General features: G+C 37.8%; 4 protein-coding genes and 3 pseudogenes across 4 annotated transcripts; 4 read left to right on the top strand and 3 right to left on the bottom strand.

The window, feature by feature from the left end:
- LOC122484257 overlaps positions 1-5,575 on the top strand; it is a 13,294-nt pseudogene extending 7,719 nt beyond the window's left edge.
- A 20,827-nt stretch (positions 5,576-26,402) lies between these two features.
- Positions 26,403-30,954, top strand: LOC122484256 (olfactory receptor 52Z1-like). Its single transcript, XM_043582246.1, has 2 exons — positions 26,403-26,407; positions 29,566-30,954. The coding sequence occupies exons 1-2, from the start codon at positions 26,403-26,405 to the stop codon at positions 30,581-30,583; spliced, it is 1,023 nt and encodes a 340-aa protein (XP_043438181.1). The 3' UTR covers positions 30,584-30,954.
- Positions 30,955-35,309: 4,355 nt separating this feature from the next.
- Positions 35,310-36,269, bottom strand: LOC122484255 (olfactory receptor 51L1-like). The gene has a single exon (XM_043582245.1). It carries the CDS (start codon positions 36,267-36,269, stop codon positions 35,310-35,312), a length of 960 nt encoding a protein of 319 aa, XP_043438180.1.
- Positions 36,270-44,026: 7,757 nt separating this feature from the next.
- Positions 44,027-44,997, bottom strand: LOC122484254 (annotated as a pseudogene).
- Positions 44,998-57,961: 12,964 nt separating this feature from the next.
- Positions 57,962-61,874, top strand: LOC122483462 (olfactory receptor 51L1-like). Its single transcript, XM_043580466.1, has 2 exons — positions 57,962-57,972; positions 60,911-61,874. The coding sequence occupies exons 1-2, from the start codon at positions 57,962-57,964 to the stop codon at positions 61,872-61,874; spliced, it is 975 nt and encodes a 324-aa protein (XP_043436401.1).
- Positions 61,875-66,020: 4,146 nt separating this feature from the next.
- Positions 66,021-66,953, bottom strand: LOC122483461 (olfactory receptor 51G2-like). The gene has a single exon (XM_043580465.1). The coding sequence runs from the start codon at positions 66,951-66,953 to the stop codon at positions 66,021-66,023; it is 933 nt and encodes a 310-aa protein (XP_043436400.1).
- A 2,686-nt stretch (positions 66,954-69,639) lies between these two features.
- On the top strand, positions 69,640-70,566 carry LOC122484253 (annotated as a pseudogene).
- Positions 70,567-72,089: the final 1,523 nt, after the last annotated feature.

Raw genomic sequence — 72,089 nt, 5'->3', positions numbered from 1 at the left:
GAGAGGAATAACTTATTGCTAACAATAACCTATAAAACTTTTCATCTTGGGGTTTTACTGTGACACAGTAAAAATGGTGTCATTGAAGTTAGTGCCCACTCTTTTCAGAAGAGAAGAGAAGAGAAGAGAAGAGAAGAGAAGAGAAGAGAAGAGAATAATGATTCATTAAATATCTTAATGACTAGGGAAAGCTTGGAGAATGTTTTCCTTGAAAACCAAAATACTTAAAGTCCACTTGAAAATTACTATGAAATACAAGGCAACAAGAGTAACATTCTCTGTAGGAGGATCAGCAGGAAGAGGAGGAGGTGAAGAAGAAATAGGAGTAACAGGATAGCAGTAGAATCACAGTAGCACATAAAGGAGAAGCAGGTGGAGCAAGATTACTATAATATTTATCAGCACAAGAGTATCTACCATGCTACTTCATCTACATGCCCTGCCAGATTAGAGGATAGAAAACATAGTTATGCTTTGTTGCTACATCTAATCTCTATTTCTCACATTCTAGTGACCTAACTCCTCGCGAGCTTATGCTCAACTTTCTCTGAACTTAATTCAAGATCAGAGAGCCCCCAATTCTTACTCCAGGCTGACTTCTTCCTTTTAGAAGTCAGAGAAATCTCTGACCATATGTTGTGGAGCCAGATCAACTCACTCCTGTGAAGGAAGAGTGGGAAGAAGGATAATGACACTCTAGGGGAATCAGAAAGGTAATGATGCTCTGGGATCAGCTCAGGCACTCAGGAAGGCCTAGCATCCTTTCCTTTAATATCTACCTCTGCTGGAAAGTTTGCTGGAAACAAAGATGCAGCTAGCCGATGCACAACACAGATCATCCTCAGCTCTATCCAGGTAAGGTTCTGCCCCTACAGTTTGGGAACTGGGAGTGAACAAGGGGCTTGTACTGGGTGTCTATTGTAGGAGAGAACAGATAAGACTAACATTTTAAAATCCTGCTTTAGTCATTCATTTTTCTGTCCGTTGCCATGTTATTTCCATTCTCTGTGTTTAGAATTTTTCATCACTAAAAGGATTGGGAGTGAGGAAGATTGATGTATATCTAATATAATTTAGATTTGAAATAATTTTGCAGATAGTTTCATCCCATATTCTTATACATGTGGCCTTTGAATAATTTATGATACATGCAAAGTATTTTTCATGATTCTGGATTCTCGTCACCTGGATGCCTTCTAACTCTAAGGTTCTCAAGTTTACTAAAAATATAAAAGGATGAGTCGACCAACCACCTATGTCAATGGAGATGTGAGTGTTTGAATGATATAGAAGGAAAGAGAAATATAGGAAAATTTTAAGCCACAAAAAGCTTCAGTATCTCTGATCCATTTACACAGCATCTTAGTCCTTTCTGTGATGGGGCAAAGGATACCGTGACCTCCTTTCTGACCTCTTGCCTTTGTTGGAGATGATCTATTAAAAACCTTTTCTTTCTCTTCTATTCAGTAACTAAGAATGAGCCAATCCCTTTTATGATAGCATTTAGGTTATTTTGAGAACTAAGAGTCATCAAATTCATGTCCTTGTTGTTTCTCATAAGAATTGTATTTAATTTAATTCAGGTGCACTGGGCTTGCTTCATTTATCCATATTAAAACAAATTCTATAAATAATAATTGCTACAAGATTTTTTCAAAATCATGTGAAATTTTTTAACTGTCGCAAATCCATAAACTGGTTAGGACATCACCTTCTTAGGTTGATACTAAGGGTTCTGTACTTAATGTACAGATGGGTAAACTGTGGGTGGTATGTAAAGTACTTTGGCAAGATTCTATAAAAGGTAAATGTGTGTGTGTGTGTGTGTGTGTGTGTGTGTGTGTGGCGCGGGGGGCGGGGGCGGGCAGGGGGAGCTCATGATCATCTCTCAGAATTTGAAACCCTTGATTTTAACTGCTTGCTGATTACCAGATAAATAATCTGATAAAGACATTATCATCAAATGGGTGCAGCTAAGTATATTTATTTTTGCCTTTACAATATCAGCCTGTTATTGAATGATTATTTACGACCTACTAATTTATTAAGATTTTGAGATTTTTCTCTTAGCATCTCTCATTTCTTACAACTCACATTCATAACTATTAGCAACATCCTCCACACATTCCATCATCTCTCCCACCACATACAGATACAGACATCAAAGGAATTTTTTTCATAATATTTATTGCCTTAATCCATATCTTGTGTCTATTTTGACTAAATTCTTTTTTTTTTTTAATTTTTTTTTCAACGTTTATTTATTTTTGGGACAGAGAGAGACAGAGCATGAACGGGGGAGGGGCAGAGAGAGAGGGAGACACAGAATTGGAAGCAGGCTCCAGGCTCTGAGCCATCAGCCCAGAGCCTGACGCGGGGCTCGAACTCACGGACCGCGAGATCGTGACCTGGCTGAAGTCGGACGCTTAACCGACTGCGCCACCCAGGCGCCCCTATTTTGACTAAATTCTGCTCATTACTATTGTGGCAGGATCACAAGCAAAGAGATCTTCGTGTCCCCCTATCGATTATTTTTCATTAATGTAAGAATTGCTGCACTAAAAGTTCCTACGATACCTCCACACATGTGCTTTAGGTGACCATGAAACAGCTATCGTATTGCTGCAAGTGTAGATTCCCTTTGGGCATCTTGTGGACCTGGAAGAACCCCATTTCTGTTGCTCCATGTGGGTGAGTACATAGCTTACGAGAGCCCTTCACCCTCAACCAATACTACTCCTGGTCCCAGGAAGCAAGTTATATACCCCTGAGTCTGCAGCATTGGGTCTCCAATGGGGATTTGTAGGAGAGCATAAAGCTGTCTTACATTCACTCAGTGTTCATATAAAAATATTGAATAAATCATTGTTTGCCAGGAGGTCACGTGTGGCCCTTAGAGGAAATTTGAAGAAGGTGGTCTGTTTTCAAAGGCAGCCAAGGATGGTTCATTCTCTGAATGGGTTAAGTTCACTTAGGTGTAAAGGAGATTTGCTGAGTGGAGAAGGAAGGGTAGAATATGGAGGATGTGTTTTACAGAAGGGCTTAGGAAATCAGAAGAAGAATGCAGAGAAATGTTTTAAAAACAGTAACAACTCAAAATAAGATAGTATGTAGTCAAAAGCAGAGCCTATCCAGTTTAGAGATACCACACTGCTGGATGAGCATGTTTTCATCCCACAAGTTACATGTCGGTAGAGCACTTGGTAAAGTTGCACCTCCTTCTGGTTTCCACAATGGGGATACTACTTTCTTCTTAATAACTTTACAATATACTGTGACTCTGTATTAAGATTCTTTGGGGTGCCTGGGTGGCGCAGTCGGTTAAGCGTCCGACTTCAGCCAGGTCACGATCTCGCAGTCCGTGAGTTCGAGCCCCGCGTCAGGCTCTGGGCTGATGGCTCAGAGCCTGGAGCCTGTTTCCGATTCTGGGTCTCCCTCTCTCTCTGCCCCTCCCCCGTTCATGCTCTGTCTCTCTCTGTCCCAAAAATAAATAAACGTTGAAAAAAAAAAAGATTCTATACACCATACTATGATAATTAACTGTTATTTGAATCCTGAAGCACCTTTGAATATAATGAGCTAATCTTACATCTCCCTGGTTTTATACTTTTTACAGCATTGATCTGAGCTCTCTTCAATAGGAACCAGATTTCACATTTAAGAAATTCATTTTTATTTCCTAATAGGGTGTGTTGCATTAATCATTCTCTTATTTTTAAACTAGGTCACATTTTAGTCCAGTCTTTCCATGTCAAAACACTGATTGAAATCAGTCCTGCAAAGAGATTTCCTTTGAACTGGTCACATCCATACACCCTGGAAAATAGAGCCTTTTACATATAGCAGGGGAAGTCTCTCTTTCTCTCTGAGGGAGTCTCTTGAAAACAGTCATACAAAGAGCTGTTTCATGGTCACTTAAAGCACATGTGTGGAGGTATCGAAGGAACTTTTAGTGCAGTAATTCTTACATTAATGAAAAATAATTAATAGGGGGCACTAAGCTCTCTTTGCTTGTGATCCTGCTACAATATTAATGAGAATAATGTAGTCAAAATAGACACAAGATATGGATTAAGGCAATAAATATTATGAAAAAAATGCCTTTGATGTCTGTATGTGGTGAGAGAGATGATGGAATGTGTGGAGGATATTGCTAATAGTTATGAATGTGAGTTGTAAGAAATGACAGAAGCTAAGAGAGAAAAATCTCAGGCATCTAAAAGCCTACTAATGGTGTTTCAAACAGCCCAGCCTAGAGATCATGGGAAATGCAAATATCAGTGTTCTCAAACTCATGGTTTCTATTTCCACAAAGAATACATCAGAAATCCTGATACTTTCTGCTGTTCACATGTGACTCTAACAGAAGTTCTGTAGGACTGTTTGCTTCTTCTGTCTTGCCATATAGCATAAAACCTCTAAATAATCTGGCCAAACTGTCATCCAAAGCACTGAACTTATTTCTTCAATGCTCGATGTCTCTGAATGATAGGTCTGTGTCCTTTCCCATCCCCATTCCCATTCTCTTTCTCTAGGTATGAGAATTACTGGTGAAGAGAAAGATCACAACTTCCATGGCATCTGCCATATCTGGAACCCACAATACTGATGCTGATTGGTATCATTGGACTACAGTATGTGCAATTTCGGGTTGGGGTTTCCTTCTTTGCATTCTGCCTGGTGACTTTTCTGAAAAACATCATTTTACTGATCATCATCCTGGAAAAACACAGCCTGTGTCAGCCCATGGACATTTTCTTGGCAGGCCTGGGAAACCACAGATGTAGGGCTCTGTGTAACCATTGCTCCCGAGATGGTGTCCATCTTCTAGTTTGGCTAGTGCTCCAAGGCTTTTGACACTTGCTTAGCCCAGGTGTGTGTGCGCGTGTGCGCGCGCGCGCGCGTGTGTGTGTGTGTGTGTGTGTGTGTGTGTGTTTTCCCATCCATGCCTAGCAGGGCATGAGATCTGGCATCCTGTTGGCCATAGCCTTTGACAGCTATGTTGCCATCTGTGATCTGCTAAGGCACACATCCATCCTCACACCTATCGTCCTGGTCACTATGTTGCTGGCTGTGGCAATTCGGGAAATAGTGCTCATTGGCATGTTACCAATTTTAATCAAAAGACTACGTATTTTCCTTCCCACTGTAACTGCCCACTCTTACTGTGAGAACATAGTCATGGTCAAGATAGCTGCAGAGGACATCTGAGTCAATAAAACATGTGGTCTCTTTCTGGTTTTACAATTCTGGGATTTTACATGATTTTTCCCTCAATTCCCATACCCTTATTTTCCAAGCCATTTTTCATCTGCATCAATAGAAGGCATGGCTCAAAGTATTTAATACACGTAAAACTCATATTTTTATTTTCCTTGAGTTTTATATTCTTGCCTCCTTCTTCTTCTTTAGCCACCATTTTGGACATGTAGCTCCCCCTACCCACATTCTCCTGTCTACCATGTACCTCCTTGTACCACCTACACTCAACCCTATTGTCTATGGTATAAAAAATAAGGTGATTCGTAAATGTGTGGCAGAGATTTTTTTTCTGAATCATCAATCCCAGCAATAAACTATTAAATGGTTAACAGTGGAGAAATAGTTAATGGAGAAAATGCTTCTGCCTCATAAACATGGAGACAGGTTGAACTCTGTGGTCATTGTTGGGAGCTTCACTTCAATACGTGCACACTTAAAGACATTTAATTTCGTAAACCGTAGCTAGAATGAAATAAAATATCTTTAGGTTAAGACTGATATTAGCTCTATTCATTCATTTTAACTCTAGTTTTAACTTTATCACATCCTTCCTTTTATTTACTTAACTTGCCATTCTTTCACTTCTTGATATGAAAGCTTACTGATTTTTGAACTTACATCTTTTGGGATATTTGCATTTTAAGCTTGAGGTTTCTCTTCAACTCCTGCTTTCTCTGCATGTCACAGTTACTGACATTTTTCCCTAAAGCTCAGTCATCTTCCAGTAACAAAGTAAGAAACCGTCATTCATAACTTCCCAGCTTTAACTTTAAACATGCCAAGTCAGTGTCTCTCATTTTGGGGAGCTTTGTAGGCCGCCATTTCCAATATCCCTTACCAGATAAAAGCAGAGAATGCTGGTTAGGCTCTAGGATAGATATCCTGGTGTAACAGTCACCGCTATAAAAGCTGCTATCCAACTGCACAGTGATGACTCTGGCATTACCCTTGTTGCCTCTAGAACACCACCCAGGTCAAAATGGCACCATCATTGTTGCATCTGGCCAAGGAGTCTGGCTGTTCTACCAAAACTGCAGCCCTCAGACAGATATACAGAAGTTCCTAGGTGATTCTCTGTGAGCTGGAGCTCTAGTGGAGTGAGAGACAACCCACAGCTCTGCCGTTGAGCTGTTTCTAAGTCACTGCAGCACTAAGTGCTCAGTTTCGTTTCCTACATCCCTGACTAGCATTGTGATCTGACATTTAGCTTTAATATTTGTCCCATCTCCTTGCAGGGAACCTCACACTAATCTAGTATTAATAAATCCAAAACCTGTTGGCCTTTTGGTATATGGACTCGCAGGTACATCTTCCCAATGTTAGCCAGGTGACGTGGCTTGGTTTAGCCAGTAATCATCATTCACCCCAATGGCATTATCACCCACATTATCTCAGATATGTCCAGTAACATTAAATTTTTTTTTACATTTATTTATTTTTGAGAGACAGAGAGAGACAGAGCACAAGTGGGAGAGGGGCAGAGAGAGAAGGAGACACAGAATCTGAAGCAGGTTCCAGGCTCTGAGTTGTCAGCACAGAGCCCGAAGCGGGGCTCAAACTCACAAATCGTGAGATCACGATTTGAGCTGAAGTCGGAAGCTTAACCGACTGAGCCACCCAGGCGACCCGTGCCTAGTACCTTTTTATGGTCCATAAGTAGAGAGGGTAAGTCTCAGTTCAAATTTACTTTCATTCTACCTGTCATAATCCATTCTTTGAATTTGGGTCCTTAGATGTGAGTAGTAACAGGTGAGGGAAACTGTGCCCAAGCCATCTTTCCCAATTAAACAGCGGAGTCAGCTGTCCAACTGCAGATCTACATACCATGGTGCACAGTACTGCTCAGTACTGACTCGTGAACAATAAAGCTGTCATTACTGCTGCAACCAGATAATCACTTGCTTTAACTGCCTAATCAAGTTATCTCTTTTCCTAGTACTCTCACAGTAGGAACCTGAACATGAGATGGATGCTTTAACCCTCTAGAACTGGAATGTTCTTGCCCTAAATTTATTCATCTGATTTCTTCCTCTAAGCCAGCCACTTTGCCAGGTCAATCTATAACTCTGGTCAGTGTTCAAAGGGTTGTAGAACATTATCATATCTCCAAAAATCCCTTTGAAATGCAATTAACTTTACAACAGTAATATATGCAAATTGAAGACAATCATGTTAGCCAGAATGTTCCATGACTCCCCATAAAGAAACACTTAGTCCTAGGTGTAAATTCTATCTTCTCTGAACTTCTCAAACAGAGGTTGCACAGAGGATGCCAATAAAGACCCCTGATGAGTTGTAGCAACTAAGAAGAACAGACACACTAATATAAATTATGTCATGTCCTTAGGAGATTTTTAACTGAAGCAAGTGTTCTGTGTTTTCAGTATGAGGACATTTGTTTTGTACATAGTTATTCCCTTACTCTGTAATATACCTCCAGGTCCTCAAATGACTAAAGCCAACCTCTGTACTCCTACTAGGCTTCACTGTGCTTCACGCAAAAGTCTGTATCCATTTTGTCAAAGTGGTATTGATGCAAAGATTCTGAAAACGGCCAATGTGATAAACACAAAATCTAGAATGGACAACTGTCTAGATATGTCAAAGTGCCACACAGTGCAATAGAGAATAATGTTCTCTATTTTTAACATATGTTGTTGAGTAAACTGGATATTTGTATGGAGAAAAAATACTCCTAAGTGTATCTTAATGCCAACATCACACCATATACAAAAATTAGACTGCAGATTTATTTTCAATTTTAATCCAAAAGGCCAAACAATAAAGTATAAGAAGAAAATCTGGAAGAGAAAGTATGTCTATATATACTGTGCTATAGAATCAATAATTCAAAAGCCAATGTCCTAAAAGATTAACAATCTGATTGTAAATAAAGATACCTACCACTGAACAAATTCTATTAATTCTCCGTTAGCAATGGTAAGAACTCATCCTGAATTTCATTAAAATTGAACTTGTGCTATGTCTTTCTTCAGATGTAAAACTGTTCTACATGACCTTTACTGCAAGATCTCCAAAGAAAGGAGAAACTAATTCATTTTATATTATGCAAATTAATAACTCTCATTCAATATTTATTCACTTCTTACTACCAGACACAGTAAAAACACTGGGATAGAGCAATGTGAATAAAATGGGCAAAATCAGGGGCGCCTGGGTGTCTCAGTAGGTTAAGCATCAGACTCCTGATTTTGGCTCAGGTCATGCTCTCACAGTTGTGGGTTTGAGCCCTGCATCAGGTTGCACACTGACAGTGCAGGACCGGCTTGGAATTCTCTCTCTCTCTCTCTCTGCCCCTCCCCCACCTGCACTATCTCCCTCAACAATAAATAAATAAACTTAAACAATATTTTTAAAAAATGGGCAAAATCACTACATTATTAATGTTACATTAAATTGAATTTGGAGGGGCGCCTGGGTGGCGCAGTCGGTTAAGCGGCCGACTTCAGCCAGGTCACGATCTCGCGGTCCGTGAGTTCGAGCCCCGCGTCGGGCTCTGGGCTGTTGGCTCGGAGCCTGGAGCCTGTTTCCGATTCTGTGTCTCCCTCTCTCTCTGCCCCTCCCCTGTTCATGCTCTGTCTCTCTCTGTCCCCAAAATAAATAAACGTTGAAAAAAAAAAATTTAAAAAAAAAATAAAAAAAAAATTGAATTTGGAAAATACCTTGGAATTAAGTGTCAAAAGCAAAGGAACCTTTTCCTTTTGCTGTGCTCTGAATGAACACAGTAACTGGGATCATCACCTCAACCAACAAATAAAAGCCTCTGAGATGGTTTGTGGTCAAGGCCAAATTGTGCATAGTTCGCAAAGGCAAGCTTCTATCTGAGGTTCTTCCAAATACCCTGGCAAAGATCTATTTCCATAGTAGGGTCATCATTTGCCCTTTTACAAAGTCCACTACTGCCCTGCCTTCTTTTTTTTTTATGTTTATTTATTTTTTACAGAGAGAGAAAGAAAGAGAGAGAGAGAGACAAAGTGTGAGCAGAAGAGGGCCAGAGAGAGACACACACACAGAATCCGAGGCAGGCTCTAGGCCCTGAGCTGTCAGCACAGACCCGATGCAGGACTTGAACAAACCAACTGCAAGATCATGACCTGAACCAAAGTCTGATGCTTGGCCTACAGGCCACCCAGGCACCCCTTTTTTTCTGAAATTTTTAAGTTTTTATTTATTTTTTTGAAAGAGAGAGACAGAGTGCAAGCAATAGAAGAACAGAGAGTGGGGGAGACACAGAATTTGAACCACATGCCTTGACTTAACTGCCTGCTATGAGGTTACCAAGCCCCAAGGACAAAGAAACACAGCTTGCTAGAATATAGGGGAGGGTTAGAAAAAACAAAGTTGCATTGTGCTAAGTGCCTAAGAGCAGTAGCTCACTTTGCTAAGTGTTTTAGATTCATTATCTTGCTTAAATATGGCCCCAAATAGATATGGTTTATCATTCCCAATTTAGATAAGAGGAAATTAAGTCTCAAAGGACTATTAGTTCTTAAGCAAAGAGTTATGAATATCACACCTGTTTCTCCATTATAGAGTTCATTATTTTTACACAGAAACATGCTGAAACTAATGAGTAAATTTTTCTTAGATTAGTGCCCAAACCAGGTATGTTTTCTTTTTTCTACATATCTATTAAAAAATAAAATTCCCGGGGTGCCTGGGTGGCTCAGTCCGTTAAGCATCTCCTTTGGCTCAGGTCATGATCTCCCAGTTCACGGGCTGAGCTCTGAATCGGGCTCTGTGTTGACAGGTCAGAGCTTGGAGTCTGCTTCCTCATATATTTGGAAAAGCAAAGATCAATTAATGTGTTTCATGAAACTGAAATTTACATATGAATATATATGGCTTTCAATTAGATATATTTTTCCCTGTCAGAATTATGGTCTTAAGTACCTAAACTTTTTTTAAAAGAAGAAATAAAAATACAATACCAGATTTCAAGACGTTAAAAGCTAGAGAAGGAACAAATGCTGATCAAAATAGATGAAACGAAAACAATAAAATAACTTTAGAAATAGTTATTTAGAAGTTTTACAAGGTAGATTTAATAATTAAACCGAAAAGTATGACTTTTGAGATCATTAGTATATTTAGCATATCAAGATATGGCTAAGAATGAAACCATTTTTGAAATTAATAAAATGTAACTTCACAAGTGCCTGATTCTGCCTCTTATGTGACCGCATATTTGGAGCAAAGAAAAGGATATTTTAGGCAAGAAAAGAACGTTTCGTTCAAAGCAAAAAAAAAAAAAAAAAAAAGTCCTACCTGATCTAGGGGCACTATAGACCTCCATCTGCTGATTTAGGGCATTTGCCGTCTCCTGGAGGAAGCCATCCAATCTCCGCTGGTATCACCTCCTAACTAGCAATTCAGCAGCACCTTCCAAAGCTGTTCCATCGCTTGTAGGCCTACAGCTTCTGGGTCATGTGATATGTAAGAAGACTAACAGGTGCCATGACCACTAGCCCAGAGCTGCACCTCCACGTGACAAAGTTGGATGAGATCCTATCTGGGAGGATCAATTGCTTTGTAAACCTTCAGTTACTTTTGTTTGCTGAGGTCCTAAAAACAGAGAAGGCAATTCCATAAAGTAACTGACTGAATACAATCAACTCCAATCATGATGAATTGCTGACTCTTTCAGGGCAAAAGAGGTCCATTGTAATTAACCTGACACTAAGTGGCTGGTTGGTGTCCACATCAGCTCTGTTTCTGGAAGGCTGCACATTCAGCAGCAACAATGAGTACAGTAGCCCTGGTGTGTGGGGACCCACACAGTTGGATTCATGCACAACTTCCATCTCTACCCTCATGTCTACTGCATACGTTTCACACTTGTTCCAACACTGAGGGTGACCGATGGCAGAGGATGACTTCTGGCCACACCATTCTGCCTAACTGGTTGTTTCAAGCTCCTTCCATGCTTGAAGCTCTCTGGTGGATATTAACTGTAAACACAAACACCTTTACGAGGGTGTCCTCTGCTTTGGGTCAGCTGTATGTCTCTTCTACAGAATGCTTTTGTCCAGTGTTTCATTACTTCTCTGTCCAACCTCCTGACCAATTAGTCTTTCACACATTTCTGGGAGTCTACATATATTCTTACCGCAGGTCACTTCTTTTTAAACACCAAACGATGATCGGGTACACCTCCTGAAGCTGTCACTATTGGGCACATTTGCCTTTGCTGGAAGCTCCAAATCTCAGGTGCGTTTCCCTTCACTTTTAACTGCCAAGGACACTCCTGAGTGGTACTGTAGTGTAGAGGCAGTCTGTTTTACTCAATCAGTCTAGACTTATTTCTTTCTCCTTTAGCTGGTCATAAGTAACTATTATCGGACAACAGATGTGACTTGAGGGAGAAGTGGAGGTATTAGGACTGATAGTCGATGTGGCGACCTGGAACACTGGCTTGTGCTTGTGTCTTCTGGCCCCACTTGTCCCTGACCCAAGGTAAATGATTCCTATCTTATAATGAACTGGGATGGACCACATAATTTTCTTGATCTCACAGAATTTGGGGAATCATAGGTAGTCTGGCCAAATAGTCACATTTTGTTCCATGGGCTGGTGTTCTGTATCTCCGTACCTACCAGGGTCAAGTAAAATAACAACCAAAAAATTGTTAATTTTTTGTTTGTTTTTATTTGCCTAAGAATTACTATTTATATTCATTTCCAGATCAGCTCAGAAGTTTCTTTAGATGAATAAGAAAATAGTGTCTGTTTCCAAAATAAAGTACATGGGAAGAGAGAATTTCCTCCTTGATATTACGGGCAAAATACCTTCTAAGGCTCTCAGTGACTTATTGTGGAGGGAAGACAAAGGAACATATTTAATATGTTATTTCATTAATGGGTGCCTGGGTGACTCGATTGGTTGAATATTGAAACCTTGACATTATCTCATGGTTCATGTCAAGCCATGCTGAATGTTGAAATCTTGGTCATGATCTCATGGTTCATGGATTCCAGCCCTGCACTGGGCTTTGCACTGACAGTACAGAACCTGTTTGAGATTCCCTCTCTCTTCTTCTCTCTCTGGCTCTCCCTCACTCATGTGAGTTCTCTCTCCTCTCTCCAAGGAGATAAACATAAAAAATACATATTTCAATAAGTGGGTAAGGGAAAACATAAGCTAGAAACCTTGTTTCTCTACTAATAAAAAAAAAAAAACATGAAAAAGTGAACAAGGATCCCAGCAACCCAGACCATCTGACAAACCCTTCTAACCCATTCTCCACACCGTCCAGTAATTAACATATTTAAACATGAACCTTTGCCAACTCATCTAAGATTCCTAAAAATGCATCAGCCTCTGTAGTAGAACTCACTGAAACCTGATAAATCCTAATGGTATCTAAAGTACAGCAAGCTAGAGGAAGAAGATCCCAGTTGGATGGGATGAGTAGGAAGGGCAGGTGGTCTCTTGCAGGTTGGAGGATGTTGCCTGCAGTAAATGCTGCTGCATATGCTAGGTCCTTGCTAGACTGTGAACCACAGGGAAAGACCACGAACAGAGTTGGAGCTCACAGGCCTCAGGCATGTAGCTCCCAAAGCTCAACCACTTCTCCTCAGGCTGGCTTCACGGAGCAGATCCCCACCATGCCCAGGACTGAGGGTTTGCTGGCACACTAACACCTCATTTGGGGGCAGGAACATGCAACTCATACTGCTTATCCTCCATGACTCCCATTTTCTATCACCTGTTTTAGGGATGTTCAATGCCTTGCATGAACACAGCATAGTAAGTTTCCTTATTGACCCTCAACATAAATACTGTAACATTGTATCTTTGCTGAGAGAGTGTAAGGAAAGTCTTGGAAAGCAAGCTGATAGCCCAAGGCCTGTGGAAATAAAAGGGGCCAAAGCTGGGGGGATAGCTCATCAAAGGACTGCTTTGGGGGAAATCCTTTCATACACTACTAAAAGGAGAGTCCAAACACCGTCAACTCTCCCGGGACTCCTCCTCCCTTTACTGGGGATTATAGACAATGAAGTAGGGTCGGGAAAGGGAACAACAGGAGGCTCCTGGCAGGAGAAACAGCTCTAAGAATGGTGGCCAGAAAGAGTTTCTGGAGAGACAGGAGGCTGGCACAGACGTGAAAGGAAACGGTGGGGGTGAGTGCAACAGGTAAGGACAGAGAGTGACAAGGCAGACAAGGCCAGAGCCAGAAAAGGAGTGGCTCAAGAATAAAAGGAACTATTTTCCCCCTAAACATGAGTGTTTCTTGCACTAGGACAACTTGGACTTCACCAATGCCTAGCTTCACGGGGCCTACAGTTTGACTCATGGCACAAAACAATTGTGAACCTGTGCTATAGCCCCGGGCTACTTTCCAAGACAGCTACAGGAAACCTGCCTTGCTATAAAACCGAGTCCCATTTCTTTTTCGTCCCTCTCTGCCTTACTTCCTTCCAACTTCCTGCTTTCCTGGGCTTCTCACCGGGTCAGACGCTGAGGGCCAGGGATGAGGACCCAGGGCTACATCCAACAGCGGCCCACACAGGGAGACAGGGCCACGCGGTCAGCCGGGGATAGCAGGGTTGGCCAAGAAGGGCTTGCCTCAGAGTGGACACAGAGGACCCAATTCTTGGCTTCGAGATCCCTCAAGCCACCCTCACTTGCCTGCAGGATCCGGGGCTGCACCGCCACGGCTGTCTCTCCACTGTTTGCAGGCGCCCCTTCCCTGCCTCTGGAATCTTTCCAGCCAGAGACTTCCAGGAAGCGCTAAGGCAGCCAGGCCTCGCCCCTCCTTCTGCCGCCCCTCCCATTGGTGGAGAGGACCATTTCCCAGCCAATCATTCGCCCGAACACCTGACTCCACCCCTCAATCCCAGGCTGGGGATAAGTGATTGACCAGACAGGAAGCGCTCTCGCCCCTCCCACCTCGGTAAATTCTGTTGGCCTAGGGCGGGAAGAAGCACCTGAGTCGTGTGCTCTATTCTTCTCAGGGGAGGATAACTTCCCCCTGGAAACTCAGGTTGGCTTCAGAAACTGCCGCTGCTACTGGTTTTTGTTAGTTTTAACGATGTATATTTTTTTCTGCACATGACATGGCTTTTCTCAATATTACAGAGATCTGCAATGTGATTCTTTTCTTTTCTCTTTTTTTCTTTTTTTGGAATTAACCATAATTTACACCTGGTATCTTTCCACCGCTCATATTCTAATAGCATAGAGACTTATAGGCCCATGGCCAAAACCGTTGGGCTGCGTACACTGCGGCCAAGATCTGCTTCCTAACTCTTTCTTGCGTTGAACCTAACTGAAGGTTAAAGTGTTTTGTGTGACTTATAGATGGTTTTGCAGATGTCATTCCACGTGTGAAATATGTTGTCTCTAGTACATGAGAAAGTACACCATGAATTGTGCTTCATTTTTGTGGTGAAAGGTGTAAGATGCAAACATTCATTCTTCATTTTGGAACATGTCTGAGACAGCCTCTAAAAAAAAACAAAACAAAACAAAACAAAAAACCTTGCTATTGGGATAGGCCACTTAATATTCAGAAGGTTTATTTCCCACTCTTGGAACACCTGTCTTATTAAGACCTCCGACAAACTCTTCACTTATGGCTCAACTAATCTTATTAAAATGAACCAAGAGGACATTCTCCAGAATGTATGGATTATTGAACTATATCAGGGCATTAGGAGAATTGAAAATCCTGGCATGATTGTATTTATATGATATTATTTTCCATGTGAGTGTGATCTCTTAATGAATTTTCTTCCTGATAGAACTGAAAAATAATACATCTGTGATATCAATATCTACATATCATGTACCTGAGAAATCCAACAAAAGCCAACTTCTGGCACAACAGTTGCAATTGGTGCCATTAATTGCTTGTGTTTTCAATAGTCCACTAACCCATTGTCCCACTTTTATGTTTGCTTAAACGGGGACAATACTTATAGCTATGTTATACTTGTGTAGGAGCCAGATTGGTGAATTAAATGAGGATATGAAAGGGGTAAATAGCTCTGCAACCTTTAATTTTTTTTTTTTTAAGGAGGCTCCACACCTAGCATGGAGCCCAACATAGGGCTTGAACTTCCAACCTTGAGATCAAGACCTGAGCTGAAATCTAGAGTAAGAGGCTTAACCAAATGAGCCACCCAGGCACCCCTGTAATGCTCAGATTTTTTAATGGTTGTATTAATCTCTGCCATTCCCCAAAAGAAGAAATATTGTTTTATTTACTATCTGGGGGGGGGGAGGTAAAGGCAGTTGCAAAGTCTCCTCCTTAACTTTCTCTTCTATAATAACTCTTATACTTTGGCTAAGAATGAATGGGAGTTTCTGTTAAGGGTTATGTATGTCCTTTACAATTACACTTTTGGGAAGCATGCAAATAATGATTCAATTTTGCTAATCTGTTGTGAGTCAAAGTTGCAACAGGCTTCTATTTTAAACTTTCCTCCATTTGCTCTCATTATAAGAGTTTATCATGATGCTTTGAATTTCTGAGATTATGTCAATTCAGAACACAAGTCTTTGTGATATCTTTGCATCTTTGTAGAAAACTGGGACATGTATTTCCAAATGTACTTGCGACACTATTGCAATATTCTTCCTCTTGGTTAGTGCATATCATTTAGTCAGTGGATTCTGGATCTGGAAACTGCCTCATGTTAGAAACTGAGCAAATTATTGTGACATTTATCTTGAAGTAGCTGCCCTCAGTCTCCTGATGACTTGTCTTTGGTTTCTTTTGGTTGTATAGTTTGAGAAATACATATATCAGCCTAAATATGTCATACTGTATTAAGCATCTCCATGTCTCTTTCTGCATCAGGCTCCTTGGCTGTTACACTGGTCTTGACATTCATTACAAAAAAAAAAAAAAATCCCACACCTTGTTTCAAATGATTAAGTACTGCCACTGCTCATTTTTATTTTTGTATCTTCTACTTCCCAATTCTATAACAGAACCTGCTACCTTTCATCTAGTGTATGGAGGCCAGTCATCATTGGACTTCTCAGTGAAGCTGGCACCTCTCTTCTGAATGCATTCTGGCTTCACTTAATAAAACTTTCTCTAGTATCTTCCATGGAACATAATTGGTTAGTGGTTTATTGGCATTTTAGAATCTGCTTATTCTAACATGCCCATCTCTCTGAGCATTTTCATACATTTATGTATCATGTAAGATGGCTTTCTAACATTTTTATTTCTTTCAGTGTGGGACATCATTATTCGAAGCTTCCAATGGCCAAAATAGCCAATATTAGCACCATTTCCCAGGTTTTTGTGAAGAAGTTAAATCTTCTGTAATAGGGGATTGCTTCATTATCCATAAGCTTTTTCCAAACTGACTTTTTTTTTTAAAAAAATTTTTTTTCAACGTTTATTTATTTTTTGGACAGAGAGAGACAGAGCATGAACAGGGAGGGGCAGAGAGAGAGAGGGAGACACAGAATCGGAAACAGGCTCCAGGTTCTGAGCCATCAGCCCAGAGCCTGACGCGGGGCTCGAACTCACGGACCGCGAGATCGTGACCTGGCTGAAGTCGGACGCTTAACCGACTGCGCCACCCAGGCGCCCCAAACTGACTTTTTAAAAATAATGTTTATTTATTTATTTTGAGAGAGATTGAGAGAGTGGGGAAGGGGCAGAGAGGGGAGAGAGAGAATCCCAAGTACTGACAGTGCAGAGCCCAATGCGGAGTTCAGTCTCAGGAACCATGAGATCATGACCTGAGCCAAAATCAAGAGTTGGACACTTAACTTACTGAGCCACACAGACACCCCCTAAACTGACTTTTAATTCATTCTTCCAATTGTTGTCATTGTCATTTTGTTTTCTTTTGTTTTTTAAGTTGAGTTATCAAAAGTTTCAGGTATGCCTCCTCAAATATCTCCATTCTGTATTTCAGTGTTCCCCTCTTTCCCAAATATGACCCTGAACTTGACATAGAAGGCTTATGAGTTTTAAGAATTGTACCTTCCCTGGAGCTTCTCTACTCTTAAATGTTCTCTTCTCTCTCTCGTGTGGTAAATGAGGGTCAATTGCATTCTTCTAAGGAGGTCCTCCAACTTTCCAGGTTTACCATAAACTAGTACTTAGTAATGGTCACTTTGCTGTCTCATTTCACTGTCTTTTTCCATTATATCAGTGGCCCCCAGCATGGACATACAATTCTGTGTTCCTAAGGATTATGATCAGTGTATTTGGTTTGTGGAGCCTTCTCCAAATGCATTGTTAAGATTCTCTCCTTTGTCTATGTTGTTCCTAAGACTGTTTTTCTAATTGTCCTTAAACAACTTGAGCTTTTCTCTGCCTCCAGGATTTTTTACTTACTCTTTCCTTTGCGTGAAATTTTCCTTCCCCACCTTTTCAAAACTGTTGCCATTATATTTCAGATCTCTGCTTATAGATAATCTGATCACACTATCTAAAGTAGTCCTCATTCTGTGTTCTCTCAGAGCACTGCATCCATTTTTTATCGCATTTTCAGAATGTGAAATTCTTTGCTCAACTTACATGTTAAATAATTTTATGCAATTTCCCAAATGCCCCCTCCCCATCAGAAACACATTATATGAAGCAATTATATCTGCTTCATATCAGCCTTGTTTATTACTGCATCCTCAGCACTTACCATTGTGCCTGCAGCAGAATGGAATTCTGGTGTGCATTCTTTGAATGTATCTTTAATTGAGAAACTGGTTGACCTATTGTGTGATGGGTAACCTAGGCTCCTGACTACTGCAGAATAAGTGTTGCTATTGATCTAGAAGTAATTGAAGCTGCTTCTTAAATATTACCAAAATTCACACTCAAAAAAGAAAAAAAACACACAACTTTACCAGGGAGGGTGGGACCATGAACCAAAGGCATGACTTGCATCTGAAGTAGGCCTGTGTATACTCAGTGAAAACATGATGAGGAAGATGATTCTGAGAATATCAGTCCGGCTTTTCTAAGTGCTCTTTTCCTATTTCTTGAAGCCTTTTCTTTTCTATGCTCACTCAAATTTTTAGCATTTTTCATCAAAATGAATAAAAACAGACACCAAAATGGTCAAATTATCTTAAGTTTACTGTTCTGGATTCCAATTTAAACACTGCTGCTGGATAATTGTTTTTAATTCTATGCTTTAACTTTTCAAGCTCCTCATAAGTTAACACCAGGGGAACCTAATCGCGTGCAGGGAATTTTTTTTTAAATGTCAGAATTATTTTCTGAAATTGCTACAGTCAATATCTCCATTTTGCCACTAAGGAAACTGAGGCAGAGAAGCGCCATAACCTGAGGGGCAACACAGATTGTAAGTGGCTGTTTTAGGATTCAAAACTGAGCAGTATGACTTGAGAGTAGTTGTCTTAAACAGTACCATTTATTGCCTGTCTTAGAATTTTCCATATGCAAGGATATTCCATCTGCACCAAGACAGTGTGACGTATAGGACAATAAAATACATTTAGACAATCAGAAATATGAGCAAACAGTTAACATGGTACTTTCAAAGGAGAAGGTACAAAATCACATGTCAGCCAACAAAAAGTGGTCATGTAGTTCCCGACACCTGACAACCCACTTGTTTGGAAAAAAGAAATAAAACCACCAAGGGAAAAACTCTCATGATCCTGAATAACTTCACATTGAGAGAGGTACTCTAGCTGCAGAAGAACTTGATACAATATGCTACTAGGGTCTAATGACAAAACTATTTTGGACATTATTAGGAATAATATAGATCTTAGAGAAACCATAATATTTATAATATATACCCACAGTGACTTATCCTACCTGATATTCCATACAAATGTGAATCATTGAACTTCCAAAAAGGAAAATGAAGGGGAAATATTGCAATCAAGAGTAACTAGAAAGATGAATTATAAGGAAATGCCAGAAAAGAGTATTTATCTATTTTATAATATAGATTGGGAGTATATAGGATTAGAATATGCAAGGTCATCAAAGAATGGGAGAGGGAGCTATAAATACCTTTTTTTAAATCTTTTTTTAAACGTTTATTAATTACTGTGAGACAGAGAGAGACATAGCATGAGCATGGGAGGGGCAGAGAGAGGGGCAGACACAGAATCTGAAGCAAGCTCCAGGCTCTGAGCTGTCAGCACAGAGCCCGACATGGGGCTTGAACTTACAAATTGCGAGATCATGACCTGAGCTGAAGTTGGACGCTTAACCAACTGAGCCACCCAGGCACCCCTATAGATATATTCAAAGTATCAACCAAGTCAACTTGAACCACACTGAGGGAAGAGAAAAAGAAAAAATGGTAGGACAATTCTGCATACCATTAAGATTTTTGGAGGAGTGTATGTGGGAAGAAATGTTATTTAGAAATTTTAGAAAGATTTTAGCTAGAGTAAAGTATGTCTCAAAAAGATTTCAGGAAGGCCTCTGGAAAGAATATCGTGACAGTTTCCTCATTTACGTGTTGAAAAAATATTTTGCTAGAACCATCCCAACTTCCAAGATTACATATTTAAAATGCTTTCAGACTTACAGTTCAGGAGATACAAACAATCCCATTAACTCATATATACAAATTTACAGCTTCTTACTGAAAGTAAGAAATAATGAGTCAATAAAAAAACACCTCTGACAAAGGCAATAAGACTGAACGACTGGATAGTCTCCTGGGAGCAAACATAGCATATAGGAACAAATAATAGTGGAGATACTGCACTGTCATGCAAATATATTAAGAATAAGTAATCTAAGTCAACCATCTCCTTGGCAAATTATCTGAGGAAAACAAAATCTAGTCAATTTAAACTAATACTTTGAATATTAAAAATGGAAGATGTAGGAATTCAGAATTCTAGAAAGAAGTTCATTCTTTTTCTTTTTCTTTTTCTTTTTTTTTTTCCATAAGCCAAAGAAACTTCTTAAGGGAAGAGTTGGGAGTTGCTTGCTTCAGAATTTGTGAGAAGCAAAAGCCTGGAGGAATCGATCTCTGAGCCTCTTGGTTCTTACACCATAGAGATCATTGGGTTCACCATGGGTGGAACAAGAAGGTAGATGTTAGCCACAAAGATGTGAATATGAGGAGCCATAGGGTGACCAAATCTGTGAGTGAGGAAGGAGAAAAAGGCTAGAGCATAGGCCACTAAGATCACACACACATGGGATCCACAAGTGCTCAAGGTCTTGAGCCGAGCAGCCTTGGATGGAAGACCAAAGACAGTGTAAAGGATGATAACATAGGAACATAGGATTAATATGAAATCTAAACCTCCTGTGAGGAAGGCAGCAGTCAGGTTGTAGATTCTGCACATCCTTGTCTCCGCACAAGCTAGCTAATTCAGAGCCATAAATTCACAGTAAGTGTGAGGGATGATAGTAGTTCTGCAGTAAGAAAGACAGTGAAGCATGAAGGGTTGAGGACTGAAGAGCAATCTTGGTTCTGAAGCATATTGGACCTTTAAAATTAAGAGAAAATTATAACCACAATGAAGTTCACAATCAGAAACATCAGTGCTTCCACTGAGAATATTAAGGAATCTTCTTTTGTTTGTACGTAGGTGAAGCTGGAGTAGTTGTTTGAGACCTAAGCTTTTTTCTACGACTGTCTCCTTGTTTTATCAAACACAAGGATGCAGTCATCATGGTACACTGTTAATTGATAAAAGAAATGTTCTATGTATTCTGCATAATGTGGTTGCCTAAAACATATCCTTTGTATACCATCTCCACATAGTGAAAAGTCTGAAACATTACAAACCAATCTGTTATCAGAAATTGGGAGTTATACATCCAGGAAGATACAAACAAAATATCACTTCTTTAGAACAACCCTTGTTTTGAAAGAAGTTGTATAACAAACAAGATTATTTTCCTTTTTGAAAAAAAAAAATGTAATGCATCAGTGGTTTCTCACTAATTCTAAGATGTTTTATTTTCATTTTATTTCACTTCAAACTACTTCCTAAGTTTTTTTTTAATTCCTTGAGTCACAGGGTACTTAGAAGTATATTATTATTTTTCAAATATGGGAAGGTGGCTTCAAAGGTAATTACTATTACTTTGGAATTATCACTGCAGAACACTAATTTTAATAGTTTCATCCCAATGTGGCATTCACTTGTCCAGAAATGTTTCTAAAATTTATTTAAATGGCAATTAAACTGTAGAATAAAAAGGACATGAGATTGTTTCTTAACTTTCACTTGATTGTCCACTATGCTACATATAATTAGCATATATTAATAAATAATATTAATTTTATGTATTCTAGATTCCTTTTTCAAGGAATGAGAGCTAGAAGAGTGGCATTAAAACTTTCTATGCCAGGTCTAATATGACCAAAAGGGTGATCAAGCAAAAAAGTCCATCTTTGATAAGAAATACATAGAAATTTCATGGCTTCTCAGAGCTCTGTTCCTCAACACTTGCTTTGAGTGTAGCTCAGAGAATTAATAGAATTAATACTCCTGAAGCCTGGAGGATGGCAGAGAGAGAGGGGTGGGGAGACAATAAATATATCACTCAATTTTGGAGTTAGCAACTACTGAGAATAGGCTGATCTTTCTGACAATGAATAAGACAACAGACAAAAAAGGAAATCTCAAATTACTTGGTAATGAAATTGGAAATTGGCTGAATATATACAGTTCAATATGTATTTTGAATATTAGTTTTACTTCAGCAAATACAATAGTTTAGAAAGGAGACAGAAGTATGTAAAGGGTAAGTAAAGCACCCCCATCATTGTGCAATTAAATTTGCTTTTCAGAGCGGCTCTTCAATGAAAGAGTAAATCAAGTTCAAAATACAGTCCTATGAAATTGTAAAATATGAGAACATTGTCATCTGGATGGCCAATTCCGATTTTTAGTTTGTAGTAAAATCATAGACTTCTTTAGTTTTATTATATAAATGATAAAAAAGAGAAATAAATAAAGAAGTATTAAATTGTGAATTTCAAAATAACACCAAAAATAATCTCTAGAAAAATAGGAATAAGAAAATAATGAAAGTTTTTAAAAAGTGGAATCTGGCAGGACAGTTAAAAAAAATAAGAGCATACTATTTTAAACAGGGCAAAATCTGATAAGATTCTATCAAAGTTAAGAAAAACTAAATGGATAATTAAGCAAATTTACAAATGCAAAGTAGCAATTAAAATATTTACCATGAAATTACACATAACATTTCACGTTAGAGAATTACTTGGCCCATTAGCTCTGCTGCCAAGAGGTTATTCTTTTGTGTAGATTATCTTTCCATACTCATCAACCCTTGGTCTCACCATTCTTTGGTGTTCTTTTGCTTCTGGAGACTTAGTGATGAGGGTCTGAATGAGCAATTCAGATGCCCTTGGAGTTTTTTGTAGTAAGGTGTAAGAACATGAAGGAGGCAGGCAGCCTGGATTCTATTTGGGACATTGTCATCTAGTCCATTTCCCCAGAAGCCACATGGTACAATACTTGCTTGGAATGTGGTTTTCTCTGTGTCACTGTGGCACTATAGGAACTGACTTTTTTTCAATAGATCACAAACTCCTGCTTCTCACTTCAACAATAATTATGTACTGCAGATATGACATATGCAGGTAGCCTTCCTGAGGATACATAATTGGATAAAGAGAGTAAACTGATACAACCCCTCTCTTTCCAGGTGTTTCTGTATCACAGCCTAGAATTCTTCACTATCAGATCTTTGATTAAAAAAAATTTTAAATAACTTGGGTTATCCTTGATTCTGTTGTACATAACAATGTTGACGTCTATGCTTTGCCCTAGGATTTGACTAAATAGGAGGTCAAGGGGCTGCTACTTTTATGTCTTTTGTTTTCACTGCCATTATTTATCCTCAGAAAACCTCAGCTGGGTTGCCTGCCTTTCCTAGAGACAAGATCAGATGGGAATAGTGTAAAGCTGCTGGAGAAAAGGAGAATTCTAAAGAGAGGTAAGGTGTTGTGGCACTCGGGACCTGCATTGATAGAATTGAGAAAGATACAAAACAAACAAACAAACAAAACAAACAAAACAAAAAACCCCACAATTTTATGGCATCTTGTCAATTTTATGAGGAATTTCCTTCATAGAAGATACTAATCAGCATCCCATTATTTCCTCCCTCCTATTGCCTTAGAGAACATTTGAATCTTCAATGCTATTTTGTTCTCTGACCCTGCTGACATTGATGAAGTGTTCGGTGTCTCATGTTCCATACTTTTAGTGATGAAGTGAGACACTGAAGTGGTTGTGTTATCCTTGATCTTACTTGTCCTGTATCATCAGAAGCTGCTGACCTGACTTTATTATAATCTACCGTCTTTTCAGCTAACCACAACTATATTAATAGTTCTGGAACTGCCTCAGGGAAGCCAAGAAAGTGGCCCAGCTGTGCATGCATTCCCTGTGGAACCCAACTATGCTGGAGCAGAGACTCTTGAACAGAATATAGCACCAAATCCTTACAGTTATTCTCCCACTATTTTTATTAATGGCCCATGAAAAGGGAAAGAAAACAGATGATTTCTTTAGTAGAATTTGTCTCACGATAAAACTATTTTCAGTGGGGGTGTATTTGTTGGTCAAAAATACTTTACAGATCCTTTTCTCACACTAAATTCTTTCAAATTTGTAATCACATTGGCTTTACATAATAATTTTTTACATGGTTGCACATACATAATTCCTGATTTCCAATGAGAAAATATTATGCAGTAAAGACTGCTTTTAATGCTACAGTTTTTGGAATTACAATATTAAGGGTCGCAAAACAGTTCATTAATTTCATGTTTTGTACTTCATTTAGCCATTTTCCAGTTCTTAGATATATGTCTTATTTTTATTGTTATACTGATTAGGAAAAGATATGAAGAAGATCAATTCTTTATGAAAATATGATAGGAATATATCAGAAATATAGAAAAAAGAAAGACAAAACTACACATCTATTGCTCTGAACACTACCCTGCAAAGAAGTTTTAAGATCTCTTATTCCACCACCATGCACATGGAATTTTTTCACATTCCTGCATTTACTCATTAAATCAGCTCTTTCATTCATTAAATCAACTATTTTTTAGCACTAGGTAATAGGGGAATATTCTAACAAACGGCAGTGTAATAAACAAAGCAGACAAAGCCCTTGATGTGAGAAACATCTGTTGAAGGAGAAGAAATCAACAATAAAAAAATTCAAAATAATATTTCAGGGGGTGCCTGTGTGGCTTAATCACTTATCTGCCAACTCTGGATTTCAACTCAGGTCATGATCTTACAGTTGTGAGATCCAGCCCTGCATCCAGCTCTGCACTGACAGGGGGGGTAGTCTGCTTGGCATTTTCTCTCTCCCTTTCTCTCTGCCCCTCCCCAGCTTATGTATACACACACACACACACACACAAACACACACACACACACACACACACACACACACACATATGCACACTCTTTCACTCTCTCTCAAAATAAACTTAAAAATGAAATTTGAGATCAGTTAAAGGTAGAATCAATAAAGCTGTCTGTTGAAATGAATGTAGAAGGTAGGAAAAAGGGAATCAGTGGAGATACTTCATATTATCTACCTCCTTACATATCTTCCCATTTTCTCCTGATCTGTAAGGCCCCTATTTCTTGTTCTGCCTTTACCTTCGACATATTTATAGTCTTTCCTTCTATGACCACATTTATTCCTATGACCACAAATAATATGTGCTGATAATTTCCAAGTGCATATCACCATCCCTGCCCTATATTTCCTTACTCATACAACTTGACATCTCCATATAGTATATAATATGAATTTCAACTTAATACTTCTAAATCAGAATTCTTGAACTCCAATCTCCACAATCTTGTTCTTCCTCTAGTCTTCCCTTTCTCAGGAAGCTGCATAAAAATATGCCTAAATGCACAAGACAAGAATGTAGGATTCAGGCATGTTTGTAAATAATCTAGGGGAGGTTTTTTTTGATAGATAAACCACACATAATATTTATTGAAACATAATGAAATGATATAGAAAAATTCTGGAAGATGTAGTTCAAAGAAGATGAAACACATAGTTGTTTTATTATCAATGTTGTGTTCATATTTTTGAAGGAGGTCATCAAGAGAACTTGAGGGCTGGTTAACCCACAAGCTAGACCCAGGCAATTGCTGGCTTCTCACCCACTCCACTGTCTTTGGAATATACATTCTGCCCACCATTTCTGCCTAGGACCTGTTCCAAGGACACAGCCTTGAGAGAGTAATGTTGCTGAGACCGCCTGGAGGCTATACATGACCAAATTCCATGAGGGCCTCTATATGAACTTTTAAGATTCTGGTGGACTGGTGTAGGGAGTTACTCATCTTGTGGCCACCCAAGATAAGCCTCATAAGCAAGTTCCCTTGCTTATTAAACCTGCCACTTATCTGTCTAGAGTGGTCTGCCTCTTTCTTTTTTTCCTGCCCTCAATGTATGGGGCCAGTTTGTGACACACAAGTTGATGGCCAGCCAGAAGATGGAGAAAATGGGTCCCAGATCATGTATCCTTGGGAACAAATAAACTATGGTAATATTGATCCCAAAAGCCTCTTATTTCTGATATATTGTGGATTTCACTTGAGTATTTTCCTGTCAGACTGCCCTCCATCCTTTAAAATGCAGGTGGAGGAATATCTGTTTTGACAGTTACTATATCACTAAAATCGCTTTGGAAGGCAATTTGGCTGCTCTTACAAAAGTAAATATAATCTTACCATACGCGCCAGTGATGACACTCCTTTGTATTGGCCTAGATGAGGTGAAAACTTATTTTACACACAAAAACTGGTACCAACATATTTATAGAAGCTTTACTTATAATGATCAAAACTTGAAGGCAACCAAGATGTCCTTCAATAGGTTAATGCATTAACCGTAGCACTTCCATACAATGGAATATTATTCACCAGTAAAAATAAATGAGTTATTAAGCCACGAAAAGGCACAGAGGAAATTAAATGCTTTATTGCTAAGGGAAAGAACCCAATCTGAAAGGGCACCAATACTGCATGTTTCCAACTATATGACAGTGTGAAAAAAATAAAACTATAGAGACCGATCAGTGGTTGTCAAAGGGCTTGGAAGGAAGGATGGGTAAACATGTAGAATACAAGGGATTTGTAGAGCAGTGAAACTGTGGTGTACGATGCCGTAACAGGGGATACATGTGATCATTTGACAAATGGTCAAAACCATAAAATGTACACCTTAAGGAGTGAGGTCTCATGTAACTATTGTTTTTAACTAACAAAAATGTGGCAATATTGGCTTATAAGTTTTAACTGTTGGATCACACCTATGTGATGTGTTAATAGCAGGAGAAACCGGGTGGGTTGTAGTGAAAGGATTATGTGTGGACTCTGTACTTTCTGATTAATTTTTCTATAAACTTAAAACTGCTTTATAAGTAATATATATATATATATATATGTAATTGTATATATTTAAATCTTCAATGTTTAAAATATTTCAATTATTTTGAATATTTCAAAACTTCAAATATTCTGCCGTGCTTTTCCTTTGGAATAACCTCAAAATATGTCACTAAAGGAGACCGGGCCATGTAGGGACATGTATTAAAATAGCCTCAATAGTTGGTCTTTATCATAAAAGATATCCTTGTTCCAGAACAGTCAGGCAATAGTATCCCTCAAGGACTGCATACTGAACTAGCAAAGAAGTGCAGAGATGTTGCTCAGGTACTTGGTTTGAGATGGAAAATTACACAATGCATTTCAAAATTGGGAAATATAACTTCACAAGTGTGAAAGGATGGTTTAATCAGCTAATCCATATACAAACTATGGGTCTCAGGTGCAAAAACAATCACGCATCAGGTAAAATACCCAAAAGACTTCTTGGCCCCGAGGTGATTTCAATTGTTGTTATAGATATCTATGTAAAATGCAGGTGGTATATATATGTATACACATGTTCTCTGAATCTCTATAAGCTAGACATGACGTTTTTACTTAAGACCTAAGAATACCACTGTGGACAGTGCTAAGAGGAAATTCAAGATCTCCATTTTTATGTTCCCAATGATTTAGAAAACTCATGCATCTAAAAGGTAAGTTAGCATAGTTTAGTGGTTAATACTGTGGGTGCTGCAATTAGATCCCTGATTTTGAAACAGGATTTACATACTCTTTAGTGATGTGACCTTGGGAAAGTCCTTGAGTACCTGAGTTCCCTTCTGTGTAAAATTAGGTACTAACAATAGTTATTCATATAGTAGTTGTTACCATTAAAATGGATAATCTATGTAAAGTGATTAGAATGAGTTTTAAGAAAATGCTTAGCACATGGTAAGCATTAATACATCTATATAATTATTATTTTTACCATTACTGCCATATTGCCCATCCCTGTGCTGAAATGTGATATGTCTTCTATTTAAATATGCTGACATTTTCTGTGTGACTGCTACATGGCAAAGCCAGGCACTGCTGGGAAACAACCAGATAAAAGAAGCAAAGCCTCAATCTTACCAGGCTAATTAAAGTTGTGTTTATACCTCCAAAACAACCATTCAAAAATTCTCTCCTGGACTTGCATTAAAAACCATTTCATCTCTTCTATGTGTTTGCCTTTTGATGAAAAATTTTGTCTTTTCTTCATCATCTCAATAGAGAAAGAGAGAGAGAGGAAGAGAGAGAGAGAGAGAGTGAAGACAGTGTGAAGGACGATAGAATAAATATGTATTAATTCATGTGATAATGTGTCCTACTTCTTTGTTAAGGGTTGGGATAATCTGAAAAGGGTTTCAATTAACAAAGGGATGACAGACATCTTGCACTACAGTGTAGTTTTCCATTCTCGTGGCGGTGTAACATGAAAAGTGGATCCTTTGCAGATTCTAGATTTTGGTGGTTCTTTTTAGTGAAAACAGCATTTATTATCCATCTTTTTGAAACCTCTTATGATTTGCAGTCAAAAAGTGTTTATAAACATACTTGGTGCCTTTACCAAAAGTATTGCATTTGATTACAAACTTGACTAATTGAATTTGTGTTTTATAAGCCCTGGGAAAAGATATTTGAGGTGTTTTTTTTTTTTTTTTACAAAAGCTATTTTTATTCAAAATTTTTTGATATGTGAAAAGTAAGAACTGCTGCTACTTTAAAAAGTTGCTAAAATGTGGGGGCGCCTGAGTGGCTCAGGTCATGATCTCCTGGTTTGTGGATTCAACCCCTGCGTCAGGCTCTCTGCTGACAGCTCAGAGCCTGGAGCTTGCCTCGGATTCTGTGTTTCCCTCTCTCTCTCTCTGCCCCTCCCCCATTCTCGCTTGCTCTCTCTCTCTCTCTCAAAAACAAGTAAACATTAAATTTTTTTTAAAGTTGCTAAAATGTGATCTTATTCTTTTGTTTGTGAATGTGAACATTTTAGTCACTCTACTCTGCGGTTGGGTCTTTCAATAATAGGAATTGAATAATCATGGGCCTTGACATCTTCAGTGACTGTCTTGTTCTGAATGAGAACATTCTGTACTCTGGAGTTTCATTTGTCTTCGTCTTCCTTGACTCCATTTCATGATCCTTGAATGTGCTTGTTAGGGTCTGAATAACACTACAACTTTAGCAAAGCAGTTTAAATTTCATGGTAATTAAACTATTGTCTTCAAGAGTTGAAATGAGAGGCAGAATAAAACATTTTCTTTATTGTAGAAAAAGTAAGCCAAGGAAAATCACTCACACCATCTGGATGGAAAATAAGAATTGGAATCTTCATGCTGACTCATTATGTATTAGTTGACCATCCAACCCACGTCCTCCCGTTAACTTTGTCAAACAATGGAATATTAACTCTCTCCAGTCTTCTATTCAGTGTTACATAGAAAAAATAAATACAAATTACTTTTTTGTATTTAATAAATTATTATCAAGTTAGAAAGGCAAAAACTATATACACGGCACAGTTGAAAGTTCAAAAGACATATACCTAAATCATGTGTTTGTAACAATTAAGTTTACAAAAATAAAGGTTTACCACTTATTGTTCTGATTCATATTTTTTTTTCAGAGAGAACAAGATGCCCCATAAAAGGGAAGTGATTTGCCCGTAATCATTCAGGTTTGGGGGGGGGGTGTTTTTTTTGTTTGTTGTGTTTGTGTGTGTTTAGTAAGATGTAAGCCCAAAGTGGGACTTGAAACTCAGGCTCAAGACCTCAAGATCAAAAGTCACATGCTCTATTGCCTGAGCCAGCCAGGCACCCTCATTCAGATTTTTAATAATTTTTTTCAGATGATTTTATTCTGTTTCTACTTCCTTATCCCAGAATTAATGGTTAGATCTTAACTAGGATGAAGGAATGTGTTTTCTATTAATATTTACTGCAGCTATTTTCTCTCTAATTTTCATGAAACAGACTTGGGCCACCTGTCTACAAGAATATCCAATTCTACATCCACTCACCTCACTGCCTTTCTGCTGACTGGAGTCCCAGGATTAGAAGACTTCCAAATCTGGATCTCCATCCCCTTCAGCTTCATGTACCTTTTGGCTGTGATAGGCAATGGCCTGGTTATGGCAGTGGTGGTTGGGGACAGGAACCTCCATGAACCCATGTATCTCTTCCTGGCCATGCTGGCACTCAATGATGTTCTCCTTTGTACTGTGACAGTGCCCCAAATGCTTCTTATCTTCTGGCAGGGTCCTTCCCCATTAACATTCCCTGCATGTCTCACACAGATGTTTTTTGTTCATGCTCTGTTCCTCTCTGAATCTGCTGTTCTCTTGGCCATGGCTTTTGATCGTTACGTGGCTATCTGTACACCACTCCATTATGCAACCTTTCTTACAGGTTCTCTCATTAGCAAGGTGGGTCTGGCTCTGGTGACTCGGAGTGTGGCTGTGGTCACTCCTGGTGTCCTCCTCATTCTCCGGCTACGCTTTTGCCGGGAAAACATCATCCACCATACCTACTGTGAGAACATGGGCATTGCCAAGTTGGCCTGTAATAGCATTGCCCTCAATAGCATTTATGGGCTCACTGCTGCTCTCCTCACCACAGGGCTAGACTTTGTCCTCATCTCCCTGTCCTACTGGCTAATCCTGAGAACAGTCTTCCAACTACCTTCTAGGGAAGCCCGGACAAAAGCCTTTGCAACATGTGGAGCTCATATATGTGTCATCTTGATATTTTATACTCTGGCCTTCTTTTCCTTCTTTACCCATCGCTTTGGAGATCATGTACCCAAGCATGTCCTTATCCTCCTGGCAAACCTCTACTTACTGGTGCCACCCACTATGAACCCCATTGTTTATGGAGTAAAGACAAAGGAGATAAGGATGCATGTACTAGGGCTCTGTAACAAACCAAAATGACTCAAAGGTTATGAAGCAACAAGGAACAGGTAAGTCCAGGATGGGGATCAGGTTTAAATGTCAAGTCTGAATCAACCTGGGCAGATCCATTCCCAAAACACTTAACCTCTGAATAGAGCTTAAAATAGTCACATTTCTAAATGCTGTCTTCCCGACATAGGGTAAACAGGAAGCTAATAAGGAACTGCTTCAGTACCATCAAGGAATATCTCAACATAATGAGGTAAAAATCAGTGGAATGTCACTGTAAGCACAGGGGGCTTAAATATCCTTTTTAAATACACAATTCCTCCTTTATGTCAATTTGCTATGGACAGGACAAAATGTAAACTCTGTAAGTCATGGCTTAGTTCAGATTCCAGCTTCATCATTACATCTACCGAACCTAGAATATAAAAAAATTTAATAAACATTGTTAAATAGGTAAATGCATTACCTAGTCAAAAGCCAAATGCTAATAATTTTATGTAACAAACTCCCTACTATGTCCTTATGTATTAAATAAGACCTATACTTTAAATACTTCTTTCCTTTCCTCTTAAAAAACTTTCCCTTATCTTTCAGAAAATGTTGCTATCTCCTTTAATACCTTGGTGTAATAAAGATTATTTTGGCTACACACAAATGAAAGTTACTTTGGTTAGATTAAGTAGACAGAAAAACAGTATGAGACATGGCATACATTCAAGCAATTTAAATATCTGTGACTCAGGAAGGACACAGCCAGGCTAATTGCCCCATATTGGGTCATATTGTTAAAACTGCATCAATCTGTTACAGCACTTAATATTCTGATTAACAGGGTTGAAATTGTGCCAGGGAAATTCTCAAAAAAGATAAATCATGGCAAATGGTCAAGATTATGTTCACTGGATTCATTTGGCTCTTTTATATAAGCACCTGCAATTTTTCTAGTTTATTGGTTTTTACACACCAAACATTCCTACTAATTTCATTCTATAGTAGCTGGGACAAACTATCATCTATAAATCTATCTGTCATAATTCCTGCATGTAATCCCTTTTCTCCTCTAGAGAATATTCACCTGTCAATTAATAAAAGACCTAAAATCTACCCCTGGCATAAGAGAATAAAAAATTGCATCATGAGCATAATAAATGCTCTAGTGGTTGAATTAATTGAATGGAGTGTCTTGAAAATATTTATATTGTTATCATTCTCTTTACAAATGCATATGGCTGTTTCTAGATTCTATGTGTAACCAGGTAATTATGATAATACACGTTTTCTAAGGAAATCATGCTTTTATTATTTAAGATATCAGACTGAATAACTGAATGGCTAAGTGGGATAATGAAGTATTTTGCAGTGCAATGCTTTGTATAGAAGAAAATGCCAGATACTTAGATGACAAAAGGGATAGTGATCTTCTCTATCATTTTTTTCTTGCCATTGTGTTTTGCCACCAAGAGCCTTCTGCAGCATCAAGATGATTAATGTATAACTTATAAGATAACATTTGACATTACAAAAATAATTGCATTGCACATTTGCCTGATGATAGGGGATTCAAATACACAAATGAATTTTTATTTTGGCTTCTGGTTATCTTACAGATTCTGCAAGAAGGCAGAGAATGCTTTCAAAAGGCAAATAACCACTCAAGACTTTGTCAAACAAGGTAATATGAGTAATAGTGTACCCTAATTTATAAATCCACGTACAAGTGAGAAAGATGCTTTAGTCGTATTGTTGCAATTCTAGGCAGGAACAAGAGACCTTCTTGTTTTTGGAGCACCAGATGCTTGCCAGAAGACTAAACTCCTGCCTTCATTAAGGTTCCAAAATAGGATAATGCTTCTGTTCTCAACTCCTAATACAACCTTGTTCACTCATTCATTCATTGTTATATTCACTTATCTCCCTACCAACTGTATTTTACTGAGAAGAAATATTTTAATTTTGAATATATCTGGTTTCTAAATGTTTTGAGTAAAATACATTTTATGAATATAATGTAATACTAATAATAAATTTAAGAAGTGAGTATAGTAAATAATAATTTGTAAACTCAAAATTTAGATTATCTATGTAGGTGTTCATTTAAAGTAGTTTTATTGGCATGTAAAATGCAAAATCTAGTATGCAATAGTTTAAACATATTTCCGTTAGCAAATAAAAACTAGTAAGACTTCGTTTTTTAGAGCACAAAGACTAGGAAAGGTCAAAATATATTTTGAATTTGAAGTTCTAATTTTATTTATTTATTTATTTATTTATTCATTCATTCATGTATGGGTTTCTTTTTTTTTTAATACTTCTAATTTTTATTTATTTTTTTCAATATATGAAATTTATTGCCAAATTGGTTTCCATACAACACCAAGTGCTCACCCCAAAAGGTACCCTCCTCAATACCCATCACCCACCCTCCCCTCCCTCCCACCCCCCATCAACCCTCAGTTTGTTCTCAGTTTTTAAGAGTCTCTTATGCTTTGGCTCTCTCCCACTCTAACCTCTTTTTTTTTTTTTCCTTCCCCTCCTCCATGGGTTTCTGTTAAGTTTCTCAGGATCCACATAAGAGTGAAACCATATGGTATCTGTCTTTCTCTGTATGGCTTATTTTAAAGATGATTAGCAATAGTTAAATGTTATATATACAATGTGTGGCTGATGGTAATGCTCATTCTCAAAATTTTAATTTTTCCTATCAATTTGATTTAATTATTTATTACAACAAATATTACCTAATTTTGATTTTTACATAGCTTTATTTTTAGTTGACATTTTTTATTCAAGGTGAATATGCTAAAAGGACAGGGGCAGTTGGCAATTAGAATCAAGAAATAGGATAAAAGGGCAAACAGACATAGTTGAGTGAAAACTAAGGAGCAGAAATAAATTGTAGATGTGCTCCATATGACTGAAATTTGAAACACTAATTTTAAGTTAGTAAGATCTCTTTTATTAGATGACATGGGGGTTCGTGACATGTCAAATCTTTTCCTCGATTTTCTTTAATATCCAAAGTATCCTTTATTCAGTGATTGATTCATTTATTTAATCATTTACATTCAATAAAGTCTTGGTGTCACTTTTATACCAAGCATATATTCATCTTTACAAGTAGCAAACTCTTCAAAGCACAGTTGCTATACTAGGTAGAACCAGATAGGTAAAAATAGGTTATTATTAAGACTTCCACAAATACACGAATACTGGGAACTATAACACATTTTTTAATATCTTATTTGTACCCTTCGCTTACTTTTTGCCTTTGCACAAGTATAGCCAGACAAACTAGAAAATTCAATTACATTTGCAAGTTTTCTATACAACCCTATGCACAGCCATTTGTTAGCTAATTTCAGAATTATAAGGAAAGATAGTTTTGTATATTGAAAGGAGTTCGAGATAAAATTAAGAGACCCGAATCTGTAGCTGTTTCCTGCTACCACAAATTTATAGGTAGCTACACCTAGTGAGTTATATTGTTACATAAGTGAAATACCTCATAGCCAGGAATACCAAGGATAGTACTTTTTTACACTTATTTAAAAAAAAATTTTTAATGTTAATTCATTATTTTTGAGAGATAAAGAGAGAGAGAAAGAGAGAGAGAGTGAGCAGGGGAGCGGCAGAGAGAAAGACACAAAATTTGAAGCAGGCTCTGTCAGCACAGAGCTGGATGTGGGGCTCGAACCCACAGACCTTGAGGTCATGACCTGAGCTGAAGTCAGACACTCAACCGACTGAGCCACCCAGGCACCCCAGTACTTTTTTACACTTAAAGAAATAGTATGTCCTAAATTATTATTAAGATACATTTTACTCAATGGATTATAATCATTGACATCATATCACGGTGTCTGGGGTATTTCCAAAATTACTGAGTCTCAAATTTTTATAAAATTAAAATTATTTCTAAAAATTAAGAGAATAAAAAATATGCAGTTGGCCTTTTCTATTCCTGAGCAAACTAAATTTCTTAGTAGGGCAGACATGTGTATAAACTTTAAAATATGATGCTGATTCACAATAAGGATTGATAAGTTCTGCTTTGAACCCTAATATGCTCTTATATCAAGATAAAATGTTTTCCATCTTTAAGAAGGAAAGAATAGCAGATATACAAACACATTGTTATAACAAGAAGGGCAATATAAGATTTCCAAACAACTACAGAGTATCAAGAAGCAAAGAAACATGAGTTTTATTTATTTATTTATTTATTTATTTATTTATTTATTTTCTGTGAGAGAAAGGGAGAGAGAGCAGAGGAGGAGCAGAGATAGAGGGCGAGAGAGAGAAAACATAGAAGGCTCCATGCTGCCAGCGCAGAGCGCAACATGGGGCTCAATCTCACAAACTGAAGATCATGACCTGAGCCTAAAACAACAGTCAGAAGCTTAACCGACTGAGCCACACAGGCACCCCTGGTTTTAATATATTTAATGAAAACTTAATGGGTAAGTGCTCATGGAGGGTTGGGATTAGAAATGGAAGGGAATAGATGGAAATGATTTCTAAAACACTCAACACCTACATGTACTGATATTTAAAGGTAATTTATGAAGCACATGTTAAGTTGTATAGTCCCAAGGACCCCAGCTCTCTCCTTTAAGCACTTCTCCTGATACTCTGTGGATTCTATATCTCCTCTTTCTCTTTTGTTCACAACTGGGATGCCAGCATACCTAGTGTGGACAAACAAGTATATGTTTACATCATTTAGATTGATGCCATCAATGTCTAAGATCATGCCTTAAGACATAGTAGAACCGGTTTTTGTGCGGAGAAGTAGGTAGAGGACTCCTTGGCGAATCTGTTTGGTCTTCACACTATAGATGATGGGATTGAGCACAGGTGGAACCAATAAGTAGATGTGAGCCATGAAGATATGGATCAGTGGGGAGGAGTGTTTGGCAAAACGGTGGACAATAGATAGCCCCATCATAGGCACATATAAAATGAGTACAACACAGATGTGGGACGCACACGTGTTGAGAGCCTTAAGCCGCCCTTCACGTGATGCAATTTTTAATATAGAGTGAAGAATGTACACATAAGACACAAAAATACCCAGAGAGTCCATTCCCCACAGCACAACGACAAGAAGCAACCCATATATAACATTAAACAGGGTGTCAGCACAGGCAAGGCGGATCATGTCCTGGTGCAGACAATATGAATGAGAAAGGATGTGAGAGTGGCAGAAAGGAAAGAAGGCCAGCCGAGCCAGAAGTGGAATCATGGCACAGGCACTCCTAAGCAGGGCTGCAATTCCAATTTTCATGATAAGTCTTGGGGTGAGAATGGTAGCATATCGTAGAGGGTGGCAGATAGCCACGTAGCGGTCAAAGGCCATGGCCAAGAGCACAGATGATTCCGTGAAGGAGAAAGTGTGAATGAAAAACATTTGGACCACACAGGTACTGAACTGGATTTCCCTGGAAATGGACCACAACACCCTGAACAGTGATATCATGGTGGGCATGGACATGCCCATGTCGGTGAGGGAAAGCATGGCCAGAAAGTAGTACATGGGCTGATGGAGCCTGGGGTCTGTCCGAACAACATGCAGGATGGTGCAGTTACCCATGATTCCAACAAGGTACAGGAGACAGAATGGAATGGATATCCAGTGGTGAAATTCCTCATAGCCAGGGATTCCTGAGAGATAGAATGTGGAGGACAGGGTATTACTGGAGTTTAAGGTTGCCATAGAGCTCACTTTTAACCACAATCCATTTTCAGGATCACACTCCAGTGGGGAGGGCAATGATAAGATCATCATCTGAGTCAGGAAAACAAAACAAAACAAATAAAACTGCAGCGCTTTCCTGTAAGCACTCTTAAATTCATCCCTACATTTTGCTTTCTTCATTTCATTGCTGAGTAATGTTGGTTAAGTAAAATATATACTGTATAACAACTCTTTCCCTCCTGCCTCTCAGATGCAGACTCGTTGACATTCTCTTAAAATACAGACAATCTTCTAAAGACTACCTACAGCAGCACGCACACAACCTGTTCAGGATGACATCTTTCATTCTATATTTTTCTTCCAGAATTTTCTTGGCAAGAGCTATTGATGTTAATATTAATCTTTTTTTAATGACTCCTGCTATGATTTACACACAATGCCTTTTCCTGCCTAAGCTTCAGAGCTTTTTTAATAATAGTAGAACATCATGCGAGATGTCTTTACAGAATTCAGGCAAGTATGGGTCACCAGTACTTATTATCATAAGCAGGTCTTACTAACATAACTGCAGTTATATAATTGAGGCCACAGGCCTTGTCTCAGACTAGATTCCCAAGAACTAAACATGGGTTAAACTGACTTAATTAAAATAATTTTTAATTTTAAAAGTTGTAATAATGAACTATGTAATTTTACATACAATGTTCTCATTGTAATAAAATATATTATTTAAGCAAAGTATAACTTCGTCTGACTCTGATTTTTAATTTTTAAAAAAAAATTTTTAACGTTTATTTATTATTGAGAGACAGAGGACCAGCAGGGAAGGGCAGAGGAAGAGGGAGACAGAATCTGAAGCAGGCTCCAGGGTCTGAGCTGTCAGCACAGAGCCCAATGCAGGGCTCGAACTCACAAACCGCGAGATCATGACCTGAGTCAAAGTCGGATGCTCAACCAACTGAGCCACCCAGGTGCCTCAACCTTTGACTCTGATTTTAAAGATGCACAACCTTCTTTCTATTATGATTCAGATCTGATCAGTCATTTAGAGAGTGGTACCTTGTACAAGAAAGAAAGAAAGAAAGAAAGAAAGAAAGAAAGAAAGAAAGAAAAAAAAATAGAATAAAGTGGAAACTCATGCTTCAAGGCAAAAACAACACAAATAACCAAAAAACTATAGTGCTCAGAAAAAGCTTCTGACCTTGATCCTAAATCTTTCCTACTAAGAACAAATGAGAAAATATATTTCCCCCAGCAGATTCCAGTATTTATGTGCTCAAGAAAAACATCTCTGAAGTAAGAAAGAGGAGCCACCTCTCAAAATCCCCATCAAGTGCCCATCAAGTGCCAAGAATCCCTGCTCACCAAAATGCTGTTTTGAGAATTTACAATCCATGAGACAGATTGCTTCCCCTTGTCAATGAATAAACTGGTATCTTCCTGTCTTGTAAAGTCTACTGTGGCCCTTTGGGAACTTCAAATCCCCTTCAATCTTCTCTAGTTCTATGCAGATAAACCCTGATTGTAGCAGATATTTGGCTGGAGGGATAAATAATGATAATTTTCTAGGAAACAGAAGACCCATAATGTAGAAATCAAACAAGCAAGTTCCAGAGAAAAATTCAGTCTTTCTGACGAACTCATATAACAATTAAATAGTGTCCATGTATTGAATGACCTGGTGATTAAGGTCCTGCTATTTTCCTCAATCTGCCTGGCTTATTACCACCACCAATCCCTGCTTCTCTTGCCTGGGGCTTGTCTATATATATGACATTGTCTGGCTCTAATGCTTGCTCGATTTTTCAGTTGAGCAAATGACTTATTTCCTTCTGTACCAAAGTAGCCTCATCTGTAAACTGAAGATAAAATCATTGACGGGATGGACTAAGATTAAAGGAGATATAGTAATCAGAATACTTAGCATAGATTCTTTATACATAGTGACCATAAAATAATGGTAATTTGATGAAGACAATATGTGACAACAACAGTATTTCTTTGAAAAGTCACAGGAGGTAGGAAGCTATGAGGAGATTCTGAAGTATCCTTCCAGAAAGGAAACACCCCAGAGTGGGCACCTCACAAAAGTGACCTAACCTGGTAACCTGAGGGGTGGGAATGATGCCAGTTTCATCTCCATCTCATCCAGTTGAAAATTCAGTGGAGCCATAATATAAATTACTTCATAATCTTTTTCTCCACCCCCAAAGTCTTTGGGTAATCATGATGGCCTTCCTTCTATACTTTTCATTCTACTCAGTGTCAGTTGTGGAGAAAAAAAAAAGTCAGAGCCCAGGATGAAATGGGAAGTCTCTCCAAGAACAGGAATGAGGACTTTGGGACTACAGGGAGCCTGGAATCTGAGCAGCCATGTTACTGCTCTCAAGTTGCCACAACATATAATCACTACATTCCATATATTCACTAGGGTTTGCTCTGCCTGTTTTTCCACAGCTCCTTATATGCTGGCCTTGGTTCAATTTTTGTCCAATTCCTCTTGTTTCTGATCCTATATTTCAAATTCATTCACATGGTCTTGTGATGTCTTCTACCACTTCCCAGAGAAGAAGGATGGATTTTGAGGAGTCATATTATAAACTAAAAACCCAGAAAGAGCTACAATTTTGGGTTTAGACTCTGATTAATATTTTTTTCTTCTTTTAAGTGTTTATTTAATTTTTTGAGAGAGAAAGTGCAAGCAGGGGAGCAGGAGAGAGAGAGAGAGAGAGAGAGAAGATAGAGAATCCCAAGCAAGCTCTGTGCTGTCAGAACATAGTCAGAATACTGCTTGATCTCAAGAACCATGAAAAAAAAAATTAACCTGAACTGAAATTAAGAGTCGGACACATAACCGACTGAGCCACCCAGGCACCCATAGACCTCTGAGTCATAATTAATGTCATATTAAAAACCACTGATACTTGGGATTGGAAGGGACCTTGAAGGTTATCTGGTACAATCCTAATCCCATTCTGGAATCCCTATTATGTTACACCAGAAAAATAATCTTTCACCCAGTATAAGCATCATATCCCACCCATGGACACAGAGACCACCTACCATAAAAATCTAGGGCATCCTAGGCACGTCCAGCCTGAAAAGCCTGAGTCTGGCTTGAATGCTATAGGAATGAACATGAACAATGAAAGTATTTTAGTGAAAATTATATCCTCTGATGAACTGAGAATGTCTCTCTTCTCCAACAGTGTTCTGGTCCTCCTTCCCATACTCTGGGTGTCCACCCTCCTCTCTTTTGTCTCTCAAGTGCCCCTCTGTAATTTCCTCTTACCTTCCACTTTTATTTCCCCCAGGACTCACTCATGTACTTGGTAGAACAGTTCCACTTGTCATCAGAGACCATTCTAATTCTCAGAGGAAGAAGGATCAGTTCATAAATCTCCTCCAGTCCTTCAAGATATGAGGCCCTGCAATAAATGCAAAACAGTATCTGTAACCCTGTCAGTGCCACCATTTTGGTTTGTTTTTCTCCACCACTCCAGCTGCAGCAGGATTGAGAGTTTGGGAATACAGGGGCAAGAGGGCTATTGAGAGTCTCAAATACTATTGCATCAATGTCTAGAAGAAATGAGGTAGCACAACAGGAATTTTTCAGGAATTGATGACCTCAATATAAATAATAGTTTTTCTAAAGAGAACATACTCAAATACTAAAGAAATTCACCATCCACTGATAGTCTATGGAAATGAGACATTATTTATACATTAACAGTTGCAAACCCTCACAATTCCATCTTCAAATGTCTTCTCCATGGATTGCCAGGCAAATGATATGAACTTACTGTGTTCACTGGATGGATGTTTCACAATTCTCCTTATACTTAATTTATTTGATATTAATTGAAATCACTTTGATATCATATAAATTTGATACGATCAAGGATCCCAAATTAAAAGATTTTCAATATCAGTGTATCCATACTCCTTTGCCATATGGTCTATATATTACTCAGGTATACAATGGGAGGAAATAAGAACACAATTTTATTTTCCACTACCCACATCTTTGACAATACTGGTCATAAGTTCAATTTTGAATGATTCACTATGATGGGGAGAATGTGATGGGCAGATATCCATATTCAAGCACTACCTAAATCACAAGCCTGAGAGTGGATATAAATATGAAAATCAAAGTGGTTTCTGTGAGAAGGGCATGTTTTGTCTATTTCCCAGATCTTCCCTGCTCTGTGTTTTGACCATAGTGGATTGCCTCAATGGGTCCTTTCACTATCTGGGTTCTCATTTGACTTGGTCAGTGATGGGAGCTGGAAACAGGAATACAGAACATACAGTTTAGATATTTACTCCCCTGGGTTCCTATCAACCCTTCATGATGGCTGTATCTCTCTACAGAAAGGACAAGTGTATATCAGGTGTCCTTCTCCACACGATGCCTTTCCTGAGTTCAGGTAAACTCTTTTTCCTTTGCCACTTCAGGACTAGTGATGGTAGCAAACATCTCATCTGGAATACTATAAAATAAATATATATACAGATAGAGATACAAATATAAATACAAATTTTCTTCATTTTCCTAAATATTGCCTATATATTTTTAATGACTCCTGACATCTTTATCAAATTCTTGAAATTATCCAGTTTGAGGGTGGCATCTGTTTCCAAGAAAAACTTAATTAATACAAAGGAGTCATGTCTATCTCATATACATTTCTGTTACTCTCCATCTCTGTGTTGATCACCTTCACTACCACTCTCTGGGAGTTTATTACATGCCAAAGTTTTTATGTGTGTAAATTTTTTCTTCATTGTTTTCTTACAAGAAACATGATGTCCATTTTTTTTATTAAAAGGGACAAAATGTTTTGTTTTGTTTTGTTTTTTTCAAAATTGAGGGTCAACTTAGAGAAGCCAGCTACTTAAGTGGATAAGAGAAAACTTCAGATAAATTATTGCATGCTTAGTTTTCTTACATACTCCAGTTAGAAAAAGCTGGCACTGAGAAAAGATAAGAAGAGTGAATGAGACTAGGGAAGAAGAAGAAGAAAAGAGGCCTCTTTCACAAAGAAAAGTTGAATCAATTCTTCAAGTGGTAATGTACATAGAGCAGAGTAGATGGGAATCATCTTCCCAGAGTAGATGGGAATTGCCCTGGAGCTTAGACTTTTGTGGGAAATAAGACCACATGGTCAGAATGTAAAAAATAAGGTCTTTGTCATGTATCGATCTTAACTGCATGTATATATTTATTCTCTAGCATTCTGTTTTCTCTAGCATTCATCTGTGCCTTTGCTATAAAATCTGCTTTCCCATATCATTTCATCTTTAAAGTGCATTTTTCAGATTTTTTGCTTTTAAAATCATTGGAAACTACAGTCTGTTGTTATTTTTTTTATTGTTACTTGAAATAACTTTATTCCTTAAATTAAAAAAATTTAAACTATGGTTTGACAAAGTTTTTAATTTTTTCATTAATTGTTTTTATATTTTTTCTTCTTTTCAGGGAATCCTAGCCATGATATTGTATAAAAGGTGTTTATTTATGTTTTTCAGTTTCCCATTATTTAACCAAAGGGGGTTTTGGTGGTAATGATTTAAAATAGTATTTGTACAAACATTAGTTTAGATTTTCTTTGAACTGACATGCTAATTGCCTCAGATACATTCTATTCTCCAATTGGAGTGTACACCTTTAAGCTTCAGTATTAAAAATGTGTTTCCTCTTATTTCTTAGGGAATTAGATGGGACAGCAAGAGTCTTGGGAAGTTTTTGGCATCTCTCTTACTCTAGTTTATATAAAGTTCTGAAGACATTTTGCTTACTAGGAATGTACACTTAACCAAGGGATTTTGATATACTTTTTATCCTATTTCATCATAGGTATACAGCCCTTTAAGTGTGAAGTATAGATTGGTCTTGTGAAAACTATCTCAATTAATTCATCGCCCAAGCTTTTTCTGACATTCATTCCAATGGAAGTAAAGGAAACAAAGAAATGCAAACTTCTTATTTATTCTATACCTAAATTGAAGCATCTGTTTTATTATGATTTAGCTCAAAATCTGGAGAATAAGGTCTACTTTGCATCAATGGAAAGAAAATGTACCTGGTTACCATTGCCCACTCTTTTACATATTACCTCTGTTACCTTTGAATAGTTAACTTCTGTAATTCTTAGCTTTAATATGAAAAATTGGACTTCTCAAACCTGAATATCAAACATCTCCATATTTTTTGAAACCTGAATATCAAGTATCTCCATATTTTTTGAATGAAATGAATTTCCTCTTACTAAATCTCCTTGTACCAGGATTTGGAGATGCTTTCAAGCTAGGAAGTAATGATAGAAACTCTTATAATATTTTTCTTATAGACACATGTAGAATTTATTTTTTATTTTCATTTTTAATTAATGCATTTAAATTCAAATTAGTTAGCATACAGTGTAGTATTGGTTTCAGGAGTAGAACCCAGTGATTCATCACTTACATATAACACCCAGTGCTCATCCCAACAAGTGCCCTTCTTAATGCCCATCACCTATTTAGTCTATCCCCCCCAATTCCCCTCCAGCAACCCTCAATTTGTTCTCTGTATTTAAGAGTGTCTTATGGTTTTCCTCCCTCTCTGTTTTTATCTTATGTTTCCTTCCCTTCCCTTATGTTCATCTGTTGTGTTTCTTAAATTCCACATATGAGCGAAATCATATATTTGTCTTTCTCTGCCTCACTTATTTCACTTATCATAATATACTCTAATTCCATCCATGTTGTTGCAAATGGCAAGATTCCATTCATTTTGATTGCCAAGTGATATCCCATTGCATATATATACCATATGTTTATCCATTCATCAATTGATGGACATTTGGGCTCTTTCCATAATTTGGCTATTGTAGATAGCACCACTATCTACATGTGCCCCTTCAAATCAGCATTTTTGTATCCTTTGGATAAATACCTAGTAGTGCAATTGTTGGGTCATAGGATAATTCTATTTTTAATTTTTTGAGGAACCTCCATACTGTTTTCCAGAGTGACTGCACCAGTATGCATTCCCAGCAACTGTGCAAAAGTGTTCCCCTTTCTCCTCATTCTTGCCAAAATTTGTTGTTTCCTGAGTTGTTAATTTTAGTCATTCTGACAGGTGTGAGGTTGTATTTCATTGTGGTTTTGATTTGTATTTCTCTGATGATGAGTGACGTTGAGCATCTTTTCATGTGTCTGTTAGCCATCTGGATGTCTTCTTTGGAAAAGTGTTTGCTCATGTCTTTTGTCCATTTTTTCACTGGATTTTTGTTTCTTGGGTACTGAGTTTGATAAGTTCTTTGTGGATTTGGGGTACTAACCCTTTATCTAATATGTCATTTGCAAATATCTTCTCCCATTCTGCAAGTTGCCTTTAGTTTTATTTATTTGTTTCCTTCCCTCTGAAGAAGCTTTTTATCTTGATGAGGTCCCCATAGTTCATTTTTGCTTTTATTTTCCTTACCTCCAGAGACATGTCTAATAAGAAGTTGCTGCGGCAAAGTCAAAGGAGTTGATGCCTGTTTTCTCCTATAGGATTTTTATGGTTTCCTCTCTCACATTTAGGTCTTTCATTCACTTTGAATTTATTTTTGTGAGTGGTGTAAGAAAGTGGTCCGGTTTCATTCTTCTGCAGAGACATGTAGAATTTATTAACGATCATGTACTTATTATGCACCAAATGTGCTCAAGAAATTCTAAACAAGTTATCTTTAGAATGCAGAAAATGGATGCAAAGGTCAAAATAATAGACAATCTTATCCCATTTAAGTGTGAGTAAGCCCAACCCTTTTGGGTGATAGTACCCTTAGGAAACCTTGGCAAATCTGCTTTGTCTTGATGCTATAAATGATTGAGCTAAGTACTGTTGGAACTAAGAGGTAAATATTGGCCATGTTCATTTGGAAAAAGGGGGAGAAGTGTTTTGCAAAGCAATGCACTAAGGATAGCCCAATCATGGGCAAATATAGAATGAATACAGCACAAATGTGGGAAGCACATGTATTGAAAGCTTTGAGCTTCCCTCCCTAGGATGCAATGCCTAGCACAGAATGGAGGATGAATGCATAAGATAACAAGATTCCTAGAGAATCTACACCCCAATAAAATCCAACAACAAACAAACATATAAAATGTTGAATGAGATGTCATCACAGGCCAACTGGATGACATCTTGATGCAAGCAGAAAGAGTGAGAGAGAACATGGGAGTTACAGAAGGAAAGTGTGGGAATACAAACAAGAATAACAGGGAGGACAACAGAACATCTGATTATAATGAAGACCCCTATGTAGACAGTGTGCTGTGGAGTGAGTTTGCTGGAATACCTCAAAGGATCACAAATGGCAACATAGCGGTCAAAAACCATGGCTAGAAGCACAGCTGATTCCATCAGGGAAAAATTATGAATAAAATACATCTGGGATACACAAGAATTTACCTCAATCTTCCTAGTATCAAGATTTTTTAGTACTAGAATATTTTTTAATACTTTGGGCAGGGTAGAGATAGACAGGCCCATGTCAGTAAGGGACAGAATGGCCAGGAAGTAGTACATGGGCTTGTGGAGACTCTTGTCTATGTGGATGGTGTGAAGGATTGTACAGTTGCCCACTATTCCAATCAAGTAGCACACATGAAAGGGGATGGAAATAAAATGATTAACATTCTTGGAGCCAGGAATCCCAGTGAGGTGGAATGAAACAGACTGTTCCATACTGGAGATAGAGCCTGTCATGAGTCTGTCCCAAGTAGCCACTTTCCTACCACAAAAATGTGGGTTCCTAGAAGGAAGAAAAACACACAGTATGGAGAAGACAACTCATATTTCTACCTTAGTTTTTTTTCTTTTCTCTTATTGTTTTGTAGACACATTATCTACACAGTTTGAAAAATGGTTTTGAAAAATTACCCAAAGTCACCACCCTCTTTTAATATGTTACTTTTTGGTCTTTTAAATGGTTTATGGTCATTATGTTTTTTTCTGTCAATATTTTATTCTACTAATTCTGGATTTTGAGTCATTCACAGGATATTCTTCCCTCCTCTAAATTTATAATGTATTGTCCTATCTTTTCTACTAATATTTTGATAAATTGGTTTGTTTTTATTTACTTGTAGATTCATCATTTACTTGCCATTTATTTTTGTGTATGTTATTAAGTATGGATATTTTCCAATACTCTGATCTCTCCATGTCAAGCATTAATTTTCCTCAGACAAGGACACTTTATAGAAACATTTTAGAAGGAACATTGGAAGGGGCGCCTGGGTGGCTCAGTCCATTAAGCATCAGGCTTCGGCTTAGGTCATGATCTCACAGTTGGTGAGTTCAAGCCCTGTGTTGGGCTATGTGTTGACAGCTCAGAGCCTGGAGCCTGCTTCAGATTCAGTGTCTTCCCCTCTCTCTCTCTGCCCCTCCCCTGCTTCTGCATGTTCTCTCTCTCTCAAAAGTAAATAAACGTGTTTTTTTTTTTTAAAGAAGGAACATTGTAAAAAGTTTAGGTAATAAATACATCATAAAAAATCCATTTTCCAATGGAAAAACCTAGAAGACTAATCAAATCATATCATAGGATATAATGGATACCTGAAAAACATTGCACATGTAGTGAGTATGGTTACCAATTTGAAAGGGAAATAAATGAGCCCTCAAACTGGTTTAAATGGGAACCAGAAGCCCACAAACATCCAAGGATAAATAGCACTTACCTCACTTATTCAATATGGGTGTTTGGAGTTTGGTTTCCATTTCACATTCCCCACCCAACGTTCATTTATGTGTATGTATACTGCAATCAGACCAGAGTTTTACTTAAGTGAATTGTTATCATTTTTTTTTGATTGATGTAATTGATTTGTGAGCTACATCAGCCTTGTTGATCCTGAAGCCTCCCTTTTGGTGTCACTGGAACTCAATTTCTTTTCTAATCCTCTTGTCTGTAGACATGGCATTGGGCCATCTTTAACAGATACAAGAAAAATATCAGCAATCACATTCTCATGATCCTAACTAATGAAGTTAGTACCCCCCACACCCTCAGACTGTGATCCAGTGGCCCATTATAATTGCAAATATCTGGTACCATTCTCCTAGTTTTCTTATTTTTGCTTCTTTGCTCATTCAGTTTTAGTGTATTTCAGTTACAAAGTGACTTAACTTTATGTCACAATATTTTACAGGTAATTAAACAATGTTTGAAAATGCTTACCACAGTCTTCTTTCAATTTGAATTTTTACATTTTAATTATCATATTTGTACCATAAAATATCTCCAATGACATCAAAAGAGAGGTATGTTATAGGTAAGTAGACTGAGGCTTAGAGACTTAAATGGTTTGCCTAAAGGCACACAGATGTAGATGGTAATTTCCCAGAATAGTGGTTGCATCACCTGTCTGGTTGCTGCAGCCTTGTGACTAGCTTGGTCAACATCCAAGTCCAGCCTACTACAGTGAGCAGTCCCTAATACCAAAGCAATGTTAAAATAAATTCAGTTCCTTCAGACGCTTCACTAGCTCAGTATCTTACTCATCTGTACTTTTGCTGCCATGCCTTCTTTCTATCACAACAAACACACAACATCTTATGTTTGTTACTAAAGCCCTCATCAGTTAACCATCTATGCCTTATTCCTCATAATGCAATGATTCTTTCATAAGAGAAATTTGCCTATAATGGAGATCTTTACATAGTTAAAGAAGAAAAAAAGTTATCATTATCTAATTCCTTAAGTTTATTCATGAGTTATAATCATATCCCAATATCTAAGAGTATTTTTAGACTCTTTAAAATTATTTACACACTTATTATCATATTTGAACTACTAAATATCTATATGAGATCAACAGAGGCCATGTTATATATGAGTAGCCTGGGTTCAGAAATATTACTGAGAAAACAAAAGAATCATTAGAAGTAGAATCTAAGCCCCTGCTTCTAAACCTTCTGTAACTTCTACTGAAACATGTTAACCCTATTTCAGAAAGTAGCCCGATTCTGTACTGTGATGACCCTTAGTCACAACTAGGAATTAGAGTGATGGATATAATTCATAAATGGCCCTTCCTACTCAGACTGCAAAGCATGTTTTCCCGGCTTCCTTATGTAATTCCCTTGTGCTGTCCTGCAAATGTCCCCAAATTTTACCTGGGCAGGTGTTGTTTTCTCACTTTTCTTTACAATTTTACCAAAAAGATAGGTCTAGAACAAAACTGAGGGAGGCAGGTCGTGAAAGGAAAAGGTTTTGCTGGGCAGAGAAGGGAGTGAAGTGGGAAGAGCTCTAAGAATCTCCAACAAGAGTGAGGATGTATGAAGCAGTCCACTGAATATCTCTGCTTGTATGTCTAAAAGGCACAACAAAGATCACATGGCCAAGAAAGAATTCTTGATAATTGCCTTAATATTTCCATTTTAGTAAATGTAACTCACGGTGCATAGCTGATCAAATATAAAAACTAGGCATTGTCCTTGATTATTCAAATTTTCTCACTTCAACCTAACCCACTAACATGTCCTCTTGTTCCTATGTCCAGAATATTTAACTAATTCACTTCTGCTTTTTATCACTACTATGATTTCTCTTCTAAACTATTTTATTAGCCATTTAACGCATCTAATTCTTTTCTTTTTTGAGCGATTCCCTCAAATGAATTTTTCTTATAGCCGTAAATTCTTAAAGACATCAGCAAGGTAAATCATTCCTGTGTTTAAAATGTGTTATCTGCCGCCTACTGATCTCAGGATGAAAGGAAAGCCATTGCCATTACTCATAAGATCCTTCTTTCCAGTGTGTGGGGAAAGGAAGATGGATTTCTACATGTGATTTTGCCCCTACTCCCTTTCCTCTTTACCTTTTGCTCAAATCCCCCAGAGTACCTCTCAGAGAGTTTTACTATTTCCAGCCTCAAAACATTATTGTTCCCATTGTTCACCACATTACCGGCATTCTTTCTTTCTCTGTTTGTATAATAATCCAAGTCTCCTCATAATTCTATTCAAATAGTCTCTTTCCACTTATCTAAAATATTGCAACGTATCTCTTCTCATAGTACTGTACCACATTATGTATTTTTTCCCACAAAATTCATTTTTTTCACCTCAACCAAATCCTTATGTCCAACCACCCACAATCTCTTTTCTTTAACCCACATTCTCTTTCCCTTTTTCCACTGACAAATTGGTCATTGTTTTTCCTCCAAGCTTAGCCCTCCTCCCCCATAACAGACTTACTCAAGTCTATAGCCACTTGCATTTCCCCACTACTTAATTAACTTTCAGTGCCTTGCTTTCTTGTTCATGGAGTGCTCAAATTGGAGTTGGTGCTTCCTAAGCAGCATAGGAGTTACCAATTTATATATCTGAGACAAAATAAGCTTTTAGTTTTTCCTGGCTATAGATGGTTCCTGGAAGCCTGAGAGAACCATAGCCACTAATGCCACATAAGGAGTAGGGACCCACGGGCATAAGGGATGAATGTAGCTCAGGATGAGACAGTGGGGATTTCCACAGGAACAGAGAATGCCCAAGAAAGACTCAGGTGGATAAATTCAAGGAAACTCTGACTGTATCTCTGATAGCTGGCTGAGCTTAGATACACAGAGGAGTGGACAAGTTCCAACTGAAAAGCCTTTAGTAGAACAAAAGGCTCTGTGGATACTAAAATTATACAACTGCTTCTGTTTTACAAGCAACAGAATCTCCACTCTATTTTGGGACTAGATTGCAACTCCCTTGAAATTGAATTTATGCATGGGCATCTCTGCTTAATTCAGTCCATCAGAGGAAGGCCGATGGAGTGATGGGTAGGAGAGTAGATGCATCAGTCCCATATTCTGAGCAAATTTTCGAAATAGATGATATCTGAATAATGGTTCATGCAGCTTAAAACAGTATTAAATTCATTATGTCATTTTACATTAACAAAATCCTGTGACATGCTCATCTTTTAAGTTGACTCCTCCAAAACTTAACTAATAGTTTAACTTAAAAATATGTAACTATATGACTCCTCAGTTTGCAATGTTAATGTAAAGATTAAAAATTTGTAATTTTACTTGGGTTCAAATTCCAGTGCAATGAATTCATACTAGAATAGTTTTTAGGCAAATGAACTGAACATTCTTAGCTGGTTTTCTTAACTGTGTTATGGTATGATTACATATCAATAAAATTCCTTAAGAATTAAATTGGATATGAGAAACAGTATGGAGATTCCTCAAAAAATTAAACATATAATTACAATATAATCTAGTAATTTCACTACTGGGAATTTATACAAATAATACGAAAAACACTGATTCAAAAAGATATATGCACCCTAGATTTATTGAAGCATTATTTAGAATAGCCAAATTATAGAAGAAGCCTAAATGTCCATCGATAGATTAATGGATAAAGAAAATGTGATATATATACATATATCCACTAATATAATGGAATATTATTCAGCCATAAAAAGGAATGATACCTTGACATTTGCAACAACATGGATGGATCTGGAGGGCATGATGCTAAGTGAAATAACACAGTTAGAAAAGAAAAGTAGCATATGATTTCACTCATATGTGGAATTTAAGAAACAAAACAAATGAACAAAGGGAAAAAAAAGGATATAGAGAGGCAAACCAAGAAACAGACTCTCAACTATAGAGAACAAATTGGTGGTTACCAGAGAGAAGGTGGGTGGGGGTGGGAAAAATAGGTGAAGAGAATTAAGAGTATACTTATCATAATGAGCACTGACTAATGTATAAAATTTTTGAATCATTGTATCATACACCTGAAACAAATATAACATTGTATATTAACTATAGTGGAATTAAATTAAAATATAAAATCAAAACTCAAAAAAAGTATCAAATGGGATAATGCTTACAATACAACGAACATAACCCTCATATATGCTCAATACATATTTGTTTATCTCTTTTATTTATTTATTTATTTATTTATTTATTTATTTATTTATTGTAAAGAGATAGATAGAGTATGTAAGATTTAGCCAGAATACATTATAGGCCATTTATCTTATTCTTCATGGAAATAAGATGTGAAGTTTCTTTCCTCTATTCCCTTTTTTCTCCAACATGTAGTTAAATAAGTAGCCAAATGTTGACAGAATTTGCTTTTGATGGAGACTGATCCCTGGTTATGTCTGAAAGATTCAATATTATAATCAGTAAACTATGAATGTACAACAGTATTTGGGGATTGGTGTGGAATCTAATAAACTTATGACAATTCACCGGTTGTCTTAAATTTATACTGACATTATTGGACAGAAAAATAATAACACTCCTTTGCTTTCTTTTTGCTTCTCTTTTTTTTTTATTCATTGAAATCATGGCAAATATAGAAGATATGGCCTTTGCTAAGGAAAAATGTGCACTACAATAAAGGAGAAAGACATACAAAAATATAAAATATAAAATGGCAAGAAATAAAAGACAAGTTCATGTGCCATATGGAATGAGGACAGATGTCGATGGTGGTTCAAAGTTCCTAGAATTATACTCTCACAGGAACTGATATGTGAGCAGAATCTCCAATTCTAACCAAGTTACTGAGGGCATGTATGTGTGAAGAAATACCACTGTGAACAAAGACACAGAGTTGTTACCTTCATCAACTAAGTAAATGACCAGTTCTCTATGCAGAGAGATATAGAAAAGGAATTTTAAGAGGACAGAAAAATTTAATGTTTTACAAGACATGGGAGGCCGCATTTTCTTTGTAATTTCTTGGTTTATATTTTTTCTAATGAGTACAATTGTAACTGCATTATTTAGTTGCCTCCCTTAAGCTACACAAGTAACACAAGTATACTGAGTACATTGGCTCTGTTAAAAAAAAAAAAATCAAACCACAGAGATACAACTACATTATACCTTTCCCATACTTTTTTTCCATCCATCCTACATTTAAGACTCCTAATTTGGGTATGTATTCTTTTAAGTTGTTTTCTGGGTTTATATAATTCTCACTACAAATGTGCATATATTATACAATTGACCTTTGGACAACATGGGTTAGAATGGCATGAGCCCAGTTATACATGGATTTTTTAAACAAATACAGTACAGTATTGTATATGTATTTTCTCTTTCTTATGATTATTTTAACCTTTATTTTCTTGGGATTCCTGGGTGGCTCAGTTTGATAAGCGGCCAACTCTTGATTTCAGCTCAGATCATTATCTCACTGTTGATGAGATCAAGCCCCATGTAAGGCTCTGTGCTGACAGTGTGGAGCTTGCTTGGGATTCTCACTCTTTCTTTCTCTGCCCCTCCCCTGCTTGTGCATGCTCTCTCTCTCTCAAAATAAATAAACTTTATTAAAAAAACACAAAATCATTTTATTTTCTCTAGCTTACTTTATTGTAAGAATATAGCATATAATAAATATAACATAAAATATGTGTTAATCAATTTATGTTATCAGTAGAGATAACAGTAGTTTATTAGAAGTTAAGTTTTTGAAGAATCAAAAATAATAGGCAAATTTTTGACAGCACAGGGCTCAGAGCCCCTCACCCCCATGCTGTTCAAGGATCAACTATATATCCACATATTCATCTGTTTAAATGTTCAAAAGAGAATATCCATCCCTAGGACCTTGAAGTACAAATGATCACAGTAAGCAGAAATTTTGGATATGAAACTTCAACAGCGTAAGTGGAAACACACGTGTCATCACTGTAACTCAATATCGATGTCCAGTTTGTTGTACGTATTCCAATCTTTTCTTCAATGGACCGTGAATTAAGGGTTATTTTTCCTGATCACAAGACTCCATAATCTTCAGGTGTCTATAATAGTGGTGAGGCAGTCAGACTAGGGAAGCGCTGGATATTTGCAAGAGTAACAAAAAAAAAAAAAAAATAGGGAACTGAGTCTGACATCTGACATTTGTGGTGATTAAGCCAACCTGTGACAGCTCTGTGGTTTCTCAAGACCGCAAGTAGACTTAACTGCAGCACGCATGCGCACAAAAAGCCAGTTCTGCACTAAATGACTGAGAATGACGCCTCCACTGGGAACGCCAGAAGACTCCTAGTAGGTCCTGGCCACATATGGAGTATCCGCAAGAGCAAAATTTGCCTCTGCATAGTACCGACCATAGAGCATGCGTAATGCTATGTAGAGTTCCTAGACATCCCCTGCTATTCCCAGAACCCCATGGGAATATTTAGTCCCCAAATGATAACCTCCCATACGCATCAGAGCCTGACATCCACTTGGCATCACTTGGATTTTCTGAGTTTTCCCGCACTTCCACTTTGGGAGTGTGTACTTTTGCATTGTAATAAATCTTACGCTTATACTTTATTCTAACTCGTCTTTGAATTCTTTCTCCAGCGAAGTCAAGAATCTGACATTGGTTGGTGGCTGAGATCTTGGGTCCTGAGAACTCCACCAATGTATAAGTGGGTAGAGCAAAAGACCTAGAGCCTGCTTCATATTCTGTGCCTCCCCCTCTCTCTGCCCCTCCCCTCCCTTGCTCACACTCTGTCAATCTCTCTCTCAAAGCTAAACATTAAAAATTAAAAATAAATAAAAATAAAAAGAAGAAAGCATGTGTGTATGGGAAGGGGGATAAGGCTGTTTATTATGGGACCAGTATGACTTTCAAAATATCAACAAAACTAAATGTCACCAAAACCAAAAAGCAACCATGGAATGGGAAAAGATATTTGCAAATGACATATTGGATAAAGGGTTAGTATCCAAAATCTATAAAGAACTTGCCAAAGTCAACACCCGAAAAAACAAATAATCCACTCAAGAAATGGGCAGTAGACATGAATAGACACTTTTCCAAAGAAGACATCCACATGACACATGAACACATGTGTGTTCATGCCAACAGACACATGAAATGATGCTCAATGTCACTCAGTATCAGGAAAATACAAATCAAAACCACACTGAGATACCACCTCACACTGGTCAGTATGGCTAAAATGAACAACTCAGGAAACAACAGATGCTAGTCAGGATGTGGAGAAAGGGGAATCCTCTGGTACTGTTGGTAGGAATGCAAAGTGGTACAGCCGCTCTGGAAAAGAGTGTGGAGGTGCCTCAAAAAATTAAAAATAGAACTACCCTACGACCCAGCAATAGCACTAGTAGGAATTCATCCAAAGGACACAAGAGTGCTGATTCATAGGGCTACATGTACCCCAATGTTTATAGTAGCACTTTCAACAGTAGCCATATTATGGAAAGAACCCAAATCAACTGATGAATGGATAAAGATGTGGTTTGTATATACAATGGAATACTACTTGGCAATGAGAAAGAATGAAATCATGCCATTTACAGCAATGTGGATGGAACTGGAAAGTATTATGCTGAGTGAAATAAGTCAGTCAGAGAAAGACAGATATGGTATGTTTTCACTCATATGGAACTTGAGAAACTTAACAGAAGACAGACCATGGGGGAAGGGAAGGGGAAAAAATAGTTACAATGAGAGAGGGAGGGAGGCAAACCATAAAAGACACTTAAGTACAGAGAATAATCTGACGGTTGATGGGGTGGTGGGGGAGAAGGGAAAATGGGTGATGGGCATTGAGGAGGGCACTTGTTGGGATGAGCACTGGGTGTTGTATGTAAGCAATGAACCATGGGCATCTACCCCAAAAACCAAGAGCACACTTTACACACTGTATGTTAGCCAATTTGACAATAAATATATCAGAAATCAATCAATCAATCAATCAATCAATCAATCCATATTCTTCAGTACTTTGAGTCCTGAATAGAGTGTATTAACATGGTAATATATAACATACTATTAAAAATTGGTTATCTTCTTACCTTTTTTTAATTTGAAGACAAAAAATGAGGACTGATTTTTAAGGTCTAGCATTTTTGGCAGCATAAATAAAATACTGTTCAGCATCTGAAAACAATTTTTTTAAATAATAAATAAAAATTAAAAAAAAAAGAACGCATGGTGGGGGGCGGCGGCGAGGCTGTTTATTATGGGGCCAGTGGGACCAGTATGACTTTCAAAATGTTGTTCTATGATCTTTTTATATATAAAAAATAATCTTTATTTATTTTTGAGAGAGGGACAGAGACAGAGCATGAGCAGGGGAGGAGCAGAGAGAGAGGGAGACAGAATCTGAACTAGGCTCCAGGCTCTGAGCTGTCAGCACAGAGCCCAACGCAGGGCGCGAACTCATGAACCAGGAGGTCATGACCTGAGCCAAAGTCAGATGCTCAACAAACTGAGCCGTCCAGGTGCCCCAATGTTGTTCTAAAATCTTAGGAAATGAGACAAGTATAGTCAGCCAATCACAGCATGGGGTGGGGGGAGGGGGAGCCAATCCAGAAGTGTGCAGAGTGGAGGAAAGGTCTTGAGGGGAAGTTTGGATGAATCTGACTGCTTAGAGAGGGAGCTGAATGGAGAGAAAGCCATAAAGTTGTTTGACTAACTGGATATGTAGAAGGAAGTGAAGGAAGCTCACCATACAGGTTGTAACCACATTGTTGCAGGTCTTGCCTGCTGAGGTCCAGAGTGAGTACAAATTGTGTCCTAAATGGAGAGTCAGGAGCAACGCAAGGAGCTGTCGGTTTCCCGGCACACTGGCAACGGGCTCACCTTGTCCTCACACTGAATGAACTTCATGTTGGTGCCAACGAGCCTCCTTCTGTTCATTCCACAGCAAGTAGCACATCATCAAAAATTCTGGCTTTTCAATCTCAAAGCCCCACCCTGTAACTTGGCATGTCCCTGAACTATTAAGACTAAAATCGTTTTTTTTTTTTTTTCAACGTTTATTTATTTTTGGGACAGAGAGAGACAGAGCATGAACGGGGGAGGGGCAGAGAGAGAGGGAGACACAGAATCGGAAACAGGCTCCAGGCTCCGAGCCATCAGCCCAGAGCCCGACGTGGGGCTCGAACTCACGGACCGCGAGATCGTGACCTGGCTGAAGTCGGACGCTTAACCGACTGCGCCACCCAGGCGCCCCAAGACTAAAATCTTAAAAGAAAGAAAGAAAGAAAGAAAGAAAGAAAGAAAGAAAGAAAAGAAAGAAAGAAAAGAAAGAAAGAAAGAAAGAAAGAAAGAAAGAAAGAAAGAGAAAGAAAGAAAGAAAGAAAGAAAGAAAGAAAGAAAGAAAGAAAAAGAAAGAAAGAAAGAAAGAAAGAAAGAAAGAAAGAAAGAAAGAAAGAAAAGGAAAGAAAGAAAGAAAGAAAGAAAGAAAGAAAGAAAAGAAAGAAAGAAAGAAAGAAAGGAAGAAAGAAAGAAAGAAAGAAAAAGAAAAGAAGGTGGAGGAAATCTATTCTGTAGCAAAAACCTTCTCTCACATCATGTCTCACTCTATTTATTGTCTTACAACTACACTATTTCTTACTAAGTACCCCAATCCTAAAACTCATGCACATTCTTCAGCTTTCAGATGGTATCACGATCTTCCAAATGGAAGATTTTTGGATTTTCATACATTTAACTCTGGATATTGGTACTCAGATATTTTCCCTCATTTAGCATCCACCCAAAGGTCATATTGAAAATTCCATATAGATACATATACATGAATGTAAATATATGTGGAAATGTATTAGTAAAATTTAGCAAAGCTTCTCTATTGATAAATAAGGAGATATTCACAGAGATCACCTCAGGGTCTTACAGTAACAAAACAAAATACTCTTGCACTTGTCTGTCCCTAAAGATACCTTCTATGTATTTGTTCAGGTGTAGCCCTTGCTGAGGCAGAGTAACTCAGAAAGAATATATGGTGCTGTGTCTTATGACAGAAATAACTCCTACCTAAACATTTATATGCATTGTAGTTTCTCCATAGGCTAAAGTTCCCTCATTTTGGCTTATGTAAATCATCAGAAGTTTTAAAATGTATGTTATTATTTATTTGCTTTATAGGAAAATCCATGAAGTGTGATTTAAATTAATATTAAGGGAATTAAAGTAGGGCGCCTGGGTGGCTCAGTAGGTTAAGCATCTGACTCCTGGTTTTGGCTCAGGTCATGATCTCATGGCTTTGTGGGTTCAAGCCCCATATTGGGCTCTGTTCTGACAGTGCAGAGCCTGCTTGGGAGTCTTTCCCTCTCCCTTTCTCACTGCCCCTCCCCCACTCATGCTGTCTCTCTCTGAAGATAAATAAACATAAAAATTTTAATAAAAAGAAATTAAAGTAAAAGGAGAAGAATGAGGCATTGAGTATCAGTGAAGGCAGTAGGCTCAGATCATTTGTCTGGTAATTCCATAAGAAGATGTTCGAAGATGGAACTGTGAGGATTTTTCTACTGTTAAAGTATAAAGAGTCTCATTTCCATAGACTATCAGTGGATGGTGAATTTCTTTAGTAGTTGAGTACATTTTCTTTAGGAAAACTATTATTTATATTGAGGTCATCAGTTCCTGAAAAAAACAGTTCTCAACTGAAAGTATTAAATACAGCGATGTCTACAGATTAGTGAGTCATGACAAATGTGCAATAGACAAATCTGAGTTGAGTGAACCTATGATAAAGTTGTTAGGAGTTATAATTAGACCAATATTGCCAAGATCAAAACCGGAGTTGGAAAAATTAACTGTAGACCACATTTTCAAATGTAGTTCCTATACTAAACAGGGCTGACATTACACTTGGAACTCCCACCCCAGTTAGAGATTTCTGATCATTCGTTAGTGCACATGCCAGGCTGCTGTACTGCTCAATCACCAATAGACATGTAGAAAACAATATTGTTACCAAAAATAGAGTTTTAAATGTTGAGTAAAGGCCTCTATTTTTAATCCTATCAAACATATTAATCTGTTTCATCAGGAAGAGCTCTAGGGCACGGTGAACAAAGTACCACACTGGTCAATCAGATCCGAGTGATTACATTGGTTTTATGGCACATCATGAGGTTTTGAAAATAGATTTTATATTTTATAGCAGTTTTAGGTTCATAGCAAAATTGAGTGGAAGGAACAGAGATTTCCCATATATCCACTGTTGTATGATTTTGAGGGAGGCAGATCATAACTGAATCTCATTTTTATCCAGTGTATAATAATAGAACTGAAGTAGATCACTTCCAGCTCTTAGGGTATAGACTCTGTCCCTCCTCAGTTTAAGTCCTTAAGAAGTCCCTCTCACTGGCTGCACCATATCCACAAATCCTTACTGCCCCATCATATCTCGGGCACAAACTAGTATCTCATCTCATGTTGTGCTACCTCATTTCTTCTAGACATAGATGCAATAGTATTTGAGACTCTCAATAGCCCTCTTGCCCCTGTATTCCCAAACTCTCAATCCTGCTGTAGCCAGAGAAACACAGACTGAAGTGGTGGCACTGACAGGGTTACACACACTGCCCTGCATTTATCCTGGGGCCTCCTATCTCAAAGGACTGGAGGAGACTGATGAACTGATCTTTCTTCCTCTGAGAATTAGAATGGTCTCTGATGACAAGTGGAACTATTCTCCCAAGTACATGAGTGAGTCCTGGGGGAAATAAAAGTGGAAGGTAAGAGGAAATTACAGGGGGGGCATTTGAGAGACGAAAGAGAGGAAGGTGGACACCCAGAGTGTGGGAAGGAGGACCAGAACACTGTTGGAGAAGAGAGACAGTCTCAGTTCATCAGAGGATATAATTTTCAGTAAAATACCTTCATTGTTCATGTTCATTCCTATAGCATTCAAGCCAGACTCAGGCTTTTCAGGCTGGACATGCCCAGGATGCCCTAGATCTTTATGGTAGGTGGTCTTTGTGTCCATGGGTGGAATGTGATGCTTATAACGGTAGAAGGATTATTTTTTTTTCTGATATGACAGAATAGGGATTCAAGAATTCTATTAGGATGTACTAGATAACCTTCAAGAAGGTCCCTTCCAATCCCAAGTATCAGTGATTTTTAAGGTGACATTAATATGACTCAGAGGTCTAAAACCAAATTACACTTCTTCTGATGCTCGGCATCTTAAATTCAATCCTTAAACTCAATCCTCCTCCTCTAGGAAATGGTAGAAGACATCACAAGACCATGTGAATGAATTTGAAATATAGGATCAGAAACAAGAGGAATTGGACAAAAATTGAACCAAGGCCAGCATATAAGGAGCTGTGGAAAAACAGGCAGAGCAAACCCTAGTGAATATATGGAATGTAGTGATCATATGTTGTGGCAACTTGAGAGCAGTAACATGGCTGCTCAGATTCCAGGCTCCCTGTAGTCCCAAAGTCCTCATTCCTGTTCTTGGAGAGACTTCCCATTTCATCCTGGGCTCTGACTTTTTTTTTTCTCCACAACTGACACTGAGTAGAATGAAAAGTATAGAAGGAAGGCCATCATGATTACCCAAAGACTTTGGGGGTGGAGAAAAAGATTATGAAGTAATTTATATTATGGCTCCACTGAATTTTCAACTGGATGAGATGGAGATGAAACTGGCATCATTCCCACCCCTCAGGTTACCAGGTTAGGTCACTTTTGTGAGGTGCCCACTCTGGGGTGTTTCCTTTCTGGAAGGATACTTCAGAATCTCCTCATAGCTTCCTACCTCCTGTGACTTTTCAAAGAAATACTGTTGTTGTCACATATTGTCTTCATCAAATTACCATTATTTTATGGTCACTATGTATAAAGAATCTATGCTAAGTATTCTGATTACTATATCTCCTTTAATCTTAGTCCATCCTGTCAATGATTTTATCTTCAGTTTACAGATGAGGCTACTTTGGTACAGAAGGAAATAAGTCATTTGCTCAACTGAAAAATCGAGCAAGCATTAGAGCCAGACAATGTCATTTATACAGACAAGCCCCAGGCAAGAGAAGCAGGGATTGGTGGTGGTAATAAGCCAGGCAGATTGAGGAAAATAGCAGGACCTTAATCACCAGGTCATTCAATACGTGGACACTATTTAATTGTTATATGAGTTCGTCAGAAAGACTGAATTTTTCTCTGGAACTTGCTTGTTTGATTTCTACATTATGGGTCTTCTGTTTCCTAGAAAATTATCATTATTTATCCCTCCAGCCAAATATCTGCTACAATCAGGGTTTATCTGCATAGAACTAGAGAAGATTGAAGGGGATTTGAAGTTCCCAAAGGGCCACAGTAGACTTTACAAGACAGGAAGATACCAGTTTATTCATTGACAAGGGGAAGCAATCTGTCTCATGGATTGTAAATTCTCAAAACAGCATTTTGGTGAGCAGGAATTCTTGGCACTTGATGGGCACTTGATGGGGATTTTGAGAGGTGGCTCCTCTTTCTTACTTCAGAGATGTTTTTCTTGAGCACATAAATACTGGAATCTGCTGGGGGAAATATATTTTCTCATTTGTTCTTAGTAGGAAAGATTTAGGATCAAGGTCAGAAGCTTTTTCTGAGCACTATAGTTTTTTGGTTATTTGTGTTGTTTTTGCCTTGAAGCGTGAGTTTACACTTTATCTTTCCACAAACCCTATCTATTTTCTATTTTCTTTTCTTTATTTTATTTTATTTTTTTGTACAAGGTACCACTCTCTAAATGACTGATCAGATCTGAAGCATAATAGAAAGAAGGTTGTGAATCTTTATAATCAGAGTCAGAGGCAGCTATACTTTGCTTAAATTATATATTTTATTACAGTAATAAAATTACATTTAAAAATTACATAGTTCATTATTATAATTTTAAAATTCAAAATTGTTTTAATTAAGTCTATTTTAAGCCATGTTTAGTTCCTGGAATTGCTAATTCCAGACCAGGCATGTGGCCTCAATTATATGTGGTTTAACTGTGGATATGTTAGTAAGACCTGCTTATGGTAATAAGTGCTGCTGACCCATACTTGTCTGAATTCTGTAACGAAACTACATATGGTGTTCTAGTATCATTGAAAAAGCTGGGGAGCTTAGGCAGAAAAAGACATTGTGTGTAAATCACAGCAGGAATCATTGAAAAATAGAACTAATGTTAAGATCAGTAGCCCTGGGACGCCTGAGTGGCTCAGTCAGTTAAACATCCAAATCTTGATTTAGGCTGAGGTCATGATCTTAGGGTTCTTGAGATCAAGCCCCATGTTGGGTTCTGGACTGACAGCAAGGAGCTTGCTTTGGATTCTCTCTCTCCCTGTCTCTCTGTGCTCCTCCCTTCCCTGTCTCTCTCTCAGAAAGAAAGAAAGAAAGAAAGAAAGAAAGAAAGAAAGAAAGAAAGAGAAAGAAAGAAAGAAAGAAAAGAAAGAAAGAAAATAAAGAAAGAAAGAAAGAAAGAAAGAAAGAAAGAAACACTTTTACAAAACAATATCGGTAGTGCTTGGCAAGAAAATTCTAGAGGAAAATTATAAAATGAAGAATGTAATCTGGATCAGATTGTGTGTGGACTGGTCTGGGTTGTGTCTTTAGGAGAAGATTGTCCATATTTTAAGAGAATGTCAAGGAGTCTGCATCTGAGAGGCAGGAGGGAATCTCCTTGTGGTTATAAAGAAGATATTTTACTTAACAAACAATACTTAGCAGTGAAATATAGAAAGAAAAAGCACAAATTTGGGGATGAATTCAAGAGTGCTTATAGGAAAGTACTGAAGTTTCATTGTTTTGTTTTGTTTTCTTTTCCTGACTCAGATGCTGATCTTATCATTGCCTTCCTCACTGGAATGATCCTGAAAATGGATTGTGGTTTAACAGCGAGCTCTATGAGAACCTTAAACTCCAGTAATACCCTGTCCTCCACATTCTATCTCTCAGGTATCCCTGGCTATGAGGAATTTCACCACTGGATATCCATTCCATTCTGTCTCCTGTACCTTGTTGGAATCATGGGTAACTGCACCATCCTGCATGTTGTTCGGACAGACCCCAGGCTCCATCAGCCCATGTACTACTTTCTGGCCATGCTTTCCCTCACCGACATGGGCATGTCCATGCCCACCATGATATCACTGTTCAGGGTGTTGTGGTCCATTTCCAGGGAAATCCAGTTCAGTACCTGTGTGGTCCAAATGTTTTTCATTCACACTTTCTCCTTCACGGAATCATCTGTGCTCTTGGCCATGGCCTTTGACCGCTACGTGGCTATCTGCCACCCTCTACGATATGCTACCATTCTCACCCCAAGACTTATCATGAAAATTGGAATTGCAGCCCTGCTTAGGAGTGCCTGTGCCATGATTCCACTTCTGGCTCGGCTGGCCTTCTTTCCTTTCTGCCACTCTCACATCCTTTCTCATTCATATTGTCTGCACCAGGACATGATCCGCCTTGCCTGTGCTGACACCAAGTTTAATGTTATATATGGGTTGGTTCTAATCAGTGTGCTGTGGGGAATGGACTCTCTGGGTATTTTTGTGTCTTATGTGTACATCCTTCACTCTATATTAAAAATTGCATCACGTGAAGGGCGGCTTAAGGCTCTCAACACGTGTGCATCCCACATCTGTGCTGTACTCATCCTATATGTGCCTATGATTGGGTTATCTATTGTCCACCGTTTTGCCAAACACTCCTCCCCATTGATCCATATCTTCATGGCTCACATCTACTTATTGGTTCCACCTGTGCTCAATCCAATTATCTATAGTGTGAAGACCAAACAGATCCGCCAAGGAGTCCTCTACCTACTTCTCCACACAAAAATCAGTTCTACTGTGATGTAGGTATATCCTTAAGACAATGATGACATCAGTCTAAATGATGTAAATACATACTGATTGTTTGCTCTAGGTATGTTGACATCAGAATTACCAGTGAAATACTGAAGGGCAGAAATAGAGCTAACAGAGTATCCTCAGAATGGTCCAAAGGAGAGAGTTGATGTCCACTGAGACCATACAGATTGACTTAACAAGTGCTTCATAAATTCCCTTTAAATATGAACATGTTGGCATTGAGTGTTTTAGAAATCATTTCCATCTGCTCCCTCCCATTTCTGATCCCAATCCTTTCAAGGTCATTTATCCATTAAGTTTGCCTTAAATATATTAAACCCATATTTCTTTGCTTCCTGATATTTATATTTTCCAGGTATTTAATATTACCTTTATTGTTATATCAATGTGTTTCTATATCTGCATGTCCACTTATTCTCTCTTTTTTAAAGATTGGAAAATTTTTTCTTGATTTAAGAGAATATTAAGGCTCAAAACAGAAATTATCAAGTTTCATGGTACATCAGCATCATCTTTTAAAAGTCTGTACACATGTTCCGCCTTTTCTGAGGAGATTTGTTTCCCTCAGGAATAGAAAATTGCCATCTGCATATTTTTCTTTTACTTAATTTTAAGAAATATTTTTTAGAATAATTACTGAGACTCAGTAATTTTTGAAAGCCTCTAGATATTACCATATGAAGCCAGTGACTATAATCCATTGGATCAAATGTATCTTAATAACAATTTAGGGCTACACTACTTATTCAAATGTAAAAAAAATGTATCCCTGATGACTTTGGCTATGAGGAATTTCATTCATGTAACAATATAACTCATTGAGGTGTAGCTACTTATAAATTTGTGGTAGTAGGAGACAGTTACAGATTTAGGTCTCAATTTTATCTGTAACTCTTTTCAGTATACAAAACCATCTTTCCTTATAATTCTAAAATTATCTAGCACATAGCTGTGCATAGGGTGGTACAAAAAAAACCTTGCAAATGTAACTGAATTTTCTTGGTTCATGGCCTACACTTGTTTAAAGGCAAAAAAATAAATTAAAAAATGAAGGGGGAAATGATACTTTTAAAACGCCTTATAATTCTCAATATTTGTAAAAGTCTTTTTTTAATGTTTATTTTTGAAAGAGAGAGAGAGAGAGAGAGAGAGAGAGAGAGAGAGAATGAGTGGGGGAGGGGCAGAGAGAAAGGGAGACAGAGAATCCAAAGCAGGCTAAAGGCTCTGAGCTTTCAGCACAGAGTCCTATGCAGGGCTTGAACCTGTGAACCATGAGATCATGACCTAAGTCTAAGTCAGAGACTTAACCAACTGAGCCACCCAGGTGGCTCAACTTCTACAAGTTGATTTCACTTGTGTCAAGTTCCCCTGCGTCAAGGTTGGCACTGCAATCAGCACTGCAAACAGATTCCCATGTTCTTTATGCAATTTACAGAGGAGAATAAGAGAAAGACATGATGTTGACTGCTATTGGCTTGCCTAACTTTCAGTTAAAATTCATGGGCAACTCCAATACTGTTCTATAATTTGATCATTCCTGGTACTAAATATAAACTAATACCAAGACAACAGCTTCCAGTGGTCAAGTAATAACTGTTCATGTTTAGGTATATACCACCTGAATTAGAAGAGGAGTAAATAAAACTGTCATTACTAACAATGATTTTGGGTGGAGATTATATATAATAAGATTAAGGAAGTATACACATTATTAATTAAAAGGAGTCTACATGTATATGCTTACCTGAGAGAAAAACAAAAATGAATTCATTGAATGTTGATGATCCAGAGAAGTGAGACAACTTATTGCAATGGTAAGAGAATACCAATAAGCTAAGAACATTCCTTTAGTGAAGATACATAATAATGATGCTACTTAGTGGTTAGAGATGTAAATCAATGCAGTTTGTCTTCATATGTATTCTTATTTTTACATTAATTATACTTGTGCCTTCAGGTACTCCTGAACTCTGAAATTACATACCCTCATACATAGTTCAAAGGGATATAGTAAGTCATGTATTTTAATTCACCAATGTGAAATGATCCTGAAATTCTTCTATTGACACCTATTAACTACCTCACCACCAGACTTGAGAAATTATTAATTATCAGTCAGAAACCACTGGATAATATAAAACTAAGCCACATTTTCCACTGAAGAACATTCAAGGTAGAGTTCAATAATATGATCTTCATTTAGAATTTTCCTAGGTCAAATACAGGTCTCAGCCTCACCTTTGTCATTGATCTCAGAGTCGTGTCTAAGCGCAAATGTCCCAGTTGCTCCAAAAGAAAATAAACTGCTTTTCTCTATTGCCCAAAAGATTCATGTAATTTTTCCTTACTTAGACCATGGCCTTGATTTTTTTTGTCTACTTTGTGGTTTATATCTCAAATAATATACGACCATATATTTATTTCTTTATTCTTCTGATACATATTTTGTAGATCACGTGTATGCTGTATTTCTTGTTAGTATGAATACTCAGTGAAAGATACAAGTTTTGTGTCTTAATGAAAGAAATATTCAGATACTCTACACACACACACACACACACACACACACACAATTGTTTCCCAGGTAAGATAAAGGCATTTAGTTTCAAAAATAAAGAGTTCTGGAATTATATGAAAGATGAAAATGGTAAATGAGAAACTAAAAATAACAATGGTAGGAAACATTCATTGGCTTTCCAGAGTGTCTAAATGGGATGTCTACAGATGGAAATAGGTTGTTTACAGGCACAGGTGAGGCAATAGTTAAATTTACAAGGTCCTACTTTACCATACAACCACTTAGAAATACTATGAAATTCCCATTTATGTCCAGATATCTTTGTGGTTTTTTAATGTTTTTTATTTATTTTTGAGAGAGAGAGACAGAGAGTGAGCAGGGGAGGGACAGAGAGAGAGGGAAACACAGAATCTGAAACAGGCTCCAGGCTCTGAGCTGTCAGCACAGAGCCCAATGCAGGGCTCAAATTCACAAACCACAAGGTCATGACCTGAGCTGAAGTCTAACGCTTCACTGACTGAGACATCCAGGTGCCCCTGTCTGGAAATCTTTGCAAACATAATTTTGTAGAAATTTGTTTGTTTGTTTTTCTTCAGTAGGTATAGGAAAGCCATAGAAATCAGCAAACCTTGAGAGAGAGGAATATATAAGGCCCTATCGCCTCTAAGAAGTTGATGTCTTGACTCATGAAATATTTCCGTCTTATTCTTGGCAGGATATGCTGCAAATGCAACCAACTGGAAACACTGTTATTTCTCTCTTTTTTTGTCATTATTTTAATAAATCCTTGGAGGCAAAAACAATTTAAAGTTGGTGCTGTTCAAATAAAAGTAACTGTCCTCTATCAAATATTCTCAGCAGCACACACACTCTCCAAAAGCTACTGAGAGTCAATAGCCTACTTTTATATAAGCTTAGTTACATAATTTCACAAATCAGCAGAATACTCATTAGCAAATAAAAAGTATGAGACAAAGAGTAGTACCTGGTATGCTAAAACACCAGTTCATGTCAAGTTTTCAGTCTGTGCTATAATTTTTAGTTTAGTTTTCTAGATGTTACATGTGTGCCTGCAGATATCAAAGAAGTTGGGCCTGTGCATAGTAAAATAGATTAATACATTTGTAAAGTCATAGCTAAAGATCTCTCACAAGTGAAAGCTGACAAAATTAAATACAATTTCAAAGATGGATAGTAAAAAATCATGGAAGAGACATTTGTGGGAGGTGTCATCAGAAGTTAAATTGCAGACTACATGGAGTCAGATGATAGCATGGCCTCTACTGGATGCCTTATGTTTTGCATCTTACATCTTCCAACTAATCCACTGACTTCCATGGATATTGGAGCTTTCTGACAATATAGATGATTGAGAAGTCACTCTTTATTCGTACGATTATTTATCATCTATCTATGTCGAGTTACTTGAGGGAAATGAAAAGTCGTAGTATATTGATACTATCTTCAAAAATTCCAGAAGAGTGAGAGAAAAATATGTACATGGGAATTGTGAACATATGAATGTTTCTCAGTGATATTTATTTCATTTTCTCAAGTTATAAATTAATTTCATAAGGATTATTCTAGAAATAATAAGTGACTCTAAAGTACTTCAGCTATAATTTCAGTAGATTACCTAGAATACGGGTACGTATCTCTCGGGTTTTAACACAGTATACAACAGGGTTGAGAACAGGAGGAATCAATAGGTATATATAACCCATGATAATGTGCACCATAGACGGAACATGTTTCCCAAAGCGATGGATAATGGATACACCCAGCATAGGGACATAAACCAGAAGCACAGCACAGATGTGGGAGACACAAGTGTTAAGGGCCTTAAATTGTTGTTCCCGGGAGGCGATGCCTAGCACAGTAATCAGGATCTTCAAATAAGAGAGGAGAATGAGTACAGAGTCCACACCAAAGGTGATGAGAATGATGATGAGGCCATAGATGCTATTTATTCGGTGGTCAGAACAAGAGAGCTTGATTATATCTGGGTGCAGGCAGTATGAGTGGGAGAGCACATTAGCCTTACAAAACCTCAGTCGTTTGATGAGAAAGGGTCCTGGGAAGATGACAGCCACAGCCCGTAGCAGAAGCCCCACACCTATTTTGGCAATGGTAGAATCAGTCAAAACAGTAGTGTACCTGAGTGGGTTGGAGATGGCCACATAGCGGTCAAAAGCCATGGTGAGGAGGATGCCTGACTCCATTAAGGAAAACACATGGATAAAGAACATCTGGATGAGGCAGGCATCAAAGTCTATTTCCCGAACATTAAACCAGAAAAGCTTGAGCAGGGTGGGCAGGGTGGTAGCACAGATTCCAAGGTCACTAGCAGCCAGCATGGAGAGAAAAAAGTACATGGGTGTATGAAGTGACCGTTCCACTTTAATAACCACTAAGATGGTGATGTTACCCATTAGGGCAATCAGGTAGAGGACACAAAACAAAATGGAAATCATTGGATGTGAGTCTTCCAGACCAGGAAAACCACTCAGAAGAAAAGGTCTGTAGCTACTACCATTGAAGAAGACCATGATGTGTCATTTGGAGCGCAGAAATCAACAATCTTTGTATATAGATTAAGAGAGTCTGGATTAGCACCCCATCGCCATGATCCTTATTTCATGAAGTTTACATTCTGTGCTTGTGCTGTTGACTACACAAGTCCCCTTCACCACCTATTCAAAGCTGTAGTCAAAGAGAAACACGAAGTCACTAGTAAACTTATAGACAAGAGATCATAAGAAGAAACTCATATGAGCTATTTAATTTCCACATATAACACTATCTTAATAAAGACATGAAAAATCATATAAAAACAGTCTCTAAATTTTCCTTCCATTTTTTTCAGATAACCTGTGGCATGGTTGCTAGGCAAGGACAATCTAAAACTACTTTAAAGATTAAAGTCTAGGGAAATAGGTGGAAAGGGGAGAAACCTCTCTTGATTCTTATGCTTGCTATCTGTCTTCTTGGCCACGAAAGCAATTGATGGTGACAGGGAAATAGGAATGTCATCCATACAGAGTCTTTGCAGTGAGAATAGCCTCATATCCCTCATATCCCTGATTAAATTAGAATCTTTATCAATACATAATCCCAAGGTCCTATTAGGATAAGATGCTGACTCTATTATTTCTGTATCTTTATTCTCTCTCAATTTCACCTTAAAGGTGTGTACGAAAGAATAAGACTGGAGTCCAAGAAGTTCATAATTAATACACAGGACACATAAAAAATGAGCTTTAAAGAGCTCTGACTAACATCTGAAGTTATACACAAGTGAGCTCCACTGTGCATTGCCTTACCTCACCAGAGGTTCTGTGGGGATAAAGATGAGCAGTCACCTCACCTGTGGAGACCTTCAGTTCTCTCATGACTTATGGCTTTCCCAAATGAGCTAAGCTATATATATGTTTCCTAACATCAAAGGTTCCCAAGGGCATAGAGGGGGATGGCCTGCCCATGCTGTCAGGGAAAGAAGCTATTGGGAATTAGAGATTAGGTTCAGAACTCAGGTTCTAATTTCATTAACTCCTGATTTCCTCATTTTTGCTTAGTTTAAGGAGATAGATGCAGATATGCCCTGGCTTAAGACATTTTGCTGTCACTCTTATAGCTCTCACTCCTTGGAAAAAGAATCTAGAATACATGAAATTAATATTATTTATCAATACATACTAATTATATGTAGCATAGTGAACAATCAGGTGAAATTTAGGAAACAATCTTCTGTTCTCTTCAGTCTACAGTTTCATTGCCATCAAATATATCTTGGAAGCAGTTCTGGAAAAATGAATTCTAATTTGGGGTGAGACAATTAAGGTCAGAGTTCTGCTATGATAATTCCAAAGTAATAGCAATTTCCCTTGAAGCCCCCTCCCTAGATATTTGGAAAGTAATAACATACTTCTAAATAGTTTGTGGGTCAAAGAAATCAAAAGAAACATTAGAAAATAGTTTAAAGCGAATGAAAATGAAAACAAAATATGTTCGAATTAGTGAGAAACCACTAACACACAACTTTTTTTTTCACAAAGGAAAAAAATGCAGGATTGTTATAAAGAAGCAATATTTGTTTCTATCTCCCTGGATTTACAACTCCCAATCTCTGCTAACAGATTGGTTTGTAATGTTTCAGACTTCTCATGATGCCGAGGTGTATACAAAAGATATGTTTTAGGCAACCACATTATGTTTAATTCATAGAAAGTGTCTTTAATCAATTAAAAGTGTATCATGATGGCTTCACTTCTGTGCTTGATAACATGAGGAAGCAGCCATAGACAAAAGCTTATGTTTTGGAGTGCCTGGGTGGCTCAGTCAGTTAAGCATCTGACTCTGGTTCAGGTCATGATCTCACATGCTTGTGAGTTTGAGCCCCACATTGGGCTCTCTGCTGTCAGCCCAGATCCTGCTTCAGATCCTCTGTCCTTCACGCTCTCCCCTCTATCTCTCTCTGCCCTTCTACTGATCATATGAGCTCTCTCTCTCTCAAAAATAAATAAACATAAAAGCTTATGTTTCAAACAACTACTCGAGATTCACCCACATACAAACAAAAGAAGATTGTTATTTTTTTTTATTTTTTAAGTTTATTTATTTATTTTGAGAGACAGAGAGAGCATGTGAGCAGAGGAGGGGCAGAGAGAGGGCGAGAAAGAGAGAGAATCCCAAGCAAGCTCTGCACTGTCAAGCACAGAGCCCAACATGGGCTCCCCCTCACAAACCCTGAGATCATGACTTGTGCCAAAATCAAGAGTGGGACACATAACTGACTGATCCACCCAGGCACCCAGCAAAAGAAGATTCTTTAATCTTCTCAGTGGAGGCACTGATGTCTTCTGACTGTGAACTTTATTGTAGTCATAGTTTTCTCTTAATTTTAAAGGCCCAATATGCTTCAGAACCAAGACTAAGCATCTTCACTATGAATCTTCTGGTTCATACAAGTGGAATAAGTCTCCCTGTTTATTCATATAACTTTCACTGAATTGTTCACTTGGGAATTTAATCCTTGGTTTGCATAGGTTTCTCCACTATTAGAATGCTAATATCTAAAGTTAGGGATCAGTCCTACTTATCACTGTATCCTTGGGGTATAAAACATCACCAAGGCTTTTATATAAATGAAAATAAAGGCAGAAGAGAATGAATGGACAAATGAGTATGAAAGACTCAGCACCATCCCATGACTGAGTGGAGCCAGGGGTTTTCATCATGTTGTTGTCAAATAATACCAATTTCCACCCCAGTACTTTTCTTCTCCTTGGCCTTCTAGGGATGGAGGCCATCCACACTTGGCTCTCATGGCCCTTCTGCCTATCTACCTGAGTGCTCTGCTGGGTAATTCTTCTCTTTATTGTCAGAACAGACTCCAACCTGCATGACCCCATGTACTTCTTCCTCTGTATGCTCTCTGTGGCTGACTTGTTCATCTCCATCACCACTGTGCCCAAATCCTCAGCATTTTTTGGTTCCATGGTAGGGAGATCTATTTTGAAGAACACTCACACAAGTGTTTCTCATTCATTCACTATGCAACATGGCCTCAGGGTTTATCTTGGCCATGCCCTTTGACCAGTATATGGCAATCTGTGATCCTCTGAGACATTTTGCTATCCTGACACATAGAGTCATCAAGAACTTGGGGCTAGCTATTGTCCTCCATGGGGTTTTGCTCTTCAGTCCTCAACCCTTCATGCCTCAGTGGCTTCCTTACTGCAGAACTACTGTCATCTCTCACACTTACTGTGAATTTATGGCTCTGATCAGGCTACCTTGTGAAGAGACAAGGATCTGCAGAATCTGCAGGCTGGCTGCTGCCTTCCTTGCTGGAGGTTTAGATTTCATATTAATCCTATGTTCCTATGTTATCATCCTTTACACTGTCTTCCATCTTCCATCCAAAGGTGCTAAGCTCAAGACCTTGGAAACACGTGGATCCCATGTGTGTGTGATCTTAGTGGTCTATGCTCCAGCCTTTTTCTCCTTCCTCACTCACAGATTTGGTGGCCATATGGCTCCTCATATTCACATCTTTGTGGCTAGCATCAACCTCCTTGCTCCATCCATGGTGAATGATCTATAAGAACCAAGACGATCAGAGATCGATTCCTCCAAGCTTTTACTTCTCACAAATTCTGAAACAACAACCTCATCAACTATTCTTTTGTTAAGATTCATTTACTTAGATGGGGGAAAAATATTAACCCTCTTTCTAAAAGCCTGAATCCCTATATCTTCTATTTTTAATATTTAAAGTATTAATTAGCATTGACTAGATTTTGTTCTCAGGAGAACTGCTTGGAAGGTGGCTGATTTAAATGATTTATTCTTAATATATTTCCTTGATAATGTAATATATCCACTATTATGTGGTCTTATCTACTATGTTTGCTGCCACAAGACTATCCTGTTGTTCAGTCTTATCTCCTTTATCAGAGGTGTTTTATTGACTCATTATCTCTGACTTTCATTGTGATGCTGTACATTTGTAGGTCTTAATTGATGAGATTATTTATGTCTCCTGAACACTAAGACTGAAGGCATTTTAAATCTGTAATACTGGAGATCTGGATGATTTTGACCAAATTTTCTGAACAGATGAAGAAACTCTCATGATGTTCCTTCTAGAGTTCTTCTGGAATTTTTGGTAACATATTCTCATTTCACTCTGTCTAGCTAAAATTCTTTTAAAGTTTTTAAATGAAATCTCTTCTTAAAAACACTCTTCCAGAAGACATGATGATATCAAAAACTGTCCTACCATTCTTTTATCTGTTTCCTCAGTGTGGTTCAAATTGACTCAGTTGATTCTTTAAAAATATTTATAGCCCCCTCTCCCATTCTTTGATGATCTTGCATATTCTAATCCCATCTGCTCCTTATCTATTATTTTAAATAGAGAAATATTCTGTTATGGTATTTTCTTATAATTCATTTTTCTAGCTACTCTTGACTGTGATATACCTCTTTTCTTTTTTTGAAGTTCAATACTCATATTTATATGGACTATTTTGTAGGGTAAGTCATTATGGGTATGTGATATAAAGATTATGGTTTCTTTAAGATCTATTGTATTCCTGATAATGTTCAAAATTGTTTTGTCATTAGCCTTTAATAACATAGGTTAGCAATTTCTTCTGTGGCTAGAATACCTCTCTCAATGTCTATTTATTAAGTACTGTGCCACTTTTAACCTTGAATTTTTTATTTCTTCTTTCTGGACAAGTGTTTAAGTTGGAATCAGATGGGTAAATTGGAAATAACTTCACTGTTTAGGTGTCTATATTTATTAATTCTGATTTAAAAAATGATGAAAATTTGCCAGTGAACATAGAAAGGAAAAGAAATTAAAGAGGAAAAGAGTCCAGTTAGAAAAAACAGACTGATACCCTCAGAAGCATCTTCATATTCATGTTTATTCTAAGTCTACCACAGTTCTACTTAATATAAAAGTGATGACTTTGGCTCATGATCCCATTCTCATAGGTAAAGTATTTTCTTGTTGTTTGGGGGTTTTTGTTTGGTTTTTGGTTTTTGTTTTTTGCTGTGAATTTTAGTTAATATTGAAGAAATAATTTCAATTACTTATAGATCAATGGCCACACTTATTCTGGAGTAGTCAGGAGCCTAGGCTACCTATCACACAATAGGTCAGCCAGGTA

This window comes from Prionailurus bengalensis, chromosome D1, assembly GCF_016509475.1.
Source record: "Prionailurus bengalensis isolate Pbe53 chromosome D1, Fcat_Pben_1.1_paternal_pri, whole genome shotgun sequence".
In the NCBI taxonomy this organism is placed as follows: domain Eukaryota; kingdom Metazoa; phylum Chordata; class Mammalia; order Carnivora; family Felidae; genus Prionailurus; species Prionailurus bengalensis.
The sequence above is the reverse complement of the archived record's forward strand: the minus strand, read 5'-3'. Positions and strand labels throughout refer to the sequence as shown.

What these genes read in the sequence shown, in the direction of transcription:
- LOC122483461 (XM_043580465.1), bottom strand. Translation starts at nt 66,953, where the DNA reads ATGGTCTTCTTCAATGGTAGTAGCTACAGACCTTTTCTTCTGAGTGGT.
- LOC122484255 (XM_043582245.1), bottom strand. Translation starts at nt 36,269, where the DNA reads ATGGCAACCTTAAACTCCAGTAATACCCTGTCCTCCACATTCTATCTC.